At 31.8% G+C, this 60,948-nt stretch overlaps 2 protein-coding genes and 1 long non-coding RNA gene across 3 annotated transcripts; all 3 read right to left on the bottom strand.

The window, feature by feature from the left end:
• Window positions 1-3,622: 3,622 nt before the first annotated feature.
• LOC127700028 (inter-alpha-trypsin inhibitor heavy chain H3-like) lies at window positions 3,623-27,822 on the bottom strand. Its single transcript, XM_052203467.1, has 13 exons — window positions 27,625-27,822; window positions 25,874-26,037; window positions 24,685-24,973; window positions 21,467-22,146; window positions 20,628-20,706; window positions 19,380-19,484; window positions 18,378-18,503; window positions 16,177-16,251; window positions 15,463-15,537; window positions 14,297-14,371; window positions 12,040-12,150; window positions 5,266-5,574; window positions 3,623-3,924 (listed from the first exon to the last, which is right to left on the bottom strand). The coding sequence occupies exons 2-13, from the start codon at window positions 25,949-25,951 to the stop codon at window positions 3,707-3,709; spliced, it is 2,220 nt and encodes a 739-aa protein (XP_052059427.1). The 5' UTR covers window positions 25,952-26,037; window positions 27,625-27,822; the 3' UTR covers window positions 3,623-3,706.
• Window positions 27,823-37,300: 9,478 nt separating this feature from the next.
• LOC127700029 (uncharacterized) lies at window positions 37,301-40,729 on the bottom strand. Its single transcript, XR_007981402.1, has 3 exons — window positions 40,624-40,729; window positions 39,283-39,591; window positions 37,301-37,562 (listed from the first exon to the last, which is right to left on the bottom strand). It is a non-coding gene; the product is annotated as an uncharacterized LOC127700029 (long non-coding RNA).
• A 6,678-nt stretch (window positions 40,730-47,407) lies between these two features.
• LOC127700024 (inter-alpha-trypsin inhibitor heavy chain H3-like) lies at window positions 47,408-58,686 on the bottom strand. Its single transcript, XM_052203464.1, has 8 exons — window positions 58,678-58,686; window positions 57,977-58,140; window positions 56,555-56,665; window positions 56,165-56,397; window positions 53,757-53,920; window positions 52,839-53,127; window positions 50,216-50,965; window positions 47,408-47,634 (listed from the first exon to the last, which is right to left on the bottom strand). Exons 1-8 carry the CDS (start codon window positions 58,684-58,686, stop codon window positions 47,408-47,410), a joined length of 1,947 nt encoding a protein of 648 aa, XP_052059424.1.
• Between the last annotated feature and the right edge of the window lie 2,262 nt (window positions 58,687-60,948).

Here is a 60,948-nt window from a genome sequence, read left to right as displayed (position 1 = left end):
CCCTTGTATCACGTTAGTCTACACTAGTGGCAGGCGGATGCGCGTAACTTAAGTTTAACTATTGGCATTTTAAAATGGAAGACGTTGAAACTGATGAATCGAATATTTGCTATGAAAGAAAAAAAAATCATAACGAGATGTATTCTAAGTCTTATTCCACCAGAATAGAGATTTTTTACACGAAGAGGTATCCCTACAATAAAGAATATTAAGCCAGACAAATTGGTCAAAGATGCGCCTAATTGGAATCTTGTCCAAATGTTTCATGCATTTTTAGTATGCGAATAAGTTATTTATAAAATGACCGAGTCTAAAATCTCGATTGAAATGGAGAAGGGCGCATTTGCCACTCCAAAAAGGCAATAGTGGGTAAATACAAAGTTTTGTTTTCCAATGGATCACCAATTGCCCATTAAACAGTTTGTTTGTTGGTGTTTAACGCCACTTTCATCCAGTAGTATTTTCAGTAGACATGTTGAATACGTATCTTCAACAAAACAAAAATTTCACTATAGAATTCAGAAACTCGTACTGTATTTTCGGTTAGGACAGAAGTACTTGAGAAGTGAAAATATCGACATTAAAGATAACAAATGTCAAGCTCAATTAATTTCTTATCAACTGAGTGAACATTTTTAACGGAACCGATGATATGTTTCGACAGTACTTACAAGGGAAAGTTTTAAAAGATAACTAAAGTCATGGTATGCAGATAACTTTAAATCAATGTGGTGCGTCCTAAGCGGGGAGTTTTTAAGATAACTTAACTCATGGTATGAAGATAACTCTTTATTAATGTAGTGCGTCCTAAGCTGAAGGTTTAAAAAGATTAAGTACTGAGGTCATGGTATGAAGAAAACGCTTTATTACTGTGGTGCGTTCTAAGAGGAAAGTTATAAATAAACTCATCATAGATACCAGGACTAAAATTTTGTACGCCAGACACGCGTTTTGTCTACAAAAGACTCATCGGTGACGCTCGAATCAAAGGAGATAAAAAGGCAAAATAAAGTACGAAGTTGAAGAGCCTTGAGGACCAAAAAATCCGAAAAGTTTTGCCAAATACAACTAAGGTAATATATAATTCCTGATTCCTAAAAGTTTACGAAGGTCATGGTATGACGATAATTCTTAATTAATATATGGTGAATCCTAAGCGCTTTTTCTAGATCTATCTTCATAAGGAACACATATATTTAAAACAGTTTCCAGTAGGTCTTCAGTAATCATTTAAAAATAAAATAGTAAAAAATGTCGGACACACAGATGAACAGACATGCCAATAAAGTCATTCTATAACAACGCTCTTCAACACATGTTGACAATGAACAAATACTAATAAAAAAAAGGTAATGAAAAAAATACCGACCTCCAAGGACAATTCAAAAAGGGGGAAATCCATAAAAATTGACAAAATCAAACGTTAGACTTTATCAACTAACGGAACAAATGGAAAACTAGCATATTCCTGACTTGGTACATGCATTTTCCGAAAAAAATGGTTGGTTAATTCTATTGCAGGGTTCGTCGGATTTTGGATTGACGGGGATGATCTCGAACAAGAAGGTGTCTGGAAATATTCGGATGGATCTCTCATTACAACAACATTCTGGAATACAGCGCGATGGGAACCAAGTAATAAGTTTGGCATTGAAAACTGCGCTGCTATGGAGACCGATTACGGATACTTATGGAACGATAGAAATTGCGAAACGGATCTTAATTTTGTATGTGAAATCGTATAACATCATTGTTTTAATATACTTGTAATAAACATGTTAACCAGTGTTTTTGAAGGCCGTACGGTGACCTATAGCTGTTAAATTCTGCGTCGTGTGGTCTCTTGTGGAGAGTTGTCTCTTTGGCGATCATACCACATCTTCCTTTTTATATTTATAGAATAATCAAGAAAATGTGTTATGTTACACCTTTTACATTTGAGTCTACTGCCATATATACATATTAATCGTTTGGGCTTGTATTATATTTTCCTTCGGGTTTATATGATCCGTTCATCCTATTTCGACTCTTTAAAATTAAAGAGTCTATCCCAAATTGAGGTAAATTATATGGCCTTCCAAATACCGTTTCGATCCCTAACATCACTGAAGAGACATTAATTGTCGAAATCCGGATATGGTGTACAAATGTTTGCACCTCATGTTTGTGGCATACCATCTTTTCCACAAGTTTATTGTTTTCTGTTTGGCATTAAATTAATATTAAGATCCATTTTGTTAGATCTGGTGATCAATTTATTTGGCAATCGCCAATGGCAGTCAGCAGGGCTTAAGAACATCAGTTGTTCGACCTGTTAGTCAAATGCGTTTTGTTAAAATAGACTTTTTCACTTGTTTTGGTCTTTTGGAAATTGTTGTTTGTGCTGTATTTAGACCCCTCTACCAAGAAATTTGTTTTACATGCACACGTATAAAAATTGTGGTTTTTATCCAACGCAATCATAGGTTTGAACGTTGTTTTCAATTTAGACTTTTGTATATATATGCGAAAAATATACCGGTTGGTATATATGTACATGCACACGTATATCATGGCTCCAGATTCAAGAACCTTGGTTATCTTTAGGCTAAAAGGTAATAAACATTTTCTTTATTAAGCGAGCGAAATATATATGGGTCTAGTATATGTGTTTTAGGTTATATCTATAGCTTAGGTATTAAAATAAAAAAAACATGAACCCGTGCTAAAGTAACTCTCAAAACTTCAAGTTAACTTCTTATTTGTAAATCAATTTACTTTTCATTGATAGTATCTGGTCATATTATTTTGTGTATGGCATATGTGGCTAATCGTATTTGTCTTCAACTTCTGAAAAGTTCCGACTGTCATTCTTATAATATATTTATAGAACTGTTAAGTATTTTATTTGAAATTGCCTTGATAATAAGTTAGAAGATTTGTTAAAGTATCATAATGAACAACAATAAAGAACATTTCGTAATAAGGCAGAGGAACCATTTGTCTTTCTAGATACAACTTTCATTGAGGAAAAGATATCTTACATTGAGACAACATTTAGCAATTTTTAAGAGCTATCATGACAGTGCGTCTCCTTTACAATTGCTATGTTTTTGAGAGAGAAAACCAAACATCTAATGGTCGATTTTATCACTGGGTCAAATGTTAATGCATTATTTACTCAAATTCCACTTCGATTGGGCAATGTTCTTGTATTACTGACATTATAATTTTCCAAAATGACTGATCTTTTTGTTGTCCTGACTTGCTAGGAAAATGCTGGTCTGTCACATATACAATTTTTCTAGAATTGTGTATCTTGATAGTAGCGATTGACACTTGCAGGAGTTTGGAACTATATATTTGAATATATATGCTTGTATCAGTTTACTATTTTGATACACCTCGTTTGGAGTATAAGGGATGCCAATTTATTCGACTCCAATGTTAATCTGTTTGCGTATATTTATTAACGTTACTGTCGGACTTTGATATGCTGTATTCATATATCATTTTTGTCTTCTTTGAAAAATAATTGGGTAATTTGTACGAGTCTTTATCATGTCGAACAATAGTTTTTTAATCTAAGCAGAGACAATTGAAGTGAAATAACTCAACAAACGGTATATTAAAAAAAATGAAATTAAAATTGTTCAAATATTTATTTTTCTTCAGTTATCAGATATAATTGATTTTTTAAAAAAGTATCATATTGATTTTGTTATAATTATAACCATGTATCGACATCTTTCTGCTGAAATAAGCGTCCCAAAAGTGGAAATTCCTTTTCGGGGTTCATTATGTACCAACACGAGTTTGTTAGATATGAAGATACAGACGTGGACTTCAATAGATTAAACTTTTTGACAGTAAACTGTTTCCCAACATTAGGTTGCACAATCAATTCAAACCCAATGCTTTTAATTTCCATTCCAACAAACCAACCTAGAAATATATATAAAAAAAGAAACAAAATAAACTGGACAAATATTTTGGGGAATAGTGAACACATTAGTGCAACTATAAACAATGACACAACTACTGCATTGCACAACATATGATATACATAAAGAAAAACGGAGATACTTTTTGAAAGTTATATATTAGACGGAGACCAAATGATAAGGTTAAAAATAAGGACCCCTTAAAAACATGAAATTCTTTATATAAAAAAACAAACTTTTTTGATTGAGTTAAGCCTTCCAATTGATATTTTATAGTGTGTCTTTCTATGTTGTGATGTTATACTATTGTTTCAGAAAAGGGAGAAGGTTTGGTACCGTTAATACGTTTAATCCCGCTGCAAATGTTTGCACCTGTCCTAAGTCAGGAATCTGATGTACAGTAGCTGTCGTCTGTTTATGTAGTTCATACGTATTTCTCGTTTCTCGTTTTTATATAGATTAGACCGTTGGTTTTCCCGTTTGAATGGTTTTACACTAGTAATTTTTTGGGGCCCTTTATAGCTTGCTGTTCGGTGTGAGCCAATGCTCCGTGTTGAAGGCCGTACCTTGACCTATAATGGTTTACTTTTATAAATTGTTACTTGGATGAAGAGTTGTCTCATTGGCACTCATACCACATCTTCCTATATCTAATTAGTGGTCAATTACTCCTGGTTAGTAGCAGTAGAAGGGCGAAGGGCATGTAACAAAAAATTGAGCAGATCCATAGTTGACCGGGAAAAAGGCACTTTATGGTGTAACCGACTATTCATATAGTTTGTAATCCAGAGCAAACTCTCATTGATATTTGTTTGTCCATTGAAGATGAATCCCTTTGTTGCATGTGAATTTGAAAATTTTTGGCAGATTTAAAATGATTTATTTTTCTAACAACTTACAACTGTTGTTTTTTTTGGGTCTAAATTTGTATTCTCTATCACTATAGATGATGCTGTTACTTAAACATTTTTAACTGTTGAATAACTGACCCATGACAGCGACTGCAGAACAATGCAGTTTTTTTATGTATGGTAAATATTGTGTTGCTACACGGAATTTCAAGGATACCAAAGCTAGTTTTCTGAACAATATGCATTTTTGAACAAATATTTTCAACCAGTATTTCTTAAAACTAATTTGAAAAACTGAAAATTAGTATAAATCAAACATCGAGGAGCGATGTTTACAAAATAAAAAAAATATATAAATATTTTACTTATTAACGAAAATCTTCGGTTATTTGAATATAAATTATTTGTCGAATCCTTTATTTTTAATACCGGAACCAAGCGATTAGAGTTTAAATAATTCTTGTTCTAATTGTTATATAAATAATGCTTACGTAATGGTCCTATATCATAATCGTTGTTGCTTTGTTTTATATAAAGATGCAGCTGTAAACCAAATAACGTTTCTTTAGAAGGGGAGATAACAGTTGTAAGATTATATTGCGAAAAATCTTTTGTTCTCCTGTTGTTGATCTCCTTCCATAGTTTTGTAACATTCGAAGTGACATTCGATATCATCCAAATCTTAGAATCCATATATTGTTTTTCTGATCCTTCCTGAAACTCGACAGCTATTATCTTATCTCTTTTTCCGTCCTGAATTATTGTCTTTTCAAAGTTTATATGAAGTGCTTTTTGTGGCTCTGAAATTGACAGTTATTTCAAAATAATTATTTGAAATGAGATAGATATTCTCGAATGGCTTTAATCTGTTTTCATTTTAAATATTGAATTGAATTATACACCGTCTCAACTATTTCAATATATGCATTGAAAGTTAATGAGATATGAATATGTCGTTCCTTGTTACTTGTTGGTGATTTTTTCTATCTATTGTTTTAGTTTTCTTCTACTTAAATATGAATAACACTTGTTAGACGATTTTGTATTTTCGCCCTTATCTTCCCCAGGAAATATTTTGTTAATGCATAAATATTCTATTTACTGTTTTAAAAATACATAACGGTTCTGATGCGTATTTCTGGTATCAGACATTGGTTAAAACATTCTATAATTGAATCTTAGTATGGAACGATATTTCCCCACTTGGAATAAGAACGTATTAAAGATCTTCTTTAAGTCATATGAAACTTGAAATTTAAACAAAAACAGTTGAATATGTTTTATATACTGGAATGGTTAAGTTGTATAATAAAACAAGTGTACATGGACTTTCTTGTGAGAGAAAATCCATTATCTTATCAATCTTCAGAAATATATTGCTATTGAATTATTGTCTTCCCGTGGACTAATTCGTCGATATTTTTCCGTATGCAGTGACCTTAAATACGAGACCTCTCTTTAGAACTTCGGCCACCGCACAGCGGAAGTGTGAGGGAAAACCCGTGATGAGAGAATAATGACATATTTCCCATTTCCATTCTCAATTTTAAACAAACGTGCACTGGAAGGTAAATAGTAATATTTGATTCTTAAAAAACAAATTAAATACACAAAATCATTTAACAACAGCTATTGAAATGTTTATTAAACATATAGGAACGTATAGAAAAAATAAATTAACATAGCTTTTTCGATTCACTTATTTTTTCACATGCTCCACGTGCTGCTGTGTTGATTGTTTATGAATGTCAAGATCCGGTAAAATTCGGCAACTACTCGAATGTTAATGAGCTTGCGATCAACTATCACCGAATAAAATATTATGTGTCGATTATACGTTATAGATTCGTAATAAATGTAAAAAAAATGTGCATATACATGTAGGACTCAGGACTTACTTTAGTATACTAGTCAGCAAAAGAAACGATACAAGTCAATGTATTTTCCATATAAATTGAAATTAGATACACCGTACCAAGGTAAATAATTGCTCAATTGGTTTAATATTTACAGAGTGCTATTTTCTTATCAAAACCATTGATTTAAAGCAAATACGCGAATTTTTTGTTGTTGAAATTTTTTGTTATTTCAAAAATCGTATTTTAACCCAAAAATTAAAAACTCGATATTAGAACTTAAAACTTTAAACTTAAGAATGGTCTGCTTAAAATTTTGAATGCCTTTGCCGATATTTGAATACGTAATTCTCATCTTCGAAATTAAGTGTCGACTTTTGTCATCATTTTCCGCGAAATAAATTTGACCCCTGTGTTCAATAACACGATATTTTCTCACTTTCCAATTTGGTCAGATTCTTTTAGTCATATACATTTGCTTTGCAAATGATTTTTTTTTTCATTTGATAATTTAATAGTTTTTCCTATTTATTAAATTTTATGACAAATTGGAGTTCAAACTTGTGTATCGTTACTTTTGTTGACTAGCATATATATTCATGCATTGGTTCAATAATTTCCTAAACAATAAATTTTTTTGCAACTCGTTTCATATGACTTTAATAAAATTACCATAGTAAAAATTACTCATGTTCCTTTTAGTTACCATGATTTAGTAAGTGCTAAAATAAGTTTGAATGAGATACACAGGGGACCAGGTTATGAAGGAAAATACTATAAAGAGCGAAGAATTCAAAAACGCTTTTCTCACTAAGAACAGGGAAGATCGTAAATCAAAAATTGTTCTTCACAAAAATTTAAGAAATGGGGACGTTACTAAGCACTATACACAGGCATTATGTATGAAAATATCCGCCAAATTCAATGTAAATGATAAAAAACATGACAATGGAAAATGAACTTGAGCGTCTCAAATCTGTCACTGTCAATAACAAATTATCAAAGACTATTGAACTTGAATAAAACATAAAATAAATTTACGAAAAGAAAGCTGAAGCTGCTAAGATAAGATCTAAATGTAAATGATTTAAAGAAGGGATAATCTTCGAGATATTTTTTTTCAATTAGAAAAATCCAACGGGCAAAGTATATTATGGAATAGGATAAAATGTGAAGATGAACCTTTTAATTCTGATATCGATTCTATTTTAGATGAACATCTCAAATTTTACGAAAAATTATTTAAAAGCGAAGGTTGGGACGAGGAAAAGGCTAACTGGCTACTACAGCTTATTGAAAGCACATTAGATGAAAACAAAAATCAGCTTTAGAACAAAATATATAATACAATGAAATTTTGCAAGCTGTAACAAGTCTTAAAATTCACAAGTCTCCTGGTGAAGATATATTGGGATGTTATTAAGGACCAATTTACTGATTTACTAAATGAAATATTTAAAAATGGTACTTAATCAAAATACCATACCAAAGGCACAATTAAAATGGGAAACTGAGTTTGCTATATAAGTATTGACTGGAAATCGGTATGGGGTAATCCAAGAAATATCGGTAATTAAAAATTACATTAATATGTAAATTCGATTGGAAGTCCATTCATAATATTATTTACACCGAATCTAGATTACATCGATTTGAGCATTTTTTGGTTCAAGGTGACTGCCATTTTTACAAAAATCACCTTGAAACACAAATCATCCTTTTTAGCTCACCGGGGCCCGAAGGGCCCCATATGAGCTTATGCCATCACTTGGCGTCCGTCGTCGTCCGTCGTCTGTCGTCGTCGTCGTCTGTTGTCGTCTGTCGTCGTAAACTATTTAAAAAATCTTCTCCTATGAAACTACTGGGCCAAATACCTTCAAACTTCAAATAAATGTTCCTTAGGGTATCTAGTTTATAAATTGTATCCGATGTTTTGATCCATCGACAAACATGGCCGCCATGGCTAAAGATAGAACATAGGGGTCAAATGCAGTTTTTGGCTTATATCTCAAAAACTAAAGCTTTTAGAGCAAATCTGACATGGGGTAAAAATGTTCAATTGGTCAAGATCTATCAGCTCTGAAATTTTCAGACGAATCGAACAACCATTGTTGGGTTGCTGCCACCGAATTGGTAGTTTTAACAAAATTTTGCAGTTTTTTGTTATTATTTTGAATATTATTATAGATATATATAAACTGTAAGCAGCAATAATGCTCAGCAAAGTAAGATCTACAAAAAAGTTTTATATGACCATAATTGTCAATTGACTCCTTAAGGAGTTATTGCCCTTTAAAGACAATTTTACACAATTTGTTTATGAAGTTTGCTAACATTTAAAAATCTTCTCCTCTGAAACTACTGGGCCAATTACCTTCAAACTTTAACTAAATGTTCCTTAGGGTATTTTGTTTATAAATTGTATCCGAACTTTGTATCCATCGACAACGTGGCCGCCATGGCTAAAAATAGAACATAAGGGTCAAATGCAGTTTTTGGCTTATATCTCAAAAACTAAGTCTTTTAGAGCAAATGTGACAGGAGTAAAATTGTTTAAATGGTCAAGATCTATCGGCCCTGAAATTTTCAGACGAATCGAACAACCCATTGTTGGGTTGCTGCCACCGAATTGGTTGTTTTAACAAAATTTTGAAGTTTTTTGTTATTATTTTGAATATTATTATAGATATATATAAACTGTAAGCAACAATAATGTTCAGCAAAGTAAGATCTACAAAAAAGTTAATATGACTAAAATTGTCAATTGACCCCTTAAGGAGTTATTGCCCTTTAAAGACAATTTTACACAATTTGTTCATGAATTTTGCTAACATTTAAAAATCTTCTCCTCTGAAATACAGGTGAACGATTCAGGCTCTTGAGAGCCTCTTGTTTAAAACTGTAAAAGATCTACCAATTGATAATATAATTAAAAACTATATTCACAAAAGTACACTTAACCCATGAATTGATTCTACAAGGGAGAAATATGATCCTCGGTTTTTATGACAGGCCTTTGAATGAAATTATAGTTGGCAATATCCTAATATGCATAGCCAAAAGGGCAATTTCGAAATTTCGAAATCTAATAAAGTTTGAAAACATCACTTGTAATATTTATACAGTTATTAGACAATTTTATTGTGAACTAAAAGAAAATATCGTTTTTAAATCATTAACAAAATAAAGAACCATATATCAATAATGATGTGGTACACTTATTAGATCAGATATGTAATAACTAAGTCAAGTGTACTTTAACATTTTTTTATTTACGTATCGATACATTCGATTAAAAAATATGGTGATGATGTCTACCAACTACATTTCCATCGTTTATAAAAATTAGAGCATTACATTTTATAACTGTATATAGATGTGGTGTAATCGAATTAATGTATTATGTGAGTGTGTTTGACTTTCGTGTTAATTGGATATAAGAAAGCTACAATATGTAATTTTATAAGTAAATTGGACATTTATCTTGCTTGTTTTCTCTGGAAAGGAGCGAGAATGTATTACAGGTACCTTAAGTATGCTCTCCTGAGCTACTAAGGTAATTTTAACAGGATATTGAAAATAAAATGTATTTGAATAAAAATTAACCCCCTTCCCATCCCCCCCCCCCCCCCCCCCCCAAAAAAAAAAAAACGTATTCAGCTTTAAATTACCACAATATTTTAAAATATCTTGATTTTCATTTGATTATTGAAAGATTTTTATTCTCAAAAACGTTTAAGTTATGGAGTTTATACATATATTGTCCATCTCACCATGGTCAATTTCCCAACTCATTTAAATTGATCATTCTGTATATTGTCTGCTAAGAAGAAATACTGTTTAGCACTTTGTGAAAATGACGTCATTTCATGTGTCTGTGTGTAAAGCCTCGTTCACACCTTAACGGATAGCTCGAACGGATGCCGAACGGATAACTTTTTTTCAATCCGTTCATGTCCGTTAGACGTCCGTTCTTAACCGTTAGACGTCCGTCCATATCCATTTCATATCCGTTTAGCGTCCGTTTTATCCGTCGACGTCCGTTCTGTCCGTTGGAAAATTTTGAGCATGTTCAAAACTTTAAACGGACGTCCAACGGATGAAGTGTAGGCGTCCGTTTTGTACGGTACTCGTCCGTTTCGTTTCCGTTTTGTATCCGTTACTTGTCCGTTATACATCCGTTAGAGGTCTGCGGCTCTTTTCACAAAAAATCTTAAGAGTAAAAATACTCGTAAGTCATACACATTTCAGTATAACTTACGATCAATTTCAATCGTAAGATTTTTTTGTGAAAATAGTCGCTGGTAGACAAATTCACCAACGGACTTCTGCCGGACGTATAACGGATGATGAACGGATGGGAAACGGACATGAACGGCAGGATAACGGATACCTACCGAATGTAAAATGGATTAATGCCAATTGAAAATTTCGCGTCACTCAGAATTTGCAATTATTGATATGTCAGATTTCTTGAATGTCATGAACGTCTATTACTCATGATGCATCTTGGAGTAAGAGCATGTCTTCACTATCAAGCAGCTCTTATTCAGGTCCGACTGAACTTAAATGTTGCAAATATAAACCTTCTAGTTGTCGAAAGGAGAAGAAGGAGAAAACAAAGGAGATGGTGGGCAAGATCAGTGCTTAGTCCTGAAAGATATGTATTATTATTATCACTTTTAATTTTCCGCTTATCTTGTTCATCCGTTTTATCCGGTACGCTTCCGTTAGGTGTCCGTTTTATGTGGTACTCGTCCGTTGGATGTACGTTCAACGTCCGTTCTGTCCGGTACGTTTCAGTTTCTCGTACGTTGCATATCCTGTGAGTGTCCGTTAGGCATTCGTTACCCGTTCGTTTTATTTGATCAGTATAACAACGGACACCCAACGGATACAAATTTTGTCAATGGAAAACTCTTTTTTTCATCCGTTCGGCGTCCGTTCGAGCTATCCGCTAAGGTGTGACCACAGCTTTAATTTTGAAAGCATACATGTAAACCCTGACTTACCATTCACAAATACACATCCGCAGATAACGTGTTTGTCTTTTAAAATTGATGTAGCTATCAAAATTAGAAGTTTCATAGGAATTGATCATAACTATATTGTATTTGACTACACACATACACCAAACAAGCTGTCAAAATTAATCGATTTTGTGCTCAACTTATATTTACCGAAAATTCAATTATTGACACTAGCGTATGTAAAAATTCAAATAAGATACATTTTAAATATAGATCTGTTTAATTGTCGATCTGTATTTTTAAGTAATATTATGTTCTTTTTCTTCGTCGTTAACTACGCTCGAATGTATGATAATATAGCTAGGTCTGTAGATTTTTCACATATACCAATTTACGTGAAATAAGATTTGACTGTTTTTAAATATTGAAAATATCTTACTTCTTGGACTGTATAAGAACTGATATCTGCCAGTGTCATTTGGATTTAAATTCATACAGAGAGGTGCTGTTGATCCTTCCATATGTAAGAAGAAATTAGGAGCTCTTTGATCTAAATACAAAGGATAAAAAATCACAGATAACAAACTCATAACATATTCAAATTATGGTGTAATAACAAAAGGCTTTTGAGTCAATTTCAAACATGTTGTTCTCCTAATATGCAAAATAAAACAGTAGTATACCGCTGTTCGAAATTCATAATCGATTGAGAAAATAACAAATCCGGGTTACAAACTTAAACTGAGGGAAACACATCAAATATAAGAGGAGAACTACGACATAACAGAAACACAACATTAAAATGTAACACACACAGAAACGAACTACATTGTATAATATAACAATGGCCATGTTCCTAACTTGGTACAGGACAGTTTACGAAAAAAATGGTGGGTTGAACCTGGTTTTGTGGCTAGCCAAAACCTCCCGCTTTTATGGCAATGTTAAATATAACATTAAAATGACAACATTACATGACAGGACTACAATGCATATTTCAGTATTTAGGGTATACACATGTCCTGTAGGTTATAAAATCAATTTTGCCTACCGTGTCGGCAATATTAGATTGACCCTTATCATGATTCTCCTTTGATATCGATATTTGTGCTCAGATATCAAGTGATACAATCCAAAAAGATCACAATGAAGTTGAACATATTTACTAATTTACACTTGAAAATTCAGTAACAATTGAAATACCTTAGACAATATTTATAGAGTATAATGAAATCGATATACATTTTTTTTATAATACTTTATACTACTGAAGATGCAATTATCTTTTTTTCTCTTGTTACACATAAGATATCAATCATTGTAATCAAAGATGTCGTTCATTGATTACTACTATTCTCTAAATACATAATATTTAATTCGCAAGGCCTTCATTTCCAGTGAATAAAGCATTGACTGACGTAACGGATAGTTTTTATTTCAATGCACCCTCTACTTCTATATTCATAACTCTAATGCAAATATTTTGTATCAATGGTTTTCATTGGATGACAATCAGCGTAAAATGCTGTATCTCCCTGTCTGTAACTAAGGAAGCTGATATTTTAAATTCAAGAATGTATTGCCATGTAATGTCTCCAATAATAAGCAAAAAACTCATATTTTGCACCTAGAATTCAAATTTTTTATAACATTCAGAGGCGGAAAATGCCCGGTGTTTACGATTGACTCTGGAAACATACCTATGACGTCACCTGATTTAGGTGCCAAAGAAGATAACATCCTTATGGGAATTTTTGTTTAATGAAAATTTTACACCGAGATAATGACTAAAATTAAATGATTTGTTTTTTTCTTCATTAAAATAGAGATAAGTATTGTATTTGAACCTTTCCGCACGTTAAGTGTCGCCAGGTAAACTCAATTTGCGACAGTAAAACTACCAATGGACGATGTTAAAGGAAGTACTTTGTCTACCAATGTATCCAGTTGGAGCAGCAAAAAAGAGTCCCAAAGATCATATTAACTTGTTATATAGCTTGCATTTGACTTCTTGGAGCAAATAAAGAATATTCTGTTAGTGTAGGCAAATATAAGTGTGGTTTTTATGATACCACAGTAATGGCAGTATCCAGCGTCCGTCCTTATTTAAAAGTGACATTAGTGAGAAATTTGATACACACTTTAATGTAACTATATACAAATCAAAATTACATACAGGTACATGTTTTGTTTGTAGCAAATGAATTTTAGTCTTAAACGGTTATTTTGATCTTAAAATCATTTAAAAAGTCTGAACCTTAAAACGTTATGTCATGTTTAGAGTTCTTTTTTTAAGATATGTTCTTGTTCTAGATTCAGTTCAGTTCAAACATTTGCGGATAGTCAATCCAGTACTTTTGAGTAATTTTCCAGACATTTCAGATGATTTTTGTTTCGAAAATTTTAGTAGATTCAATCGAGGTGCTGTTACTGTGGATGCATATAATATTTCGACTGAAACAAATGTAACGAGAAATCGTACCCTGTCATGTAATTTGATTCAGTCGATTGTAAATACAGAGGACGATATTTGTGCATCCCGGGTCTAGTCAGCGGAATCAATTTGAAAATTTTACTGTTTATACGTAGATATTACCTTTTTTAATGCTACCTCATATATAGATTTCACTGACATTTTGCATACTAGACAAGAATTAAACAAATTGTATCTTGAATGACAATAATAAAACAGGTACCTGGAATTAAGACCGTTCCTTTAGAGACAGTGGAAACATCAAGGGTGCTATCTGTTGTTGGTCTTAGTGTAGAAGCTGCAATAAAACAAAAATATTTAATTGGTGCTTACATGATAATTACCGACTGGCAATTCTAGTAACTATAATGTTTTGATGGGCCATGGCAAAACTTATGATTAATAAATAAATTTTTAAAAAGTTGGTATATTGCAACCCTTTCATGCTTCTTTTTTACACAGGTTCTTGTCAAATAATCAAAAATATTTGACCAATGTATAGGAAACTTTGCTAATATGCTGGAATAGAATAATTGTAGTAATTTATTCTGTAATTAAACCGATTGTTTCCTATTCAAGATTGTTACATTTTAAATGAGTGTGGATTCGCATGACCTGTGATGCATGCATAGCATGAAACACTTACAATGTCGACACACCTGGACTCGCTTCTTTTTGAGTTTCGATTAGAATAAACGTGTTATCAAACAATGGATGAGAAATTCCTCGTAACAAAAACTTACGGTGGTTCATTTTTGTGCATGTATCCAATGGCGTTTGAAGCAAAAACTATAAAAATGTAGCCTCATTTTTGAAATTGTAGCAGAAATAATGACCCTTCGTAAGACTTTAAATTCTTGTTAGGTCTTAAATTATTACTTGTAATATCCTTTCTTAAAACCGATATTTACTCAAACGGTTATTTTGATTTTGATATCATCTACAAAGTCTGAACCTAAAAACGTTAAGTCTTGTTTAGAGTTATTTTTTTAAGATATCTTCTTATTATAGATTCAGTACAGTTCAAGCATTTGCTGACAGTCAATCCAGTACTTTTGAGTAACTTTCCAGACATTTCTGATGATTTTTGGTTCGCAAATTTGAGTAGATTGAATCAAAGTGCTGTTACTGTGGATGTATATAATATTTCGACTGAAACAAATATAACTAGAAAGTTACCTGTCATGTGATTTAATTTAGTCGATTGTTAATACAGAGGACGATTATGTGTGCATCCCGGATCTAGTCAGCTTAATCAATTTGAAAATTTTACTGTTTATACGTAGATATTAACGTTTTAATGCTACCTCATATATAGATTTCACTGAAATTTTTCATAGACAAGAATTAAACAAATTGAGTGTTGCATGACAATGATAAAACAGGTACCTGGAATTAAGACCGTTCCTTTAGAGATAGTGGAGACGTCAAGGGTGGTATCTGATGTTGGTATTAATTTCGAACCTGCAAAAAACAAACACTGTATTGGTGCTTACATGATAATTTCCGACTGGTAATTCAAGTTACTATTATGTTTTGATGGGCAATGGCAAAACTTATGATCAATAAATAAAATTTTAGAAAGATGGTATAGTGCAACCCTTTTCATGCTTCTTTCATACACAGATTCTTGTACTGACCGGTTGTTTTGATCTTAGAATCATCTAAAAAGTCTGAACCCAAAAAAGTTAAGTCTTGTTTAGAGTTAATTGTTTAAGATATGTTTTTGTTCTAGATTCAGTTCAGTTCAAACATTTGCTGATTTTTTTTGAGTAACTTTCCAGACATATCAGATGATTTTTGTTTCGAAAATTTGAGTAGATTGAATCGAAGTGCTGTAACTGTGGATGTATATAATTTTTCGACTGAACCAAACATAACTAAAAATCGTACCCTGTCATGTGATTTTATTCAGTCGATTGTAAATACAGAGGGCGATATTTGTGCAACCCGGATCTAGTCAGCGGAATCAATTTGAAAGTTTTTCTGTTTATACGTAAATATTACCTTTTTAATGCTACCTCATATATAGATTTCACTAAAATTTTGCATAGCCAAGAAATAATAAAATTGTATGTTGCATGACAATGATAAAACAGGTACCTGGAATTAAGACCGTTCCTTTAGAGACAGCGGAGATGTCAAAGGTGGTATCTGTTGGTGGTAATAATTTCGAAGCTTAAAAAAAAACCAAACATTGTATTGGTGCTTACTTGATAATTTCCGACTGGCAATTCAAGTTACTATTATGTTTTGATGGGCGATGGCAAAAATATTATCAATAAATACAAATTTTTAAAAAGTTGGTATAATGCAACCCTATTCATGCTTCTTTCATACAAAGGTTCTTGTCAAATAATCAATAATAATTGTGGTTTTTATCCAATGCATTCATAGGTTTGAACGTTGTTTTCAATTTAGACTTATATATATATAGTGTCTAAAAATAGCACCAATCAACATTCAATCTATCTAGGCGTGGATCAGTTTGTAAATAAACTGATGCAGTTACTACATTAAATTATATAAGTGCCTAAGAATGTAACTTTAACACACTAATGAGTGTTATAAAATTAGTAGTTATATTTTATATTATTCACGCAATATTTCGCTAAACAAATTAGCTTCATCAGGCGCGTGCAGCCAACCAGGTAAAAATTAGAGGCTGTAAAGAAATTTTTGCAGCTCAATGTTAAATGTCTAGAAAAATATTTTTGCCGCTTATTGTACAAAGCAATTCTTAAATCAAAACAAATAGTTGTTTTAGTTAAATAGAATGAAGTTCAGGATTTATTCCTTTGTGGGTAGAACTGTTTTTCATCTCTCTCATTAAGTCCATCAGGTTCAAGAGTACGTAGTCGATGCATCCAGAACCTTTCTCTCTGTTTTCTCCTTTGGGAGTCCCAATTTTGGTTCACCTCAATTATTTGAAAGGTGATATTTTCAAAAGTATGCCCTGTTCTTAAGAGGTGTCTCTTAATTGGACAGTTTCTTCCTTTTGTATGAAAAGACCGGTGATTGTTAAGTCTGATGTTGAATTTAGTTTTCAGTTTTTATCTAGTGTCGTAACACAGTACATGATATATAAGGCATGAAGATGAAATTGTTACAGATCAGCTGAATTATCTATTGTAAAGGATCCTACAAATTAATGTAAGATGCAGTCACAGAAAAAATTATATTATAAGTACGTCTGAACCAGTGACGACTCTACAACATATTTTATCCATCGGATCACCAGCAGTGATGGTGATACAATTCTGAAAATACATTCTATATATAGTTCGTCTAAACAACAGCCCAACAATGTTAGATCTGTAAATTTGCGGAAGCAAATTTTTTGTTCTTCCCTGGCCGGGATTCGAACTCATGCTACTAAGATACCGTGGCACCAAATCGCCTTGCACTATGCCCGTAGCGTTAGACCAGTCGACCACCTAGGCTCTATAATAATAAAGCTTTCGGTGACCGGGTGTTACCTTTCCTCGTCATTTTTTATCTAGCGTCGTAACACAGTACATGATATATAAGGCATGAAGATGGAATTGTTACAGATCAGCTGAATTATCTGTTGTAAAGGATCTTACAAATTAATGTAAGATGCTGTCATAGAAATAATTATATTAAAAATACGTCTGAACCAGTGACGACTCTACAACAGATTTTATCCATCGGATCACCAGCAGTGATGGTGATACAAGTCTGAAAATACAGTCTGTATATATAGTTCGTCTGAACAACAGCCCAACAAGGTTAGATCTGTAAATTTGCGGAAGTGAATTTTTTGTTCTTCCCTGGCCGGGATTCGAACTCATGCTACTGAGATATCGTGGCACCAAATCGTCTTGCACTATGCCCGACGCGCTAGACCATATATATATAAACAAGTCTAAATTAAAAACAACGTTCAAATCTATGATTGCGTTGGATAAAAACCGCAATTTTTATACGTGTGCATGCAAAGGAAATTTCTTGGTAGAGGTATACATATAAGTCTGAAAATTAAACCCAACAGTGTTAGAATTAAATTTTTATGCTGACAAATGTTTGTCCCTTAGCGGGATTTGAACTCACACCTTTGATACACTACAGCCTCATGTCCAGCGCCCTATATAAATATATATGTATCTGAAATTTCGTGTTTGTCTTGAATTATCAAACGCCCTTGATATATTTAAACCGAGAATATCGAAAGTATTGATAAAAAAAATTTCTGTTTTCGAAAAAGAATTTTTAATGAATATTTTAGGCCTTTAAACACGTTTACACATAACAATAGAAAGAAAAATTAACCAAATAAATACCTAAACGATCTGCTCTCAAACTTCTTCCGCTAAATCCCCCACTTAAAGAAAACTGCCGTCTAGACCCCATCCCCAGACGTCTATGAGAACGACTACGGAAACCATGAGTAACAACAATGCTTTGGGCTGTGGAAAAAATAAATATCAAAATCAACGTATTAGTGTTAATTTTAATCTGTATCACTACTTATAGACAATTCTCACATGAAATGTAAACGTTTTGATCGGGTTTCTTAAAGACATACATTTATTGTAATTCGCCTATTTTGAACATTTCTTGTTAAAATGTAGTGAAATGAATCACGATTTTTCAATGAAAGTTTTTGTATCACCAAAACTTTATATGAAGCCTAAACTCGCATCATCACTTTAGTTTAACAATTGTAATCACGAAAAGGTTGGTATCAGGTGAGTGTGTTACATTTAAAAAAGAAACAACATCAGCAATACAAATTTTACTTCACAAGATACGCATTTTATCAAATAATGCGTATTGTTCAATGAAGCTCGAGGGAAAAATATATGAAAATAAAAACCTACTACAAAATTTAAAGAGCCGATATTGCCGATCGCGATAAGGGGCATAAAGTATAACCAATGTCGGACCCGGAATAAAAGCTCCGAATGAAGCAGATACATTCCTGAAAAATTATAGATGACTTATTTTTATAAGTACCTCATGCTATTTGGTATAATTTGTTAACACAAGGTAGTGCAAGTATGGCATGCAAAATGCTTACCCTTTCAGCGCACTTGTCATACCTTCTACTTTATTGTGAGCACCTTTAACTTTGTTCTTCGAAACACGTGTTTACAATTTGGCCAGGTGACGGGAATATACAAAACACTAGAAACTAAAGTCCTCTACGAATCAGATTTAATAAACAGTAAGGTAATAAAAAGATATATATAGATTCAACATTGTTGTTCTGATATTTAGAGTAATTAGGAATATAATACACAATGTATGTGTTTTCAACTTAAAATTAACCAAATAAATACCTTTTACAGGATCTGGTTTTATACTTAAAGACTGCCGTGTAGACCCCATTCCCAGACGAGGTCTATGAGAACGACTACGGAAACCATGAGAACCAATGTCATGGGCTGTGGAAAAAATAAATATCAAAATCAGTGTATTTGTGTTAATTTTGATCTGTATCATTACCCATAGACAATTCTCACATGAAATGTAAACGTTTTGATCGGGTTTCTTTAAGACATACATTTATTGTAGTTCGCCTATTTTGAACATTTCTTGTTGAAATGTAGTGAAATGAAACACGATTTTTCAATGAAAGTTTTTGTATCACCAAAACTTTATATGAAGCCTTAACTCGCATCATCACTTTAGTTTAACAATTGCAATCACGAAAAGGTTGGTATCAGGTGAGTGTGTTACATTTAAAAAAAGATGCAACATCAGCAATACAAATTTTACTTCACCAGATACGCATTTTATCAAATAATTATTGTTCAATGAAGCTCGAGGGAAAAATATATGAAAATAAAAACCTACTACAAAATTTAAAGAGCCGATATTGCCGATCGCGATAAGGGGCATAAAATATAACCAATGTCGGACCCGGAATAAAAGCTCCGAATGAAGCAGATACATTCCTGAAAAATTATAGATGACTTATTTTCATAAATACCTCATACTATTTGGTAGAATTTGTTAACATTAGGATGTGTAAGTATGGCATGCAAAATGCTTACCCTTTCAAAGCACTTGTCATACCTTCTACTTTATTGTGAGCACCTTTAACGTTTGCTCTTCGAAACACGTGTTAACAATTTGGCCAGGTGACGGGAATATACAAAACACTAGAAACTAAAGTCCTCTATAAATCAGATTTAATAAACAGTAAGGATTTTTATGTGGTATTTATTCTATTTCAATTTTATATTACGAAAATTTGCTGTTTGAAAGTAAAACTGAGCTGTTGCTAAATTTCAATGTCATTCTTTAAAGAAAGCTAAAGCGTATCCATAAGCAACCACTTTTGTTGAAAACAACAGTTTTACAATTCTTCTTAAAACTAAAGCTCAAAAACTATACTTCATATGCACATATATAAATAATCATATGAATGAAAGATCTATGACAAAAAATAGCGAAACACTTGAATAAAATTTAAAATTTGATTCAATAAGCAGAAAAGTGTTCAATGTGTTATTCATTTTTCAATTCTTCAATTAATTTCTTCTAGTGTTAATTGCCGTAATATTTTCTAATTATCTACTCACCTTGGCTGCTGGACTGTCTAGGTTGACGGAGCTGAGGCGCAGTTACTACCATAGATGTGAAGGGTGTGACAAACTGGTACTAAAAGGACAAATTTGTGTGTCATTTTATGTGTATTTTAAACCAAATACCTGTTTATCTTTAAAACATATAAGCTAAAGATTATGATGCTACATTTGACGTAGTGTAGCTATTTTAAAAATGATATTCATAAACAACGAAACATTATATAACAAAAAATGAATTGTGAATCAATACTTTTGCGTTTCAAACTAAAAAGGACGAACCCTTTAGATGTCATTGTGTTGTAATCATACTTGATGTACGCTTTAATAATATTTATCTTATTTACTTTACAGTTTTCCCTGTATATGTCATTACGTTAACTTTACTGTATATACTATCAACTACAAACACGTTTTATTAGTGACTTCTTTATTAGATATATATGTATGTTTAAGTCAGTTGTGTTGGATGTATGTAATGTATGTTTACACAGTTTTGGCTGTATCTCAAATATTGTCCCGTTCACCAATTATGACTGGGTTGTCACCCAATTTTGTCAATATTACGGAACTGTGAACAACTGTCATACACGTTGGAGCTTTAGCTATAAAACCAGGTTTAACCCACAATTTTCTTTTGAAAGCCCTGTACCGAGTCATGAACTTGACAGATGTTTTCTATTCGTTAATTTGGTTGATATAGTCGAGCGTTTAATGTTGTCAGGTTTTCCCCCTTTTTTCAATTTACCTTGAAGTTCGGTAGTTTAGTCAGTACCTGTTTATATCAATACATTGAACTTTTAAGAACGTTAAACGAAACATAAAAGAAAACATACCTTTGTTGCCAAGGATATGATCTTAGCTTTAATTACGTCCTTCTTAGTGGTCGTTATATCACTCTCGATATCTCTTAGCAACTGTTTTATTGTTAGATATGCCCACATTTTTTCCGTTATTTTTGCTAAATCAGTATCAGTGGTAATTGCTTTCAGGTCTGGAACTGGTCTCGGTTTCCATATTAAATCTATGTATCCATTGTTCCAACCTCTGACCCGGGGTACGACGTTAGAACCATTCGATTTTATTTGTCCAGCAACTATTAACTCCGATCCCCTAAAGTACGATGGATAAAGGGTTTGTGTAAGTGTGTTCATGTCAATGTCACCAACATAGTTAAAAGTGACAATTTTTAAAAGAGCGGATGAAATTTCGGAATACAATCCCTTTATCTGCAATGAGGCATCCGAATCTTCATATATTCGCCGTGAAAATCCATTATTTTGTGCAGACATCTGTTTAAGAAAGTTGAAATCCACATTGTTACCGAAACCTAAGCTAAAAATGGATAGTCTGGCTTCATTTTCTGTTTTTACATTTTTCAAAATATTACTCCGTTGAACCTCTCCTGAAGTTGGACGTCCATCTGTTAGAAACATTACTATAGAAGATTTGTTAGTATCCAAGTGTTTCGTTAATAATTTTATTCCATCTGTTACTGCGGAGTTGATGTTTGTCCCTGCAATGTAAATTAAAAGTCTTGTATAATATTAGAAAGAAAAACTTACGTTTTTGTATAGCATATTTAGTCACAAATCGCATAGGAAAGATTTTTTACGGATCCCGTTCTGAAAATCTTATAATATAGTCAATGTGGGATCTCAATCTGTATTTGGTTCATTAAAATAATTGAATTCGGACAGTAAGATAAAAAAAAATATATCATTTTTTAAATTCGGAAATATGCTCGGAATACACTTACAGATTTAAAAATTTCAGCGATAATATATTGTCATTAAAATAATCAACCTTTATTTGTAAAATTTGCTGACGGAGATAATTTTTTTTTTAAATTGTTCATCTTTTAGCAAAATGAATAGAATTTTATTGGAAGACATACGATACATAAATAAACACTCAATATAATTGTGTTTTATTTTCGATGTCGCTGTTTATTTCTATGCAAGTTTTAGGAATTTAAAAGTAAATTTCGGTTTGGGACCATCTTTTGGCAATATACGCTTAAGCGTTTACATTTTGATTATGTTTAGAATATGACATAATCTTATTGTAACCTAACATTACATATGAAGTTATGATGCTCTATGAAGATTCAAATTATCTCTCAAAATGTTCCCGTTCATGAAATGTATAGAGAGGAAAGTGACCCTTCTTCAGATTATCAGACGCATAGGGCGAACGTCAATTGGAAATTATATATTCTTAGAGGTTACATGAAGATGAGGCCTTGAAATTAAATTCGTACATAAAAGTTTAAAAATGAAAGTTGGATTTTTCTGTTTTAGTCAAGGGTTCAGCGGCTGGTTAAGTCCTAGTTTTAGTAAATATAGGGCTGCAAGCATTCTGTGAAATAGTACATTTCAAAAATGTCCTCATGTACACAAATATAGAAAAGATAGTTAAGAACTCAAAAAAATACCTGTTTCAAAACAAAATCTTCTTCGCTGTTTGTCTGATGGATGTTATACCACCCTCTTTATTGTTATGAATTTAATTTTGTTAAAATACACATGATATAGTAAGTATTCCCGTTATACTCGAGACTTCACAATCTGTCCAGCGTTTAGCGATTTACAGCTTGAATGTCGTATCAATTCTTTAAAACGATTGACGTCACGGTATATCTTCGCACATCTAATTGTGTTTTCCATTCTTTATAAGCTGTTTCATTAACAGGTCGTCTAATTAATGTTTTTAAACATCATTAAATTGTTCATAAAAAAACTGATTCAACACTTGTATTATGAAATAAATAATCTTGCGGTTTATCGAAAAACAAATTGTCTATTGCAAAAGGATAATGTCTAAAAGGATTGTATTCCTTATTTTTTTATTGATAATATAAATAATTTATTGCACTTGAAATGAACCTACTCAATTTTCTAAAAATTTCATTTAGATGGAAAACAATTTCATGATGGTTGCTTTTCTCATGTTATTTTACAGTTTTCAACGAAACAATTAGGAGATAGAACTCGTACATAGGGGATTTTGACTTCGTTTGATATTATGCTTATCTTGTATAATAGTTCGCGCTGGAGTGAACCAAGAAGAAAAGGACACTCACTTTCATTACGCCTTTTTGGACTGCAAAGAACCAAATGAATATACATGTACATGCCAGACGACATTAGCAAGGTAAAGCTCTCAACTGGCCGTTATACAAGCAAACATCACATTTCAACAGTTTATGGCGAAAGGTGTTTTTCCCAAGTGTATATCCTAGACGACTGTTTACTGGTTGAATCTCCTCGGGAGACAAACACTGTACATACGACAATAAAAAAATCAATGTACAATAAGTATCTTCTCTGAATGAAAAAGTGAATCTATGTTTGTTCATGTAAAGAAAACGTAATTTCATGAAAATATCCCTGCCTGTGTATCTAAAGACTGCACGCATTCCATTAAATTCCTTTTAATAATTATTTAAAAGAAAAATCATCAATGATACAAAGCTTATAAATGTGTACGCGAAATGAGCGTTTCGTCTACAAACGACTCATCAGTGACGCTCGAATAAAAAAAGTAAAAAGACCAAAAAAAAGTACGAAGTGGAAAAGCATTGAGGTCCCAAAGCTCCAAATGGTGCATTCCTTATAAGAGGTTATATATTCTTTGTAACAAATGACACACCACCAAACTTTGTGTGTCTTTAATCTGTTATTTGCCTTCAACTACTGACAAAAGGGGGCCATATTCTTCGACATATCCTAGCTAACGAAACTATTTTGTGAATAAAAGTTAAGATAGCATTGAACAAGTTTTAAATCTCTGGTTTGAGAAAAAACTGTAGAAGCTCTTGTTTTCAAATTGTGAGCTGTAAGAAAAATAAAAATTTTGTGTTTGTCATGCGTTTCACGTACAAATGAATTAAGTTTGTTCACATTGAGGCTTTTGCAGATATTTGATGAAATCCGGCAATATTTGATCTCGTTATTTAGTCTTTGACCTAAAAACTTATCATGAAATTAGGAAAAAATGAAATATCGAAAACTGTAATGTCCCTTTGAGAAGAAAAATTATCATATCTTACCTCCCCTAGCAGTAATAGGGTCTATAAATCTGTTTGCCTTATCAAAATTAACTTTTGTTCCTTCTAGCATTTCGGTTTTGCTTAACCAATCAAATTTGTTGTCAAAAAACAAAATATTTAATCTGTCTTCTGGTTTCATATCCTCTATGATTAGCTTCATTGCCTCTTTGAGTTGCTTTATTTTTCGACCATACATACTCCCACTTCTGTCTAACACAAACATTACGTCTTTTGGAAGTGGTTTAATATCTCTTGGAGCAAACAAATGAACAAAATAGCCATTCACTATCTATAAAAAATAATCGTTAAAAAATACTATATGACTTTCAGACTCTGTTTGATTTACTTTTCGATTTATATTTTTAAAGTCATTCAATGGTTAGATGTTTTTTATTTATTATTTTTGTAGATAAAAATATGACAGTAAATCGTCAAACACAAAAGATGGAGAAAATATTATACTGAATATTTGAACCAATAACTGGTTGAATGATGCACACAAACGGACAAAAATGTATATGCAATGCAAATGTCAATGACATACTTTTTCAACAACATTATTCACCAAAAAAGACATGTTTATAACGTCTTCATATTAAATCCGTAAGATGTGTACATTTTAGTCTTATAGATCATGATTTATTTATCTGTTGTGTTTAGCTTTAAACTAGTTTCGTGTAACTGTTAGTACTATTAGATCGGTATATTGTGTTAATGTCTGTATGTGCTAGCTGTCGATCTGATGTGTCAAACCCGTTCCAACTGATTTTTACATACAGAAGGCGACGCAAGTCTACCGTGGATGGTTTGAAATTTTTACCCACAAAAAAGCAATTAAAATTGCAGATCATTTAAAAATAAACATGGCTATATCTTGGATAAAGAAGTGATTAGTTGTTTTTATATTTTTCCAGACGCAGTATGGCAAGTAATTTAATTGGTAAAATAAAGCTGTTACATAACATTTCGAGGTCAGTATGGTGTTGTTGCTGGCTGATCGCTATCTGTTATCGATTTCAATTAAAATATACTTTCGTTTGCTTATCGGGCAAAGTTTCACATGCATTCTGAACCATTTGATTATTGTACATAAAAAAAATATATATATAGCACTATTCAAGTCATGTTTATCAACTTGTAAAACAACCAAAACTATACTATTCCGATTCTAAAGCAATAAGAATCATACCAATATATCTCCAGCATCTTTATCCCTTGAAACCTCATACTTCACTTTGAACTGTCCAGATATACCGTCTTGTGACATTGCTTTCTGGTCCTGAACACTTGGGGCGTATGTTATATCTATTCTCTTTGGTGAAGTGTGTTTAATGTTAACAAATTTACCAATTTCTAAAACAGAAGAGCTATCATGATTTATAAGTTTTATCTTTTTTATATTATTACTTAGTCTTTAATAAGCATGCATTGGATATTTATGTATAACACTATTTTCTGTGTGTACCCAAGGCATCATATTTTTTTGTTATATCACAGATACATATATTCCTAGATTATTGATTAAGAGACATTTTATTGCATGTTTAGCTGTCTGGAATGTTTATCCACCACTTTCATATATCTATGTCCTTTCAGCATGCCTTTTCCAATAATTCACAAGAGGAAGTTTTATGTTTAAAAGATATCAACAATAAATTCCCTTTGAAATCAGAATTGTTTTACAAAATTACAATGCAAGCGCAGAGTAGACATTGGCGATTTGGAGATAAATTATGTATGTTACATGTAGACAGCTATAAATGTATAGATTTATAAGATTCAAACTACAAGGCACATGTTTACGACCCAAGAAAATAACTTCTTCTTTCTTTATTATTCTTGTTATTAATGAGATGTTTTAGAAATAAATACTTCTCACCTGTTCAAAAAATGTTGTATATGTAGGTAAATATGTCATTCTTTTACAAAAATGTTTAAACACAAGGCCATTTCGTACGTATCATTTAGGCTGTTATATGTGAGTGAATTTAGAAAGAAAAAAAACGATTTTGATTTTTGATAGACATTAAAATAGAAATATCTTTACGTCGTCTATGTATGATACTTGCCGTTTTCATATGAAGATTGTAAATTTCAGCAGAAAACAACGGATCTATAATTTAAACCTTTTACATAGTATAAATACAATAAGAGAAGTTAAAAACCTTATTCAAACTTTTGATGAAAGGAGATTTCAATATCTAGAATACCTATTATTATTTATTAATCTTGCATTTTAAATGTGTTTTTAAAATTTTATAACGTGCAATTTAAAATACTTCAAAATAAAAATGTTTATTCAAATTCGGCTCTACTTGTAATTGAATTTTTTCACATATATGGATCTTGTAAACCGGAATTTTTTTATTCCATTACCAGATTCAAAGATCAATGATATCCTGAATAATTGCCGATTGATGTCGTTGATGACATAAGCAGTCATAATTCAAGGTTTTTGAAAGCTGTTTCTGTATTTAAGCTGTAACAATCATAGGTACAAAGTGAAAGCTATCTATATTTACAAATATTAATGCAGATGATTATTTTGCTCTATTGTAATTTCATAGAACAACCCACTTCCATTTATTATTTTTGAGTTCATATTGTTTGCATTCATATCTTTATAAAATTCAATTTCAAAAATAGATATAAGAAGATGTGGTATGAGTCGTTTATTATTTGTGATGTTTAATTTATTACCATCGGGACTTTACATTTTTCGTTGTCGTTGTATATTGGTTTCGTGCAATAGTTAGTGCCTAGAGGCTGCAATTTATCAACTCTTATTCCAAAACTTTTAATTCCTGAAGAGCATTTCAAGCAATATGCAGTTGTTTTATGTTTTTTTAAAGCCGGAAGTCACTTAGATAGTATATGAAATCATGTTGGACTTGAACCATTTCCTATTAATTACTGGTTTAATTATGAAAATATTCTTACCAAACTTTGTTTTGCCTTCAAGTGGTGGTATTGTTAGATCAATTATTTCTCTGGATTCACTAATGAAAACTTTTATTCTAAAGTCTTCCACTATTTGACCAGGATCTACATAAATCACGTGATGGTATGATCCAAGGTTTCGTCTCAGCAATTCTTGGTATTTCAGTTTGAAAACAACCGATGCATTCTTCTCCACATTTACAATTAGCGTTAAACTTGTTTGAAGTTCTTGGGCTGTTAAAATATTTTCATAGTTTGTTAAATGAATTTAAAAAAAAAGGTTTTCTGCTAACGTCCATGCATTTCTATTCATTACAAGAATTTTCGTTTAACAGATAAAGGTATACAAATGCAAGAAATGATTCATCAAAGTGCTTGTTATATTACTCTTGTTGCCATACTGTTAAGAATTAGGCTCCCGGGTATATCAAATTATAATGTTTTCAAATCATAAGGTTTACGTACGACGCAGCAATGTGACCAGCACTTTCTCCACGACTCTTTGCTTCTTCAAACTGTCTCTTTGCTTTCTCCTTTTCTTTGACATCACCAGCATATCGTTTGCCTGCTATTTCCCTGCGTAACATAGTTTTTGTAAGTGTTTGTGAGGTACAAATTAGAGTTTTCATGTTGCAGACACATGCAACAGTTTGAATAATATTTAATTTTATTACAAAACAATAAATCAAATATTCTTAGGAATTATTTTATGTGTCAACCAACTTACTTTGTATTGACTTATGGAAAATTTAATTGAGGTATCATACATGATTGATTTTTATGATATATAATCGACCATGAACCAATAAGGAATTATTGCATCATTTTTCAATAGTGTAATTAGTTATTTTACATTTTATGTCATACATAGCTTGTTCTAGTATATGATAGATTACATGTATATCTTTTTTGTTGTTAACCAGTAATTAAATGCCTCAAATATTTAGCACGACATACCTTATCTATTCCTTTCAGATAATAAGCTTAACATTAAGAGGAAATTCAAAAGATATATCTTAATAACGCCAGACAACACAATAGTCGACGAATATAGAGGAAAATTCAAATATTATTCAATAAAAAACGTAACTTTAAATTGGTTGAACTTATGCACTCCAGACGAGTTAACATTTTATGCTCCACGATTTTTGGAGCTGTCATTTTTATCCATTTGAAATATCGGGTGAGAATATTATAATCTGTAGCATTCGGCGAACTTATAAAAAAGGAAAGTGAGAAACAATATCAGGAACGTATTAATAGTTATAAATTGCACAGATGACATTAGCAAAAACCTTGAATCGATGAAATTAGAATAAGTATCAGTACGTCTCTAAAATTGGAGGGCTAATTAAATAAAGCTTCGGTTTGTGTGATAGCCGGGTAGTCGTCGAATGACAAAACACTTATTCGAAGAAAACTAAGTAAGGACAGAAATGGTATATGCATTACGAGATTTTCACGTCCGGGTCAGCCATTTCAATGTTTTCTATGTTTTGAAGTCTCACGGTACCAGAAACTCCGGAAATGCCATCAAACGTAAGAGCAATTTTTTGATACGGCACAAAAGACCTTTAGTATTTAACATATCGTCTTATTACTTGATACCTGTTAATATTGAAATGATTTAATATCCCAATGTTTCAATGACGAAATGTTCAATCGTTAAAGATGAAAGCGTTAGTTGTGAGTTATTCATGCTGTACACATTAATCTAGATTTTGTTATATCATCGTGTCTAGTAGATAAATATCGGTAGTCGACAGGTTGGTGCGGCTTTTGGAATTATGATTTTTTCGCAAAAATATATTATTTCATTATTCCTCTATTTTTAGTGACGTGCTGTTTCTTATTATAATTTTAGTGAAACAGGATTTCTGTTTAATTCATCTCTTCGAAAGTTTTAAGGATGTTATCATCTTTTGATTGATCGATTGACCGTTATGGGATATATGTTCTGTCTCAAAACTACTTTAAACTGATAATAAGTTTTTAAGGAGAAACGCTTTGAGATTATATCGTATATAATACATTTCGGTGCATAAATGTAATAATTGTCATAATACTGTGTACTTTTCTTAGGATAACAATGGATCATTCATTTACATTCCTATCTAAGGTAATCAATAATTACAGTGAAACATTATGGTCTTACATTGTAAAGCCTGTTATAAAAGCTGAATCTGGTAGAGTCATATCAAACATTATCTCTGATGCTTCTTGATTTACGTTGAGGATTTTGGTCTCCACTACTGTTGTAGCAAATCTAAAGTAGATATCTGATGAAATGTGCATCGACTTTATCTCTGGTTTTAATGTCTGGAAAGAAATGAAACGTGAACTTTTTATTCCTTGATATATACTGAAGCAAGGAATAGCGAAAGCTCAAACGACATGCTTAAATGTTCATTGTTACATCACACATCTAGTTTTTATCAGAACGTTTTAATTGACTCAACATTACACGTATGTTGAAGTTTGTAACCTCGTCATCAATTATTTCATTTGCTGATTGGTGAGTCCTAACCTAAATTCATACATGTACATGTCAAACTTCATGCCTTCCTTTTTGGTATACATGTTTCGTTATAAAACATATATAATAACATTCTTGACCCACGGTAACATCATCGGATTTTATCTGCTCAGTCTGATATCATACCACATCTTCTTGTTTTTATATTTAACGATACACGTGGTTTGATCGAATAAATAGGTATACATGCAACACGACGGAGTCAATAGGAAAACAATGAAATAGGTCTAAATTTTATGGAGAATGGGGTATTTAGATGACAGCAACAAACAGATACAAAAACATTATATGATATGTAGATATACAAACTGTGCATTGCTATTTTTATTGCAGTACACTATAATTCGATTGTACAGTAAAGTTTTTGGTACAAAACTTTGCTACCATTTCGTGTATATCACTTCCTCCCCTCGACAAAACTGGTCGAACACAGTTTCATATATAATGTACCCTGTCATAAAATAAAATATGCCTCAAATATAGATGTTTCCTATCATCGAGAACGATCCCGTGTTCGTGTGTACAGTAGAAAAAGGTTGAAATATTGCAAATACCATTAAACTGTATAGCGAGGCTCAATAATACTAAACCTTTTGGAAGAAAAAAGGCACGTTTTCATATTCATATATTTCACTTTCATTCATGATCATTTATGCATAATTTTTTAAGAAAAGAACAGACGCTTATGTTCTAAATGTGTTATTCTGCTTAGTTAATTATGTGTGGAATTATTGCCAACCAAATAAATTATTTCCATAAAGTCATCTCCTCTTGGTCAAGGTATTTAAAATTTTGTCAGTTCCATTGTCCCATTAAATAAATACAATAGCTATTGTTCTCTGTGTAGTTCATTCACTGGGACCTTTAAATTTCTTCTAAGAGAAATCCATTACTCATTGATTAATTTACCTGAGTAAAATATTATCTTCTAAGTGGATGAAAATACATGCATCAACTCTCAAAACTGCATGTGAAGTTGTATTTATTCAATATCAATAATATATTTTCAATCTGTTCAATATAAACACTGATTTAATCGCAAAAGTTGATTTCTAACAAAATTGTTAGCAACTACCAAAGACTAGAGGTTCCAGACTAGGGACAGGCGCAAAAACGAGGCCGGTTAAACACGTTTTGTGAGATCTTAACCCTCCCACCCACCCCTAGCCAATTCGAACAAACAAACACACAATAATACGCACAGTAAACCTCTGTATAAAAGAAGTTTCAATCCAATGTTAAAATAGGTAACAGAAGAAACTAAGCAAACTGACAATGATCAACAAAAGATAACAAAGGACTACAAGCAGTTACTGACATGTCAGCTCTAGATCTCAATTAAACTGACCAAAAGATCATGTCTTCATCATATGAAAATCAAGCACAATCCCTCCCGTTAGCGGTTTAGTATCATGCCTTCATAAATCATTCGAGAAGAACATAACCAGTATCATACCAACAGCTGATTTTAGAATAAAAATGTTTATTTCCGATGCAAAAAGCCTATTAGTGAATCAATATTAATTCCAAACAATGCAATATTTAATGACTTGAACATGATATCGTAACTATATCCCTCCTGAATAAGTCTATTTAAAGCTCTGGTCAGCTTTTGAGGTGAATGACGATATTGTTTGTGCTTTATATAGAATATTACTATAAAAGATGGGATGGGAAATACCTGAACGAAAAAGATGTTTGCACGTTTCTATATTTACGAATGATGTCCTTGTACCGATGATTGAAAACTCTGGTGTAATAATTTTTTTCAGTAATACAGAGACTTTCGTTAAAATAAAAAAGTAGTTACTTACATGAGTGAATCGAACAAGCTGAGATAAATTAACACCATAAGGTGATGGTGCCAAGGGAACTTCACCATCTAAACTTATTTGCCATTTTGCATTTTGATATTACAAATGGTTTTATACAAGATTAAAAGATTGAAAAGATACAAAGCGTGCAATTGTAAAACAAATAAACTCCAATTGAAACGTACTATACCGTTGTCAAAATTCAACACAGCTGTCCACCTAGGTAACACTGAAAACTAAATATTGAACAACACAACCACCACGAAAACCTGAGGTGCTCGAGTAGTGCTTTTAATTCCTGTTTTACTAGTGAAATCCGCCATGAAGTTCCTACTGAAGTACCTTGATAAGTGATATCAAATGACACATCTTATCATTGTAGATATAATCAAATCATAAGACATCAAGAATATCATCCACAATCAGCGCAAATCAATTTTTATCCTATGCTTGACTGAAAGATAGACAAGATTGTCATCAGGTGGATCAAATAATAAATAAGTTAAATTATAATACTGAAAACTGAATGAAAAGCAACACAACGCCCTTTAAAACAAAACTGGGATGTTATTGTTTGATCAACAGTTTCTGTTTAACTAATGTCAATTGTTGTGTTACTCTTTGCAGTTAATATCTAGTGAAAAACTGCATAAAGACGACAAGATTTTGGCTACGCAAGTGGTACATGCCAGGTTGTTTTTATCTCCGCATCAAATATTTCTTCGAAAAATTAAGGAAAAAGTCGACAAGGAAAAAAGAAGAGCTAATTAATGTCAACGTAAATATAATTTGTCGTCAGCAGAAAAGTAAAGGAAGTTGAAAGCAACAGCTACACACAAAAGTAGACTGTTTAATGATAAATACCAGATAGTTTTATGCAAAAACGAAAGAAATATACTGTTTGGTAGAATGATATATGATAGAAGCAAAACATACCTGTGAAAATACTTGTTTCTCAAATAGCACCAACAGCAAGTACAATAGGTTGAGATATACTTTAGAAACTTTAGTACCAAACATGATGATACGTCTGTGCATTATCAACTTTTTACAACAGTACTTATTTCATAATAGTTTTTCTCTTTTATAACAACGTTGTGTTTACAAAACAATGAAGAGTAAATATCCAACGTTCCCGGACTTAATACATCTGATTAGCATAATATGTAAAAACGAAAACATAAATCCCCTTCATTGTTTAAATACGTGAGAACATTACGTTGTGTTATCACTCATTCAGTTCTTAATTCAATGATTAAAGAAATTGTATATCTTAAAAAATATTGGAGGAAAAAAAAACAATTCCGTTGGCGCCAAAATATAGTTCATTAAGCCAGGTACCGATTGATATTCTATGAAATATCAATAATAATGATAATAATAATAATAATAATAATAATAATAATAATAATAAATTCTTTATTTAAAGAGGGTTAGACACATTTAGTTACTTTAGTACTAATCTTCCCTGAGGCCTTCATATACAATACAAGTAAACAAATAATAATAAGAGAAAAAAAGCAAACATACAACATATTAACACATAGTCAGTTCACAATCATATAGTCATGATAGTTCAGTGTACATGTACCATTAAAACATATAAAACAGTTACAGAGTGCATGTAGTAAATAGATATTATATTCAAATCAAAATCATACATTCTAAAAAAAGTAATAGTTGCAATCATTTCAAGACTGAATATTGGGACTGCCTCAAGTATCGTTTCATAATTTGTTTAAACCAAATTAAGGTATACTCTAGCTGTACTTTCACGTTTGACACATCTGTTCAGTTTTGCATTTTCATTTGTATTATCAAGGCCATGTTATTTATTAAAACCTATCTCAACTTACATATATAAACGATGATCATGTCTTACATTTAGCATAAATTTGTAGTTGATATTTACACATATTGTGCAATGTATAGAAAGTCTTAAAATTGAAAATTGAAAATTCATGTGCATTGTTTGAGTCCTTTAATCTGCTGAAAAAAGGTAGGCAGATACTAAATGGAGAACAAAACCAATAAACAACACTCTTCAAAACAAAACATAACATAACAAACTGGAAGAAGACACACACACACAGACACACAAAACAGCAACTCCACCAAAACCTGGGGTGATATCATGCGCTCTGGAAGGGTAAGCATATCACGCTACTCATTTGTTATCCGTCCTGTTTCAAATGCACATTGTAAGTACATATATGGTGTAAATAAGTCTTAATCGAAGAACTGGAACATATCCGTGTTCATCTGTGACACAGTAACGGTCAATCAGCACACGATAACGCCAGTAAAATTTCAGCAGGGACTACTTCAACTTTATTTCAAACACCGCTTAAAGATAATTACAATTGTTATGATAGAAAAAATATTAATGCAAATCGATTTCTTCCTCTTTAAATAATATGCAATTATTGCACTTAATATGATATTAAACTATATACATGCATTGTGCTGTACTGGTTGATCTATACCCACAACCTTCAGACATATGTATAAAGACGTGTCTGTAGTTTTTTTTTTGAATTAAGGATATTCGCTCCTGTTGTTTGTGAATTTTTGCCAGATATTCGGAATCCTCTGGTTTTATCCATGTAGTGCCATTAAAAAGTTTTGACCACAAACCCCTACTTTTCTTTTCATATTTTTATAACATATAGTTTAAAAAGCCATATTTGAAAATCTTATAAAATCTTTTTTATAATTTCATAGTTTTTGATAGTAAAAATGTGCATATTTTAAATGTATCAAAAGTCTAGAGAGAATCACTTCCAGCCAAATTTTCAAAGGCTAATATCTTGAAAACAAGCACACGAACCCTTCAATTTTTTTATTTGTTTCATTTTTGATGGACTTCCCCTTTTTGAATTTACATTTAAGATCGATATTTTTGTTATGCATATATTTTTCATGATTGTAACATCACCGAAAGCTGTTTATCACCGATTTCCAAGAACTATCTTTTTTTCTGACGAATTCCCTCCCTGATTTTGGAGGAAAAAGGTTTCCTTATCTTCTTTTGTGTGGACAGTTCTCTTTGACAATGGCATTATCATTGTTGCAAACCCAGTTGGTTTTCCCCCCATTTCAAATGAGAAAGACGGCGATAAAGATAGTGAAATGCCGCCATCACAATGTGGTAAAATGACTTGTTTAGAAAGATATGTGTAGAAGTATTTAACGGTAGTTTTTCTAATTCTTTTGACTTTCAACGTGATTAATTGCTCCCAATTTTCCTAAAATGTTATATTATAAGACTTCCAAGAAGTGTTAGCTTTTTCGTTCTTTATTCCTGATTGTAATGTAAACATAAGTAATGACGAATTAATTTAAAACCACAAAGGTCAACAATGACACTTTGTAAAAGGATAATGACATATAATCTACCAGAGGCAATGAGCGAAGCGAAACAATAATCAATCATGTGGCTGACATCAACGTGTGAAACAATATCTACGTAAATTATTTTAGTCGTTTAAAAAGTTTACTTTATTAATTGATTAATTTGTTTTTTTGTACAAAAAAGCGAAGACCTCTTCGAAGGCGCTATCTGTTTATATTTATTGATCTTATTACATAGAATGGAACATACGAATTTGCATTAAATCAATCAGCAGGTTCAAGTGATAATTTACTTGTTGTTGCTTCTCCAGAGTTTTATTTTTTAATTTTATATTGACTTCCACTTATTCTGCTCTTTTGTGTATGTACGTTTTTTTGTATTGCAAATCACTGGAATTGTATCTCTATAATAAAGATCTAATGTAGTACTTAAAATTGTGAACAACTGTAGTTTTTCATTTTAGAAAATCCGAAGTCAATCGAAGTCATGTGATGAACATTTTACGTAAATTCTCGTTTTCTGAACCGATCTCAATTTCAATTAAAGAAGGGAGTCCTTTAAATGATTATAAAGATAATATATAATCTTGGAATGACCAGACTAGATATTTTACATAGCACACGGGATACGACTAGATGATTCGACAAGCATAATACCTCTAACAATGTATGCATCATCCACCAATATTAATCAAAAAATATTTATACATTTAAATTGACAAATACAGATATGTAAAGTGAATATGATGTTTGGTAATTTATAACATTAAAAAAGCAATATTTAAAGGTGGTCGCTTAATTTCTAATGAGTTTGATATGAGTTACTTAAATCAACCTGAAGAGTATTTATCTTTGCAACAGGGTCTCTTTCATATCGAATTAAAAGGTATATACCGAAGATAATATTGCCTAGTGAATTGGACAACAAGGAAAACGAAGAGAGTTATCGTAGATAATAGTTCTAATAGGGTTAACACAATTTTTATTAGTGTATAAGTCCAATGGAATTGATATCCATGCTGACGACATGTAGATTATATTTTTTTCCTTTTGCAAGTTATTATACAACTCGAAATTTATGATTCTATGATATTGTTATAAGCAAGGAATTTAAGTGACCTGTATCGTTCACTTGTTAGATATATGTAAAGACTTGAAAATTGACTTTGAAGTTGACAGAAAAGTTAACTTGTGGTTACCGCACAAAAAGAGAAAATTAAATGTCAATTCCAAAACTGCCAAAGTATCACAAGTCAAATTATGAAAAGAAACACATTGCACGAACACATAAGCCGTGAAAATGGCGGTTAAAGAATAAACTAAACGCCATGCTGATATAACGTTAACTTTTATTTTGTAAATTCATTTTCTTTTCTTTAAATCCTTATGACAATGAAATGTTGGAATAGTGACTATCATATTATCTAACAAGTGCTATCAAAAAGTTATTCAGTGACAGCCCTAAATTTCTACTAAATGGGAATTAACAATGTAAATATGTTTGAAACTGCGACTTCAATATGTAGCACATTTGACTCCATGTAAATAATTGTTTTATTTGTATCAATTTCACGAGCCTTAATTAAAGTGCACTCCCACTTTTGCAAATGTACCTAAATATTGAAAGCAAGTAGAATTGTGAGCCATTGGCAACTGATAATATCCTCGCTTTATGTATTCAGTAAACAGGAAGTTAAAAGTATGATGAACCTGAAACGCATTACACAGTAAAATTTTTCAAGCCTTGTAGCTAATATTTGTAGTTTTCTACACAAATAGTTCATAAATTTAATGGGACATACGAACAGACGGACAAACGAACGGACGGACAGACAGGAGTAAAACAAATATTCTCCCCTCCTTTGATGCGTGGTATAATATTATAATGGTTTATTTCATATATATCATGCTTTTTATTTTAAAGTAACATTTAACACTGATTTCTATTAAATTAATTTTTTTCTAAAAATCAAATGCAACTGAACTTTTAAAAAGCATCATATTGATTTCGTATAATTATGGCCATGTTTCGACATCTTTTTGCTGAAATAATCTTTCCCAAAGTGGAAATTCCTTTTCGGGGTTGATTATATACCAACATGAGTCTGTTAAAAATGAAGATACAGACGTAGATTTAAGTAGTCTAAAATTTCTGATGGTAAACTGTTTTCCTACATTCGGTTGCACAACTATTTCAAGCCCAAAGTTTTTTATTCTCATTCCAACAAACCAACCTATGAATATAAAAAAAGAAAAATGATAAGGTTAACAAAATGATTGGGAATAATGATTATTTGAAACTAAAAGCATTGATGAAATAACTGCATTAAACAATAAATGTAAAGACACACATTTAAGAAACGAATACGAACTTAACATTTTGTAAATTGTTTTGTTATAAATTAGTCCGTTAGTTTTCTCAATTGAACTACTTCATATTTTTCATGTCGGGGCCTTTAATAACCGACCATACGGTATGGGTTTTCTCATTGTTGAAGGCCGTACGGTTGCCTATAATTGCTTACATCCACTTCATTTGAACTTTGGTGGATAGTTGTCTCATTGGCAATCATACCACATTTCCTTATTTTTATATTAACAAAGATAAAAGTTTTTTTTTTCCAGACAGTGGCTAAATGACAGTTTCAGCCTTTTGGCTGTTTTGAATTCAGCTCCCCTGGTAAGTCTTATGTAGACAAAACGCGCGTCTTGCGTATCAAACTATTAGCTGGTATCTTTGATGAGTTGTTTTACCTTTTCGAAGGGCTTAAATTGGCCCTAAGATTTTAACATGTTTATGCCCTATTTACGGGCATTATGTTTTTCGGTCTGTGCGTCCGTTCGTTCTTTCTTCCGTTCGTTCGTCCGTCCGCCTGTCCCGCTTCAGGTTAAAGTTTTTGGTTAAAGTTTTTGGTCAAGGTAGTTTTTGATGAAGTTGAAGTCCAATCAACTTGAAACTTAGTTCCCTATGCTATGATATTTCTAATTTTAATGCCAAATTAGAGTTTTGACCCCAATTTCACGGTCCACTGAACATAGAAAATGATAGTGCGAGTGGGGCATCCGTGTACTATGGACACAATCTTGTTTTAAACAGGTTTAATTACTTCAGAACATATCAATAGTTGTGATAATATTACTAAAAGAAAGTATTTTGTTTTACCGCATTTAAAATAACCATTCTATAAAGTAGTTATCCCCATTAACTATGCATTATTTCTGTTTTTAATGAGTTTAGGTCCAATTTTTTTCCACAAATTTAACAGTTTTTTTGTCTAATTTACTTTGGCCGCAATCCTTGATGAAGAAATATGTGTCTAGGAATTCAATAGAAGTAAAGGAACCTTTTGATTTCGGATAAGTGAATTTTGGATCATATATTGCGTCCAATATTTCCGCTTTTAAATCCACAGAAAGAAAAAAATAGCTTATGAACTGTAATAAATATAATGTGTTCAACCTTGCATTTTAGGCCTTTGACATAGACATATTACGTCACCAAGTTATGGTCTTTTTGATATATACTAATGTCAACCATTTGTTCTGTTTTACTTGTTGATACTGGATTTCGAATGTGTATTATTGAAACTTGTTTAACTGGTTCACGCCTAACCCTTGAAGGCAAGGAACTGAAGTGTAATAAAGGTTTTATATCTACCGTAAATATAGTGTTGCTGCATGTATAACAAAATTTCAACGATACCAAAGCTAGTTGTCTGCCTATTTTAAACTTATATTTCATATCAGTACGGCTAAACACTAATTTGAAAAATTGAAAAATTCCAATGAATCAACCATCAAAGAGCAATGTTTCTAACATTAAAAAAGAGTAATTTTCCGCATAACGAAAGTTTTCCAGCATTCGAATACTTGTTATTTGTCAGTCCTTGTATTTCTATAATGGAACCAACGATTAATGATAATTGCTGTTTCTGTTATTCAAATAATGCTTACTTAATGGTCCAGTAGCATAAGCGTTGTTGCTTTGTTTTATATAAAGATGCAGCTGTAAACCAAATAACGGGTCTTTAGAAGGGGAGATAACAGTCGTAAGATTATATAGCGAAAAATCGTTTGTTCTCCTGTTGTTGATCTCCTTCCATAGTTTCGTCGAATTCAAAGTAGCAGTCGATACATTTAAAATCTTAGAATCCATAAACTGTGTTTCCGTTCCTTCCCTTAACCTCACGGCTTTTATGTAATCCCTATTCTTCTTCTGAATCATTTGTTTTTCAAAGATTACATGAAGGGATTTGTGTGGCTCTGAAATTAAAAGTTATTCTATTAGTAACTTAAAGTTGAATTTTCAAGCAGTTTTAACCAGTTTCAGGGGCGTATCCAGCCATTTTTAAAAGGGGGGTCCAACCCAGGATAAAGGGGGGAGAGAGGTTCCAACATATGTCCCCATTCAAAAGCATTGATCTTTAGGAAAAAATGGGGGGTTCCAACCTCCGGAACCAATCCCCCGCCGATGTATGCTAAATTACTAAAAAAATCAATCACATTTCGTACCCTGAAAATTTAATGTATGTGCAAAAATGTTTTAGCCTCAAACCTAGCCATCATTCATATCCTAGTTTACAACTTTGGCCGAGGAATTCAAGAAAATGATAATATTACCATCTACATAAAAATAAATTGCGCATCGTATTGACCCAACTGTCTATTAACGGTATATGAGGTCTCAATATTTTGTCCTCATTGTTTTTTTAGGGGGGATTTATAAAAAAACTGCAATCCCATGTATCCGGTCCGTTTAGTTTAAAAGCATTTATGTTCAATCAATTATTTACCTATCACACTTTATACACGACTGCAAATGGCGTGTCCGTTTTTTAAATTGAATGTAGTTGACAAACTGTAGGTTCCAATTTAATTGGAAATAACTATATTGTTTTGAAATTGCTGCTTATCAAGGTTTAACAATCTGTCACAATCACTCGATATCGGCATAGCTTCTGTACACCGAAAAATTCAAGTTGTAATACTAATGTCTGCAAATGGTCAATAAACATATTTCACACTGTCATACTTCATAATCGACCTTGTCGTTATTTGGGAATCTGCAGCAATTGAACTATTTCTGTCATACAAGCATGTATGTTTGATATCCAGTACAGACGGACAAAACAATAAGGTGTTTTGTCGATCTGTATTCAATATAATTCTAATTTTACAGGTTTTGAGATATATTCGTATTGGTGATAGATGACACTACTCTTTAGGTGTTTTTTATTTGGGCAATCCAATTCTACTTAAATAGTTTAGATTTTTTAAACATTTGAACTTTCTTACTTTTTGGACTGTATAAGAACTGATATCTTCCAGTTTCATTTGGATTTAAATTCATACAGAGAGGTACTGTTGATCCTTTCATGTGTAAAAAGAAATTAGGAGATCTTTGGTCTAAAACACAAGATAAAACATGTAAAATATTAGACTTGTAACATGGTTAGAATGTGATATCACCCAAAGACATGGTTAAATGATTTCTTAATATTTCTAAATAAATACTTACTTAGTTCGTTATTTAGTCTTCGAGCGAATGTACCCTACCTGTTGGTAGGATTGGTTATTAAAGAAGCTGACCTTACTGTTTCAGTCAAATCCACAGACTGTTAAATATCTGTATTGTTATATGCTTTCTGAAGTAATGCGTAAACATCTCAGACTTGGCTTCCGATGTAATAGCTTAAACAGTCAAAACCTTTACATTTTGAAATAAGCGTTTTTGCATGAATGATTTCATGAGCTTAACATATCTAATATATTTACCTTGAACGACACAGTTAGGTTAGAAATTATTTTAAAACTTTTCTCGATATCAATTGAGTAAAGTCAACAAAACAATCCTCAGCTATAATCATGAAAATGCTTTTTTCCTTAATTTCATATCTAAGAAAAAAAAGGGAATATTTCAATTCTTTGAGAAATCATGCTGTTATTAATCCCTTATGTTGTTCGTTCATCATTTCAAGATTTGGCAAAATTGTGTGTCCGCAATGCTCCTTCACTTCGTAATTTGGCCTTTAAACGTTGGATTCCAGCGTCACTGATGAGTCTCTTGAAGACGATACACGCATCAGGCGTACACCATTTTAATCCTGGTATCTATGATGAGTTTATATCCTACATAGATTTCGGAAGGACCAAAAGATAAAAACTTGTACTTAATGAGGATATGATATCACGAATCTTGAAATTTTTTAATGAATGATTTTTTCATATAAATATAGGATTTATGGAACAAAAATACCCTCACACGGCGTCCGTTATTGTCGTAACTTTTTTTTCAAAAATCTCTACTACAATAACCTCATCCAAACTTTAACTAAATGATCCGAAATGATTTCTATTATGTAATAGTAATAACAATAAAAGAAAATCAAATATAAGAGACAGCAACTAACGTCCTGTAGTTCTAAGATAGAATTTTTCTGGATTGGATTATTAGAATGTTTAATAAAGACATGGCTTGCTATGCGTTATGGGATTTGCTCATTGTTGAAGGCCGTACGGTGACCTAAAGGTGTTAACTTCTTTGTCATTTGGTCTCTGGAGGAGAGTTGTCTCATTGGCAATCATACTAAATCTTCTTATTTATTATATTATGGTGTTTATATTATCAGAATAGTGAAATTTGGAACAGTTCACGAAAAGTAATACTTGAATTACAGAATGCGGTTGTTCATTTTGGAAATACCCCATTGTAATAATGCTAATATTATTCCGATGCACTGTGTCGTTTAATTGTTTCCTTTTTTCGAAGATAGTATTCAATCTGACAGAAAAACTATAAATTCATTTCACAAATATTTGAGTCAATCGGCTGTCTCTTTGTAATTTGGTTGATGACCATATTTCTCCTTTTACAAGAGACAGTTCCCTATCATATAATTTATCCGTCTGTTGTTTATGAAAAGGGAATAATTGCCATCCTAAAATCCAGTCCTGGGAACCAATTTGACAATCGTACTGTTTCATACTTAATTTTGTACTCTGACAAAAAGTTTTGTCACATGCCAAACGGAAAGAGGTACCTATAATATAGAACTTTCTACTCATACCCTTAGATAAGACAAAGGGGTCTGAATTCGTAGTCTTTGCTAATTTCCTGGACACGACTACAAAAAAGAAAAAAATAACACTTATGTAGGTTCTTAAATTTAACGTCTGATATTTTTAGTGGCATGGTTGTATCTATAATATCGTAGTTTTTAATTGGAAGAGATATGACTTGATTATGTACGTAAATATAGAAGAAAGACAGTTTTTATATGATCTGCAATTTGACTTAAATATTTAAAAATTTGGCATATTTTTAGAATTCTTTTGAACTTTGATACTGAATTATCTTGGATTATACCTTTTTTAGGGAACGGAAAACTACTTAGTTATAATATCTAAAATCTTTGATAACACAATAATATTTTAAGAGTGATGCAGACTAATATAACCCACTTCTTTCTTGATATTGTTTATTTTTTCATCAAAAGGGTGTTTATCAATTTTAATTTATGTAGAACTTTATTACAATATAGCTCTTGATAACGGTCATACAACGCCAACCAATTAAAGAAAATGAATGTTTTTCTTTCTGATATTCAGTGTACAACGCCAATCAATTAAAGAAAATGAATGTTTTTTCTTTCTGATATTCAGTTCACGTTTGAAATTGTACAATACAGATACTATACAAAACACAATACAACTCCTAATAATAGCTTGGCTTGTAAACCCAGTCAGAACTTGATAAAGATACAACTCACTATACAGCAGTGGCTATCGCATATATTGAATTACAAGAAAACATATTGCTGAGTATAATTATATAAAACTAAGAAGATGTGGAATGATTGCCAATGAGACAGCTTTCCACCAGAGACCAAATGACAAAGAAGTTAACAGCTATAGGTCACTCTACGGCCTTCAACAATGAGCAAAACCAAGATAGTCAGCTATAAAAGATCCCAAAATGACAAATGTAAAACAATTTAAACGAGAAAACTAACGGTTTGATTTATGTACAAAACAATGAACGAAAAGCAAATATGATGTACAGCAAAAAACGACAACCATTGAATTACAAACTCTTGATTGGGGACAGGCACATACCGAATGTGGAGGGGTTTAACTAGTTGATTTCGCCAAACCCTCCCCCTGTTATCTATTATGAGTTTTCAAAACCTCAAGGCCGATGCCATTGCTGTAAACGTATCGTCCAAGAGGCTATCACCAGTCCAGTAGTCAGCATATTTTTTAAAAGAAATAAAATAACATTGATATATTCATGTTTTATAAAAATTAAATTAACTGTTATGATATGTTGCATTATTCAAAACTCTTAGGTTTTTCTACCCTAGGCATAAATTGCATAAGCCGTATTTGCGACAACAAATACACTGAAGATGATATGGAAATCCTCGACTTTTTGATCGAGAACATATGTGTTGAGTTAAGTGGATATATATTTCAGCCAAACAGTCGGTATTCTAATGGTTGATAATTGTGCACAACTTTTGGCCGGTATTTCATACAGAACCTTCACACAGACAAAAACAAAAAGGATATTTCTAAGTTCTCTGAATAACACTTTCAGTTATATTGATCATGTTCTGTCACTCATTTATCCAATGAGAGCGTACATATTATATCCTAGTGGCACTGAGATCAAATATACTACCGATAGTAGAAGGTCTGCTTCATATATTGATCTTTTCCTTGATATTCATACATGCCCAAGACTTATCCACACGTCGATATCCCCGATATCGAAAATGTCGACACAATGTGAATCGATATCATTTAACTTTTAGGCTATTGACATAACCAGATGTTGATTTTGTTGACGACACTCATAAGAGTAAGATAATTAAATAAATATAAGACATATCAATCTGATTAAATTAAGTTCGAATATAAAGATTGGTATAGGGTGAGATGATGGCTGAATTGTAAATTACTTTTCTTCAAACGTATTTATGTAAGACAATCAAGGAGTCACCTCTCGAACTTACTATACACTTTTTATACTATAATTCGTTAGGTTGTATAATGTTTACATGGTAAGTAAGGTGATAACTAGGTGAAATATGGTTATATACAAAGACCTACAAATACAGATACTGCTCAAACATAACTAACTATGTAAAATTTGAATCCATAGGATATACACTGAATCATATTTCAAACAGAGAAAAAATTATTGGTTGAAATCAGATTTTAACTTGATTTGAATAGTATAAGTACTCTTATCATGGACATATCTCTCGTTATTAAAACAAATGGACGACTTCAAAATAGAATCTATGACAAACGTCATGAATGCAACTCTCCGATTTTCGACTTCCTTTTACTCTGCTCAAATGTACTTTGTTTACAAATTTCATTTAATACGTTACGCTCGTGTATATTAACATTATTAAGACTTCGTTAACACCAATGTGTTCCTTACATAAAATAGCTCCAATTGAGTTATGAGATAGAAGGACTGAAATCAACACTACATAAGTTTTACGGTCACCATCACGGGTTGGTCGTACATAACGATGTGTCAGTGTCATAACTATTATCCATAGCGACATGTTGTTTTCAGTCTTAAATTTTAAGATCATACTTTGTCGTCTAATCTTTTATTTTACCGATAGTCTCCAATTCCCGATTTTGAGATTTTGATTCAGGATGAATTCGCATTTAGATTGATGCATGTATATCAGGATACACTTACCGATTCAACGAACCTGATCTCGCTCTTTTTGCATTTCATACTATTCTCTTAGTTTTTTTTTTACCTTGATCTGCTCTTCCCAATCGTTTTACGCAATATGAACATCAGTAAACTACTGAATTTGGCACAACGTTTAAAGATTTGGGGATTTTAATGTTCTTCAACTTCCAACTGTTGATTCGAGCATCACTTAGCATTACCAGCTCAGTAGTCAGCACATTATGTCTTGACATGAAATATTATTGATATGCATGTTGATTTTGTGAAAATTTACTGCATATACAATGTTGAGTTATTCAAATCTAAAAGACTAAACGTGCGTCTGGTGTATAAAGTTATAAGCCTGGTATCTTTAATGTATGTTTTCCTCTGTTCAAAGAACCAATATATACTTTTAGATGAAAAAATAACAATCGTTTTGTCATTGGATTGACTGGTTGATAATCAGACAGTTACATTTATAACAGGCAGAACGAAAATGAAAACCTTAGAAATGATGTGCAGAGCTTTGGAGTCATTTCGCCTTCTACAAAAAAAAACTTCACGGGAAGACGCAAACCTTAAATATTATATGCTCCAAAGGTATGTGTGAGCAAAGAAATACACAGAAAGAAAAATGCTAGAAATTGTCCATTGCAGAGTCAGGAACTGGAGAGGGATGTTAGATGCAGATTATTTTTCTAACTCGTTGACGTCAAACTCGCTGTCATTATTATCTCAAAACAACAATAGAATATAAAAATAGACATGAAATGACACGGTTGGTTAGTTTGATTGTTAACGAGGTAAAATATTCAATTTAAGAAATGACACAGTTCAAGAATTTGAAAGGATTATCCAAAAAATTAAGGGATTTAGAGTAACTTGAAGAAAAAAAGACAGAAATGTTCCAGACATGTCTTTAAATTTTTTTTAAACATGTTAAAGTGTTTGAAAATATTAATTAAAGTTACCAGGTTAATAATTTGATACGACAGAGACAGGGCATTACAAATGTAGTGAGCTCGCTGGGTGATGCAGATGCAGCTATAATTTACAAAACAATTAAGCATTACTCAGGTTACACCCTTTCTGGTCTCCTAAATCTTTTTGTTACTATAATATGACCTTCCGTAAAAAGAATGGTTATCATATTTTATATTTATACCGTTAAATAAACTGAAAAGTGCTTATTCGATGTAGCAAATTCCACCAAAAATAGTGTCACTTTCCAAACTGCAGGTCTATGCGAACATGTTCAATATAGAAAATTTAGTAATAACCAGAACACACTTTAAATACTTGGCGATGTGAGTTTGCCGATTCCAAAGTTAAAATTCACATCATTTTGTTGAAATAAGTCTCTTTATTTGTTATGAAAACGGGTTTAAATTCCCCATTGCTTGGAATTTAGAACAGAAAAGAAGCAATTTTTTAAAGCCAAAGAGTACTGAAGGAGGAAAAGCCAATTTCTTCTCTGTTTATATTTCACTAAGGGGACAACTGAAACCTTTTTCTTGTACTTTCAAAATCAATGGTGTTCTAATGTTCTACGTATTTATTCCAAATAATAAATGATGTAAGATGGTAACAAATTGCACATCTGGAATATTCTAGCAGGAATAAGGTATTTCTATCAAAAACGAGCTAGAGGAACTATATGAATTTGAGTATTACCTTTCAAAAGTAAACATATGCATGTTCAATCAATTTAAGGTGTCGTTTATGCAAAAAAAACAACCTATAAACAATCAGTTTTGGTACGAAACAAATAACAAAAAACGTCATGACAAGTTCAAAAGTGCCGACCATGCCGCATTTCCATCAAAAGTCTTTAGTTCGTGAAAAGCACAAATCTCATCGGTAATTCATCATCACTTATGTGCGATACATTGGCTCGTGATCTGCAGGCTTACGAAAAGACCGGTCAAATGCATCTGTTATTTCATTACTTTAGTCCACTATTTTATAATAGTTATTTATTTGAAAATAAACACAAACTTGATCTGTAGTTAATATTTATAAATTGATGTATCAAAATTGCACGCATTACAAAATCTTTCTGCAGAAATACAATTTTTAGAAAGTTGGTATTCATCCTTCTACACAAATGTACTTAAGCACTCAGATAAATACATGCAGACATAAAAAAATTTACAATGTCTGCATGAGTTGAACTATCTAGATGGTAATTATCAAAGGTGTGTTTCATGGCTGAAAGTACAACAATGTACAGTATACATATTTCCAAACGTTTCTTGCTTTCTTCTATCGAATTCCGCCTTTATAACTTCAAGTAATACATACCTTGACAAGAAAAAACTTGTCATAAAAAAGAGTAATTCATTAATATTGCATGAACCTTAAGCACATTTACACATTGAAATAGTAAGAGATAATAGCAAAATAGATACCACTTCCTGATGCTCCTCCACCGCCGCCACCACCACCGCCGCCAATTCTACCTCCACCACCTCCTCCTCCACCACCGCAGCCACCGCCTCCACCTCCGCCACAACCACTGTTTCCGCCAACAAAATTATTGCCACCAAAGCTCAGAAAATTCAATTTACTTTTCCAACCATCAGAATTTACATGGCCTAAGTATATGTATAAAAAATGAATAAATGTACATATATAACAGAATTTTTTAATAAATAAATATTTCTGTTATTTGTGATAATACTTCTAGATTAATGCACCCGTAAGTTTTGATGATTAGACGGGTATTTATTTATTATTGTTTTAATTCTCATGTTTTCAAAGTATAATTTTCTTTCTTACTCCCTTTATTTTTTTATTTGTTACATTTTTTTTTTCTACCCCTCTTTTTCGTAGCAACATAAAATCTATGTTCGGTCTAAATCCACATAATCAGATCAACAATTTGACGCTGGTCGGTAACCATCGGGCTAGTGGGTTGTATCTGAAAGTAAACCTATATGTAACCCATGTTTTTTTTCAAATTCGTATCATTATCAACTTTTATCACATGAAAATACCAATATCGCTTTGTACAAATATACAATTTCATAGCATTTTTGTTTATTTATGTTCTTGCCAGTTCATCTGTTATATTGATTTCATTAAATTCGTAAAGGAGATGTTATTCTGAAAACAGGGGGAGAGGTATTCATTTGTCTAATTTGAGTGTTTGCGTCTGTGAGCCGAGGTTATTTACTCACTGGTTCTGAATGGTATCGATTGTCGAAGCTGAGGTGCTGTAACTACCATAGATGTAAAAGGTGTGACAAATTGGTACTGAAAGTATACAATTTATTTTCAGACTATAGTTGTCATTATTTTATAGTTGATATTGGAAAGTCTATTAGTGCAATGCACATCTTTGTGATAAAAGCTCTGTGCCTTAGCTTTTGGTGTTTTTCGCTGTAAATGAGCTGATTTTATGTCATAGATTAATATCCTATTTCTTTTCTTCTTTATTATGTTTAGATCAATAAACACTCTGACTAAAATATGGTTGTCCATCAAACAAAAAATGTACAATTTCAACAATCAAGAAAAAAACCCAGAAGTTTCTGTTCACATATCTTGATAGTAGTAAAAAACGATAAAAATAAATGAATGAATATTTTGAGGGTATAAAGTACTTCCGATCTAAATTTTTCATTTTGTGGAACTTGTGCACAGAAATTTTTCTTTTTATTAAATTCGTGTGATCAATCAATAATCCCTTAAATAAAACCAATTATTGTAATAAAAGTAATCGACGACGGGTTTGTCAAACTTAAAGTGAAATTGCAAAAACGCATAAATTTTATTCTTCTCGCTCAGTTTTATGTTTTCTATGTTGTGTATTGTGTAAATTTATGAAGCCTTTGTATAACCCTATTCTTAAAGGATATCAATTTAATACTGTAAGAATTTGGAATTATGTCCTTTTACACACATTTATACTGTTTTGAACAAATCAAATCATAACTAAATATATGTAACTATACAGTTATGAATTCGGTTGGTCAGATATCATGTAGATACCAATATGTTGGTATTGTACAATGTTCTGCTTTTCTCAGTCTGTTCATGACGTCTTTACGCAAAACACGTTGGATGTGAGCTAATTAATATTTTAGTCTGGGTAATCTTGTAAGTTGTAATGGGCTCTCAACTTGCTTCAAATAACATGAATAACTGCGAGTACTCTTAGATTAGCACTTAGTGCCTGTTGTCAATCAATATTTTGGGCATTTTGTCAAACCCTTTTCAATTATTTTTTACAGTTTGTACTTGTCTTGCTGTTATTCCAGTTTCCCAGGTTTGAGGAGAAGTTTACCATCGTAGACATGTTTAACACCACCATCTTCTTTGTGTGACTGTCCCCAATGTCTGAAGTCTGCTATTCAGTAGTAATCGTTGGTTGCTGTATTTCATATTTTTATTTCGTTTTCTTGTTTTAGTATAAATCAGGTCATTAGTCTCCTGGCTTTATTTGTTTTCAAATCTTTTTATCAATATATTGTAACTAAAAATTTACGTTTCTAAGCGCAAATCTTATTCATTCGGCATATTGGTGGGTTTTGATCAGATCATTGAAAGTACATTCAGAAAACTTCAAACAGGTTAATTATCAATCTCTGATCTGACCATGTAACAGTTATTTTTAAAATGAATGAAAGTCTAGTGTATGCTATATACCCTATATTGTCAAAATTGGAAACAAAAACCGATGTTGGATATTAGTGACACATGAAAACTGCAATAATAATGAGATTGTTGTGCTTTTAATACGTACTAGAGCATTTGGCAAACTAGCAAGCAGTCTCAAAGCCGCTTTCATTCGATTAACAGAGGATTTTCAATCCATTCTTATAGATTTGCAAATATGAAAAACGTGAATAAATGTTTTTAATCGATTTAAAGAAATTTTAACTTCAAACAACTATTTTGGGTATACATGAAGCTTTGCCATTGTTTTCGAGCTAATAACAACTATAAACCTACGAAATATGTCAAAAGATTCTAATACCATTTTAATATATGAAGTGTCAATCAAATTGTTATATAAACATACATTTATTGCCAAGGATATGATTTTAGCTATAATTTCGTCCTTTTTTGTACTTGTTATGCCACCCTCGATATCTCTTAGCAACTGCTTTATTGTGAGATATGTCGACATCTTTCTGTTATCATTCAGACTTAAAACAACTATAAACCTACGAAGTATGTCAATAGATTGTCGTACCATTTGAATATTTGAAGCGTCGATCGAATTGTAATATAAACATACCTTTATTGCCAAGGATATGATTTTAGCTTTAATTTTGTCCTTTTTCGTACTTGTTATGTCACCCTCGATATCTCTTAGCAACTGCTTTATTGTGAGATATGCCCACATTTTTTCTGTTATCATTGATAGATCAGCATCATTGGTTATTGCCTTCAGTTCAGGAACTGGTCTTCGTTTCCAAAGTAAGTCTGTGTATCCATTATTCCAACCTTTAACACTGGGTACAATGCTAGAACCTTTAGATCTCATTTGCCCTGCAACTACCAATTCGGAACCGCCAAAGTAATACTGATAGTGGTTCTGGGTAAGTGTATTCATATCAATGTCACCAACATAATTAAACGTGACATTTGTCAACAAAGCCGATGAAATTTCAGAATATAATCCCTTAATCTGCAAAACAGCATCCGAATCTTCATATATTCGTCGTGCGAATCCATTATTTTGTAAAGACATTTGTTTCAAAAAGTCGAAATCCACATTATTTCCGAAACCTAAGCTAAAAATGGGAATTCTGGCTTCATTGGCTTTTTTTACATTTTGTAAAATTGAAACAGGTTTTGTTACCCCTGAAGTTGGAAGTCCATCTGTTAGAAACATTAAGATAGTTGACTTTTGCGTATCAAGGTATTTAGTTAGTAATTTTATTCCATCTGTTACTGCTTTGTTAATGTTGGTACCTACAATAATAGATATAATTTAGGACAATACCATACAGCCTCCCTTATTGAACTATCTTTTCGTACATGTACAATCACAAATGAGAGTTAAAAATATCTTTTCATTTAAAATCTTACTTACCCCTTTGTTGTCTGAATCAAAAGGTATATGTGTGTGTGCTAAACTCCTAAGTCAAGGAAACAATGGTAAATTTAATTATTTTTCATCAGAGACATTCTTAGAAAATGTTTCGGTATAGTTTTGTCTTTGCTTTGGAAAGTCTTCCTATTTTTCTATCAAGATACATTTTACAACATTTGTTTAAGTATCAGTTTTAGCCGTATAATGGGTTACCCAATCGTTTGACTAAAATAGATTTGATTTCGTTTAATTTTCCTAAAATTTTGACAAAACAACTTATGATAACTGCATTGTGAAATTTTATGCCCTTCAATATTGTCTTTTTCTTGTAAATACTATCACAAATTGTAACTACACATTGTCCTGCAACCAAATACCCCAGTCTGTGGGTGCATCCACTAGGATTTTTAAATGAATGTTGTGTATTTAATGAGTATTGCGAATCTAAATAGGTGTTAATAAGATACTACGGTGTACTTTAACGTTTTATTAATGACAGAGTAGTATTTTGTGGAAAATAAATCGGTCTATGACTCAATTTATAGTAGTATCATAATTATCAATATCAATATATGTCTTCCGTAAATATTCTTAATAAATTCATGTTCTAAATATCTACGTTTAAGGAACGCTTAACCCACACAAGGCCTACATTGACGATATACTATATGTTATCATTACTTGATTTTAACTACATATAAAAATTGATTTTAATCGATGGGAGCGTAATCGAGTATAGTTAATGTGCTAGTGACACTAAGGCAAACACCGAGTTCAGCTCAATGTAGCACGGCCTTATATTGTATGTACTTTAACCTATCTTTCGAATACTTTAATTTCCACATCTGATTCTGACAGTAGCTCTGGAGCTCGGCATTGATGTTAATATTTTTGATAGAGGTTTTGTGGTACACTAAGCAGACTGAGCAATTTATTATTGTCTGTAAGGACACTTATGTTATTTTGGTATTCAGTAAAGGGAAGGAAGATGACGATCTGAATCTTTTGCTGAAATTCAAAAGGAAAATAGATATATGAAAACATATTTTCTTTGATATAAAAACTGCATAACTAAATTCAAATCCATGATTTCCAACTGAAAAGACATTTAGCTTAATATTCAATTTCGCACCATGAAAATGGTGTCTCTGATTGATATTTGGTGTATAGTTGTTCACTGAAGAAACGGGACAATAATGATTGTCTTACTTAATAAATAAAACAATATTTAAGTAACTCGTGTTTTAGGTTGAAAACACTTGTTTAAGCATTAGCCAAGAAGACAAAAATAAACCAACAAAGAAAGTAAAGAAAAATTAAGAAATATGAATTCGTGTATTTCTTTTGAAGACACGTATTGCATCATTTCACTGCCCACTGAGTTTTAACTATAACAGATATCAGTTGCAATGGAAGATTATTATGATTTCTTTAATTTAGAATATAGCAAAGTGCCCTCGACCAATGAAATTGTAAGATTTGATGCCTCTACATTCCTTCATTTGAAATAATTTCCAAAATTTTGTAACAGCAAATTTTAATAACACAAAATCCGTATTTTCATGCCAGTATTCTAAGTTTGTAAGAGAATGATAATCCCTTTCTTCATGATTAAGTACGAGCGTTAAGAGATTATCATTCTCTTACATATACTTAGATATAGAGATAAATTAAAAGGTAAAAATAAACAAAATAAAGACTTATTAAAAACTTGTATTAGTTTCTTTAAGAACACATAATTACATTACTTACTTCCACTACTAGTAGTGGCGTCTATAAATCTCTCTGCTTTACCAAAATTTACTTTTGTTCCTTGTAACATGTCAGATTTGCTTAACCAATCAAATTTGTTGTCGAAAAACAAAATATTTAACATGTCTTCCGGTTTCATATCCTGCATTATTAGTTTCATCGCTTCTTTCAGTTGAATCATTTTTCTACCTGACATACTTCCGCTTTTGTCTAACACAAACATTACGTCTTTCGACAGCGGTTTAAAGTCTTTTGGCGCAAACATGTGAACGAAATATCCATTCACTATCTATAAAAAAGACAAAAATTTAAGTTCTGCTAATAAAGCTTAAAAAAATGTTTTGGTTGTTTTTTTTTATATACAGATTTGACACAAAATCATCAAGCGCAACGGTCAACAACTATAGCTCAAACGTACATAATGTATGACCTGATTGTTGTATGCAAATTAATAGAATGATAAAAATGATCTCTGCAATCCGGTTGATTTCTGATTTGCACATGGTGTACGCTTACAATAACAACAAATAAATCGTTTTTTGTTGTTGTTTGAAATCAACCAAAAGCATAATTTATCGTGTCCCTTTTTCATACGGTGTACCTTGTATGCTAATAAATGGTGGATATGTAAATGTCAATGACTAACTTATTCAACAAAATTGTTCACCTGAAATAGATATGGTTTGTTGTTGAATTGTGTTCTTGAGTAGTTTTTGTTCACACAAAAAAATATATACAAAATATCACCCGTTTTTATGTTGATTTCCTATGATCTTTCATGTTATAATGATAGCAAAAAAATCCCATTGATATTGAACTCTACCGATGCCATTCGTTCGAAAACTGAAGCAAAAACCATGGATATGTATACAACAATAGAGAAAGAAAACAAATTTTAAAGCAATAAAAAACCAATACCAATAAATCTCCAGCATCTTTATCCCTGGAAACATCATACTTTACTTTAAACTGTCCAGATATACCGTCTTGTGACATTGTTTTCTGGTCCTGAACACTTGGGGCGTATGTTATGTCTATTCTCTTTGATGAAATATGTTTGATACTAGCGAGTTTACCAACATCTAAAAAATAACGACTTTAAAGCTTCAGATTGAATCGTGTTTATATATTTAAACATTTTGTATTTCTGTCGCAAAATTAAATATGATCTATATATATTGTCCTGGATATTTGTTACTTTGCTGAAATCAGTAGTTTTTGTCGGTGATGGGGCAATCAATGGATAGTATTTATATTTTATTCATGACACAGAATCCCTAAATATACTTTTATTTGCTGTCCAGCATTTCAATGTCACAGCATATTCAAGACATGGTAAATATGGGTATTTAAGAACATAAATGCCGATATATCTCAACAAAACTACAAATTAAAACCAGCAAAGAAAACATGAAGGTAAACAATATAAGGAATAAGGAAAACACATAAAGTCATCTGCATCCAAATTTCTATAAACCAACTTACCAAACGATAAAAAAAGGGGGGAGTAGTTTGTAAAAAAGACCTTTTTCCCCATGGTTGACGGTCTGAGTCATGGACAACAACGTTAGGCAGTCGATGTCCACGTTTCCGCGATAAAACAATTTTGTATTGAACAATTTGCTATTAATGCATTAGAAGACGAATAACAGCAAAGTGTTTAAAGATCTGTTTCCGCGAAATACCTCATTGACAGGGTATCTCTTTAAATACGGTAACACTTAATTTGGTATCAACGATTTTAGTAAGTAAGCTCCGGGTGCGGGAGTTTCTCGCTGCATTGAAGACCCATTAGTGGCCTTCGGCTGTTGTCTGCTCTATGGTCGGATTGTTGTCTCTTTGACACATTCCCCATTTCCATTCTCAATTTTATCTAATTTTAAAATCTAAAATTTGAGCAAATTCATTTTATTGGAAAGACTTCCTTTTCAAGTTCAGTACCAATACAATCGAGATAAGATACATAGACATTGTTACAAGTCTTAGAAATTGTTTTCAATGTCCCACATTCTAACTTTTTTTCTTGTCAACTTAAAGTAAAATGTATAACTAAAAATATCTACTTGAATTGAAAATATGTTATATTTGTTGTTCTAGTGAATATTTTGTAAATCTAAAATTTTGACTTCAATGTCCCGATGCACAGACAATGGACTTTTTAAATAATATAATGTACTTAATTTGTAGTTGATTCTCCCAAAACATTTCTAAAATATAGATCTTGCAAAAAAAACGATATGGATTTTGTTAAGTTAATTTTGTATTCGGTCACTATTTTCCTGTCTATAATTGAAACTTCAGATGTTTACGAATATTAAATAACTACAGACGATAACTTTGCTTCTGTGTATTTCAAAGCAGATCTTAGCTTCACAGTTGATAGCGGATATGTTCCTAATGTCGTAACTACAATCCCGTTCCCCCTTTCCCGAATGTAACTTACCTAATGAGACTAATTACCCGGTTTTTATTAACATAAGCAACAAGACGGGTGCCACATGTGGAATAGGATCTGCTTACCCTTCCGGAGTACCTGTGATCAACTCCAATTTTTAGTGGGATTCGTGTTGCTCAGTCTTTAGTTTTCTATGTTGTGTTTTGTGTACTATTGTTTGTCTGTTTGTCTGTTGATCTTTTTCTTTTTTAGCCATGTCGTTGTCAGTTTATTTTCGACTTATGAGTTTGAATGTCCCTCTAGTGTCTTTCGCCTCTCTTTTAGCATGTATTGAAGTTTACATTTTGTTTATTTTTTTTAAAGACATGAACAGGAGGCATATAAAAAATCATCGCAGTTTCATGTATACACGTTTAAATGAAAATTTATAGATAATCATACGAAATAACGTATATGTAGTATTGTCAGTCACGTGTGTAATAAGTTACACAATGACTTCAAATAAGCCGTAAGATTACACTGGTATTCATTCAAGATTGTGTACTCCTGATTCAACCAATTTACCCACATATGTGATATTTCTGTGTTACTTTTGCGGTTAATTATTCAATTTAATTCATGATTTTGGAATTATTTATGTAATTCATTAAGTTAAATCTAAAAAAATGTTAAAACTGGTAAACATACATTTAGAATTTGTGACTGGTATTAAGTGACACTCACCGTTAAGTGACAAAACATTTAACGTGTAATCGGCAAACCTAGTTACATTGTTCCACCCTTAATAGATATGTCGAAATATGCCGAATAGGCTACTCTTTAATTTCTATTTTTTGAGAGGTCTGAAGTCGCTACATCAGGAAAACATACGGTGAAATGTTAACTAAATTATTTTTTTTTTATTTTTGCTAAAGTAAACAAACAATCTTACCAGTTGTTGTTTTCCCTTCCAGTGGTGGTATCGTTAGATCTATGATTTCTCTGGATTCACTAATGGAAACTTTTATTCTAAAGTCTTCCACTATTTGACCAGGATCTACATAAATCACGTGATGATAAGATCCAAGGGTTCGTCTCAGCAATTCTTGATATTTCAGTTTGAATACCACTAATGCATTCTTTTCAACATTAACAAGTATGTTAAACTTGTTCGAAGTTCTCGGACTGTTAAAATATGACATGAATTTTTAATTTAATCAAAAGGTGGAAAATAAATACAAATTCAAAACCATCAAATATACTTTTTGAATTATTCTGGTTGCTTCACAATTGGTTTGTTTGAAAAATAGTACTGCATGAATTTGTATTGCTTTTTACTTACGATGCAGCAATGTGACCAGCACTTTCTCCACGACTTTTCGCCTCCGCAAACTGTCTCTTTGCTTTCTCCTTTTCTTTGACATTACCAGCATATCGTTTTCCTGCCATTTCCCTGTATTACAGACATGTGTTTCAAGTATTCGTAATTTACAAATATAAATTCCAAAGCCGAACACTAATTAAAATTTGATTAAAATTTAATTAAAACATATGTTCATCAAATATTTTCCAAATTTTTTTTTCAAGAGGAACTTGATTAATATTAATTGCAATAAAACCTTTACCTGAGATCACCCTCCGCTGTTGGTGGGGTTTTTGTTGCTCAGTTGTTAGTTTTCTATGTTTTGTTTTGTGTACAGTTGTTTGCCTTTTGGTCGTATTTTGTCTTGTGCCATGGCATTTTGTTTTCGACTAATGAGTTTGAATATCCCTTTGGTATATTTTAAATCTCTTTCACAGAACATTAAAGTTAAAGCAACACGAAACCAACTAAAATCAAGGTGTCGAGGAAAGGTAAACAGGTTCTACATTATATTTCGTTTTCCGTATCTTAATCATGTCTCAATCTAGGATTTCATAAACAAATTAAGTTACTTTAAGTAAGACATATTCGTGGTTGTCTGTGACACAGATTTCAAAAAGATGCCAACCTAATCATAACTGCTTTCGCTATCCGTTTAAAAAGATGTCTTCAGAAAATTTCGTCGAGAAATGATCAATTGTTTCCATAGCTTTTTTGTAAGAGGAAACACTCTTTCAATGACATATAAGAATCAGTCTTTTGCTTCAATGTTTCGATATTTTAAAATGACAATTATAGATTGTTAGTTTTGCATTTATGATGTACATGTATTATCTCGGGCATAAGTTTTTAATTGTTTTGTGTCTAGATCAAGTTGTCGATGTGCGACAAGCTAGGTCGACCAAATTTCATATATTGACTTGTGTATCATATTTATCCTGAAAAGAGTTTCGGTCTCACCTAAGTGTTGTTTTCATTTTTTAAGACTCACAAGAAAGGAAAAGATATTGTGAATTTCCTGACAAAAAATAATTGCTTTTTTATGTAGTATACTAGTATATAATTTTTTTAGTTGCGTATACAAGTGAGAGGTTTCGCAAGCTATAAAACCAGGTTTAATCCATCATTTTCTACATAAAGAAATGCCTTTACCAAGTTAGGAATATCACAGTTGTTTTCCATTCGTTTGATGTGTTGGAGCTTTTGATTTTGCCATTTTATAAAGGACTTTCCGTCTTGAATTTCCCTTAGAGTTCGGTATTTGTGTTATTTTACTTTTTATATATAAATGTATTAATTGTCAAACATCGTGTACTTTTCCTAGGATGTCAAATGATAGTGAAGTGCCTTGAAGTTCCTCATTTACGCAATCAATAATTACAGTGAAGCAATAGGACTTACATTGTAAAGCCTGTTATAAAAGCTGAATCTGGCAGAGTCATATCAAACATTATTTCTGATGCTTCTTGATTTACGTTGAGAATTTTAGTCTCCACTACTGTTGTAGCAAATCTAAAGTAGATATCTGATGAAATGTGCATCGACTTTATCTCTGGTCTTAGTATCTGCAACAGAAATTGAGATGAGAGATTATATTTTTATTCTTTTATTCATCCTTTTACCTCTTTATAAATTCATATTTTATTCAATTTTGGAATATCAAATATGAAATCTTTGTCGAATAGTAAAAGGTTAAATATTCATTCAAAGATAAATTGTCTTCAATTGCAAATATATTTCCGGAAATACTGCACCATACACATATACATCCGAAATGAATAAATGCATACAAGTATAAAGATATCGGGAACGACTGCAAGCAATACAAATATGTATTACGGATTATAAATGTGGTGAGTTTTGTGATTGGATTAAAATACAGAGAGATATCAGTATATATTCCAGAAATGGCCCGGGTTATAAGACGTATTTAACCCCTATTGGAACCTCAATAACGTCAATCATAACGAACGTTACTATATGACGTAGTCTTAATCTACATGACAGTAAAATGATGTCAAAGGCTCACAAAAGGTAAAATGATAAGTATGCTTCAATGTTACGTCTTTGATTTAAAATCACGCTATTAACACACTAAATACCAAATTCATAGCTGAAAGTATTATTATAAAGTATGCATAAACGAGAAAATAATTCTCCATGCAAAGTACAAAATGTTTCACATATGTGGAAAAATATAAGATTGGGTTTATTAATACTTCTGGTGGTCAAAAACATAAAATAAATCACTGACATACAAACAATGCATTTAAAAGGTTAATACTTTATCGCACGTTTTGTTCAAACATTAGAAAAATCTATTTATCAAGATGAAAAAAAATGCATTTAGGTGAAGTTTACAAAATATACAGAAACATGTACTGAATATTTATACTGGATGGTGTTTGTTCAACAAATACCTGGTAATGGAAAATACATTAAGGCAAGGAGATTGTAAAATAAGGTTAATTTAGTTTTCAGAGAGGGTATTTTATGTGGGATTCCAGGCTGGTAATATCACATAATATACCTTGTCAACCTATAACATCTCCAGCAACCGAAGCCATGCATAATGCATATATATATATATATATCTGGAATGTCGGAATGCAAACAAATATTACTGCAATCATACGTCTATATAATTGGAAAGACTGAAGGCATACAATATACATAATCGGAACAAATGAAGGCAAACACAAATATATCCGAAACCACTGACGACGAAGCAAATTATATCCAGAACGACTGAGGGCATACAAATATGTATCTGGAACGAATGAAGGCATTGAAATATATATCCGATAAGACTGAATGCAGAAAAAATATTTAAAAACTGAATCGACTAAAAGGATACAAATATATATCCGGAACAACCAATGGTATACAAATTTGTTCTTTCTAACATAGTATTCTCCACTTTATAATATGTGTACAATAAAAATACACTTTAAATAAATAGTCATCTTAAAGTGTTTTCTTGGAAATGGAATTTGATGCGACTGTCATACAAGTGAGAGGTTTAGCTAGTTTTAAAATCAGGTTTAATCCACCCTTTTATACATAAGAAAATGCCTGTACCAAGTCAGGAATATGACAGTTGTTATCCATTCGTTTGATGTGTTTGAGCTTTTGATTTTGACATTTGATTAGGGACTTTCCTTTTAGAATTTTCCTCGGAGTTCAGTATTTTTGTGATTTTACTTTTTTCTATCTAGGTATGTGTTAGTTCGTGTTCTGATGTATGCTGATCGAAAAAAGACTAAATATGATTCCACATGTGACCTCAAAGGAAAGTTTCCAACTTAAAGGTAAAGGTGAACGTCAATTTCATTGAATATCGCCTGCTTAAATATGATAATGAACTTTCAGTTTATTGATAAATCACAATATTTAGGCATTTTAACTATGTCTTAAATGGTTAAAAAAGAGATATTAGAAAAAAAAGTTAATGAATAACGACTATTGAAAATATATCATATTGATGATTTTCACCAATTTTGAAAATCATAAAGACATAAATTTTGTCGTTTTTGTTTCATTTTTGTTGTATTGGAGACTTGTAAAAAGAGAGAACACATCAATATTTAACCAATATATATCTGAGCTATGTTGCGTTGTCCGCGGAATATCACTTTAAACGACTAAAACTCATAAAAAATGGAAATACCACAGTTTGCTTAGTGTTGTCGCCTCAACCTGCATCAACAAATCTTCACAAATCTTATAAGACTGTTAGAATATGAAGAAGAAGAAAAAACATTTATCCTGAGCAGTGCTTCTCTTTGTGAGCTACATGGTAAAAGTCTCAAAATTTGAACCATACACACGGACAGCGGTAAAAAATGGTTACAACTTTTTATTGGAATGCCTCCATTAATTAGTGTACATAAATTAAGGTAATAACTCTCAGGTAGTTCATCTTTCAAGAGTTTGGCTGATTTTAACAGAATATATTAAGGAGATTAATTACCAATTATACACCATTTATATTAGCTAATTGAGCATTTGTGCACATCCAGTTTATAGAAATAACAATTTCTCAATAAAAAACTAGTCTTATTAGTCATCTGAACAACAATATCATTGATAATACTAAAATTTAAATTCCTTTACTCGAGGTAATAAGGGAAAACAAACATTTATCACGGACGGTCAAAGGCTTCAGTGGTAAGTCAAAATATAAATAGTAGTAAAACAAAATTCCAATGTTTCCCGCATTGCACATATTTTTAAACCAAGGACAAAGGCTTGATAGCAAATAACAATGCAATTTCCAATATAATCAATATTTCCAAGAGACATAACTCTTTTCATATTTTTTTATCGGCACTGTTTGTCCGAGACATTGCTTATATAAACCTTTGATGTAG

This window comes from Mytilus californianus, unplaced genomic scaffold, assembly GCF_021869535.1.
Source record: "Mytilus californianus isolate M0D057914Y unplaced genomic scaffold, xbMytCali1.0.p SCAF_47, whole genome shotgun sequence".
Classification (NCBI taxonomy): domain Eukaryota; kingdom Metazoa; phylum Mollusca; class Bivalvia; order Mytilida; family Mytilidae; genus Mytilus; species Mytilus californianus.
The sequence above is the reverse complement of the archived record's forward strand: the minus strand, read 5'-3'. Positions and strand labels throughout refer to the sequence as shown.

Bases quoted from the DNA above. Each gene is read 5' to 3' on its own strand.
- LOC127700028 (XM_052203467.1), bottom strand. From the start codon at position 25,951: ATGTCACAAGACGGTATATCTGGACAGTTCAAAGTGAAGTATGAGGTT. The intron at 16,252-18,377 runs GTATTTATTTGG...TTTTTTTTTAAG, and splicing joins TTTGAGAGCAGATCGTTTAG to CTTCGAAATTATTACCACCA. The intron at 5,575-12,039 runs GTAAGATATTTT...TGTCAATTTCAG, and splicing joins GTTCTTATACAGTCCAAGAA to AGCCACAAAAAGCACTTCAT.
- LOC127700024 (XM_052203464.1), bottom strand. The intron at 56,398-56,554 runs GTAAGTAAAAAG...ATATTTTAACAG, and splicing joins GCTGGTCACATTGCTGCATC to TCCGAGAACTTCGAACAAGT. The intron at 50,966-52,838 runs GTAAGTAATGTA...CTATTATTGTAG, and splicing joins CGCCACTACTAGTAGTGGAA to GTACCAACATTAACAAAGCA.